Raw genomic sequence first — 72089 nt, 5'->3', positions numbered from 1 at the left:
CAAACCGCAATCCATGTCCACGCCAAGGTCGCCCCTTTTTGTCGCCTCTTACGACAGGCAGGGGATACCGCGGGTGTATTCTGCATGTGTGTCCCCCACCCGCAGGGGGTAGTGTGTTTGGTCCGCGAGAGGTATTTTATTTCCCTCAAGTCCGCCGGCAAGCCGGTTAGGACCCCCCTATCCGCCACCTGGGACGCGCCACGTGGGAGTATCACCTCTCCCCCTGCTACGCCACCGTAGCAGGTTCGTGGATGCTAAGCAGGGACATCCAAGATTCATACCTATGCGGTCTCATTTCTGTTTTACAAGTCGCTCGTCGACGGCCTACAAACTTGGAGGGTCAAGCAAGTACTGCCAAACAAGCCACGTACAAGTATAGAGTGAGGGGATGTATCGGTGTAACGAATGATTACGATGTATGCCGTAAAGCTTTCCTTGCAATTCATGGCATTGGTAAAAAGAGGGTCGAGCGGCTGGTAAGAGGTCTTAAAATCACCGGTGTAAGTCCAAAAAACATGATAGGAAAGCATTCCAATCGGCCGTGGAAGATTCCGGAAGAAAGTTTAGATGCTGTTCGTGAACATATAAAATCATTTCCTTCAAGAAACAGTCACTATGGTATACGAGACACCAAAAAAGCATACTTAGCTGAAGATCTCAATATTAAGAGAATGTATGGTATGTTTAAAACTAAGTATCCTACGATCCAGCTTTCGTATGAAATTTACCGTTCTGTATTCAACAATGAATTCAATATCAGTTTTGGGTACCCACGAACGGACACTTGTTCTACCTGCGATGAATACAAAGCAAAGGTTGCCGATTTAGAGAAAGAAAAAGCAAACTGTGGGGACTTTGCCAGAGCTGCACAAATTTCTAATGAAATAAGAAGACTTTCAGTTGGAAATAGGGTCCATCTTACAATGGCTGACACGTTCTATGCCATAAAACGGAAAGCGCGGATACGTTGTAAACGTTCAAGCGTAAAAGAAGCAATTTGTATTGATTATGGTAGAAATCTGCCTATCCCTAACATACCAACTAATGATGCTTATTACAAGAGACAGCTGTCTCTTTATGTATTCAATATTCATAGACTATCCTGTGCTGAAAGTCAGTTTTATCTCTATACAGAAGTTGAAGGAAAGAAAGGCAGTGATGACGTTTGTTCGTTATTGCATGATTATTTTTATAATCATCTGCCCATGAAAATTAGAGACATTCAAATATTCTGTGACTCTTGCTCAGGACAAAATAAGAATCGCACTGTCTTTCGATTTCTTCACTATCTTGTTCATTTTGAGAAGAGATTTGATTCAATCAAAGTAACATTCCCTATTCGAGGTCACAGTTACATGGAGTGTGACCGCAACATGGGCCTAGTTAACCAAAAGGCACGTATTGAAACCCCTGAAGACTGGGCATACGTCTTCAGCACAGCCAGAGAAAACCCCTCACCTTTTCAAGTTCGGCTCCTTCATTCATCGGAAGAACCGTTTGCCACGTCGTCTGCCATAAGTGATTTCATTTTTGCGAAGTGGAAAGTGCACCTCTCTCAGTTCTACAAGAAGAAATTCCCCACTCGACCTATTCGCGAGATTGTTCTGGACAACAATGACAGAGGAATAAAGTTCCGCTGCACATACACGGGGGAGTGGACTGATCAGGAAATGATTTTCAGAACCCAGAAGCAGCTTCCCAAAGGACAATTCTTCTTGCCAGGACGTAGCTACTCTACTGGTAAGTTAAATTTACATTACTATGTAACCCCGTATCCACCAATGGAAAATAATGTTGCACATGAGGAGCAAAGTGAGTTATGGTCGAATTACTTTTTGTTTCAGGTTCCATCCCAATATCTAAGGCAAAGTACGACGACTTGCAACAGCTGGCAAAATTCTGTGGACCAAAGGCCCAAGCATTCTTTCAAGCACTCCCGAGAGAGTAGGAGTGGAGTGAAGTTAAACAGTGACATCTACGGTTCACAATGAATCAATACTCTTAATTTCTACTAATGTACAAATGTCTACTGTACAAATGTTGGTAAAATAAGCAAAGTTTTTTTAAGTTCCTCCTTAAAATAATAATTAAAATAGAAATAATGTGTTGGTTTATTTGCCGATGTGATTGTCCGTTCACATTCACTATCATTTCCATAATAATTATAATTATGATACAGTATGTAAATTACTTTAAATAAAACTGAAAAATTGTCAAATAATGGATGGGGCACTATTTTTACCACATACCCTCTGTATGAATAGCCCCGTTCTTTCCCCTTCTGTTGTGTAGTTAGGAGAGCAAAGTTCATTTTTCCTAACATAGAATGTTGTTTTTACACCAGATGTAAGTTAAAATTGTTTAAAAGTGATATAGCTATACTGAAATTCAAGTCAAGAGCTTAGGAAAAGAATCCTTCCGCATGTGAGCATGTCCCCTGTTCCCCCTTCCCGGCTCGTCAAGGTTCTCCATCTCCGCCACAACCAGCTTATCATTAACGCCGTGCGTTCATCTGACAAGTACAGTACTTCATTCTGAAATAGTGAAGCATCAAACGAAATCACATCCTTTCACACAGCTGTACTTTGATTACGTACCATACCCATTTATTCCTTTATTGGCCATGTAAAACCTACAGATTACTGACGAATACTGTGTCAAGAGAAGCAAGATTTATTTTTATTTCATAATGCAATTTGTGTGAGGCACGTGGAGACTTACAACGTAAGTATACGATTCCGTTCTCGTGCAACGACTGTCAGTGGCAGTTTCTCACAGTTAAAAAAGCTGAAAAACCCACCCGTGAGTGGGATTGCAAAATACAATGCTTCAAGGAATGTTATAAATATTGTAGTCTCGTCATTCGGAAGGTAAAAACGAACTCATGATCCTCTCATGACAACATTTCTGCAGGTAGATGGCGGTTACGAATATAAAAGAAGTACACATTATTATTATTATTATTATTATTATTATTATTATTATTATTATTATTATTATTATTATTATTATCATCATCATCGAATACGCCAAGGATCCTATTCCCATACCGTCTTAAGGCCCTTCCTGTTTTATTTACGGCGAGTGCTGAGCTGACACATCGATCTTTCGCTGGAGACTTGGATTTTCCGTGGAGTTTAAATTCCAAGCGAGCGGCGTAAACACTGTACACAGAAACGCCGATCAGCTGCGCGGACTTTTTCACGTCTTCCACAGTTCACAGTGGAATTCTAATCTCGTAGGCTACTGTAAACGTTTAAAACAATTTGGTTTAGATTTTCTACTTTATTTTTCTCCACTTTTGTTAGCTTTAAAGTATTTCACAGGGGACTCAAGCGTCACAGCATCACACACGTCTTGCTCACAGCTGGCAGCCATTATGAATATAACACGCTGTTGCAGCCAGTATTGCCAACAGTTTTCTTGGAACCATCTTCAACGTCGCACATATTATGCGAACTTATCAGCAATGGAATGAACTCGAACAACCTTACTCAGTACACAGTGCAATAAGATATCAATATCATATTAAATAATAATTATTATGCTACATACACCACAGAGAACAATAGCTATTCATAGCCATCTACGTATGAAATATAAGAGTTGGTAACGAACCCGAATAACATACAACCTGTGATATATTTCCCATATTTATATAGGGCAAAAATTTTAATTCGTCAAGTCAGTTCACCAGAATATCTAACCAAACTGAAGAAAACTCCTGACTTCAGGAACAAGTAACAAACCTAGGGAACTATTTAGCGCTGCGGAAGCCTTTTCACCGACCAGAAGTCTGACTAACATCAAAGGGACCGTTAAGGTCTTGAGTTGACTCTCAGTATAGTAGGAAATAACAATAACTGATATTCACTTTAGAAAATATAGTTGGTAACCAGAGTTAAAATGTTTAAATGCCATTTACTCAAAATTTTAAAAATGTGACTTAGCTCTTTCTTTCCCTGCACCCTTCGCACCCCTCCCCCCCCCCCCCCCACCTTCTCCACCAAATCAAGATGGCGGCACAATCTGCCGGACGAGCTAGAAAATTGAAATTAGGCGACATTATAGTTTTTAGCCTGTAACCGATGGAAAAGTACCAAGATGTTAAAATTTTTCACATTTTACTCCCGAAAAATATCGAAATATGAAGGCAATTTTTAATGACGATGCAGACCTTCGTTTCGGGGTATTCGGTGACTAAACGGTAAGTAGTATCACACAATTAATGACACAATGGAACTTGACATGAAGAGATCTACAACATTGGTCCTACGACTTTTTGTCGTATCACGAGTTATACGTTAGATAGAGCTGCATTTCTCGATTTTAGGTCAATTTGGTACTTTTTACACGCATACCTTATAGGTTGATAGGAAAGATAGAATAATAAAATTCGGCGCACACGTTCGTACAACCTGTGCCCAAATTTTATGACTCCAGCTGATACGCAAGTAGGCGAAAAATAAACGAATGTGGAAAAACTGTACACAAATTTCACCGTGTTTTAAGTTTCTAACTCAATTTAACGCATAAATACAGAAGATACGAAAACATGTAACAGGACCAACCATGTAGAACACTAAAAACGGCGTCTAATGGCGCAATATGTTTGTCGATATGAGGTACAGTTTAATAGCAGTCAATCTCGAAATGAAGGTCTGCAATTTCAAATGTGCATATACATTCGTATGTTTGGCAAAAGGCAAGGGAGCGTGCAATTTTGGTCAAAACTCCCCCACATGAATGTGTCTGGCTGTAGACAAAGGTGCACGCCGTTATAAATTCCCCAACTAGATTGTGACTGGCAGTAGGGAAGTGTACTTCTCATTATGATGAAGACACCCCAATTCGATTGTGAGTGGCGGTACGCAAAAAGGCTTGCCATTATTATCAAAACTCTGGCATTAGCAAAAGGGGCCGGTCATGATAACAATAACACCACAACTCAATTTTCACTGGCAGTATGGAAGGTGCCTCCCATAATAATGAAAACTCCTCAACAGGGATGTGTCTGGAAGTAGGAAAGAGGGCCTGCCGTTGTAATGAAAACGTCTGAACTCGATTGTGAATGGCAGTATGCAAGTGTGCCTGCCATTGAAGTAGAAAATCCCAAACTCGATTGTGAATGGCAGTGGAAAAGGGGGCCTGCCGTTATTATGACAACTCGTCAACTCACACCTTACATCGGAAACAACGTATGGTAACCTCCCCATGATATTTCTCGGATAACACTAAGGGACGTGCAATTTAATAAAATCTCACTCACCGCGTGTACAGTAATTGATGTAGAAATCCGTATACAATGTACAATACCGGAGCTAATACTAAAGAAAACAGACTGCTGGCCTGCGGATGCAGACGAACAACACCCCTCTATAGAATTATTCGAGAAAACATTAAAATCTGATACACGTACCCCAACAGCTTCAGCGTCTGACTACAAAGAGGAACACAACAAAATAAAAAAAGGCTAAGAAAAACTATAGTAAAGCTGAGAAGTTAAATTAAGAAGCAGAAATAAAATAAGAAACATAACTCTCATCATGAAGGGAAAATCCAGAAAATTCAGAAAGATTGGTAAACTAATTGAACCAATTGAAGCTTATAGTAAAGCACAGATTATAGTCTATTCAGCGAAATAAATTTTAACAATTTGTAAACTTTGGCATAGGAAAACTCCGACAGGATACCGTTTCACAAGATCTATAAACTAAGTCAAAATTTTCATCCGAGATAATTATAAACGTGAAGTGGCTACTCTAATTGAGAAAATGGAGTCACGTGTCTAATTAAGCAGACTACAGCACGAATGCAGAAGGAAAATTGGGATCTCATTATTGACGAGATAGCAATCAAACCAAAATCAAACGATATCCCCCGGCGCAGCGGTCCCGAAGGGCCATGGCCAACTAAGCGACCGCTGCTCAGCCCGAAGACCTGCAGACTATGAGGTGCCGTGTGGTCAGCACGACGAATCCACTCGTCCGGTATTCTTGGCTTTCTAGACCGAGACCGCCATCTCACCGTCAGAGAACTCCTCAATTGTAATCATGTGGACGGAGTGGACCTCGAATCAGCCCTCAGATCCAGGTAAAATTCCCTGACCTGGCCGGGAATCGAACTCGGGGCCTCTGGGTAAGAGGCACGCACACTACCCCTACACCGCGGGGCTGGGACTTTCGGGAAATGAAGTAGAGAACTTCAGCCGAAGTGAAGCTGTGTCTAGCAGGTTACTCTGCTCTGTCGCGATCGAAGAACCGCGCCGCGTCCTTCCGTGTATCAATACGGACTCGTGTGGTGCAGTCGAACGAAGTCAGGTGATTCAGGTAATATTAGAGTAGGGAATGAAGTCTGAAAATATTGTTACTTGTGTAGTGGACAAGTAAAGAGAACATAACATGCAAGCAATGAAGGCCTCTCTTAAGAAAAGAAATTTGCTCTTCGAACACTGAATAGAAATTAGAAAGTTGTTTTTGAAGATGTTCGTCTGGAGCGTGGCATTGTATGGAAATGAAAGATGGACGATAACTAGCTCAGAAGGAAATATGGTGTTGCATAAGAATGCTGAAGGTAAGATGGGTAGATCGAATCACGAACAAAGTGATATTAAATCAAATTGGACCTGGCGAGTTGGCCGTGCTGTTAGGGGCGCGCAGCTGTGAGCTTGCATCCGGGGTTCGAACCCCACTGTCGGCAGTCCTGAAGATAGTTTTCCGTGGTTTCCCATTTTCACATCAGGCAAATGCTGGGACTGTAGCTTAATTAAGGCTTCGGCCGCTTCTTTCCCATTCCTAGGCCTTTCGGATTCCATCGTCACCATAAGACCTATTTGTGTCGGTGCGACGTGAAGCAAAAGAAAAAAAAAAGTGAGAAAACGACTGGGCAAAATCTGAAGAGACAGAATGTTAGATAATATCGCAAGACAATCAGGACTTGTTCAGGGAAGTGTAGGCGTTAAGAAAGGCACGAATATGTCAAACAGATTGGAGCAGATGTAGGATACAGTAGTTAGTAGGAATGAGAACGTTAGCACAGCATGGAGAGGTGTTTCAAACCAGTCTATGGACTGATGTTCCAAAAACGTTAAATTATATTAGATTAATTACAACATTCAAATTTAAATTAATTATAATACTATAATTTGTGTATAAATTGCTATCATTGAATTGTTCATGCCTTCGACTTGAACTCACACTTCACCACTGGACTCCTTCATGGGCTACTTCAGTTTCTGGCAAAATTTCGAATCACCATGTATAAGACAGCCAACGGCCGTAGCCGTGTTGAAACACCGGATCCCGTGAGATCTCTGAAGTTAAGTAACATTAGGCGTGGTCAAGATTTGGATGGGTTGCCACGCGCTGTTGGTGGGGGGGTATGGGAATGGTGGAGCGGAAAGGAACTGGCCAACCTACCGCACGTAAACTCCGGCTCAGGCACACCTCTGTGGAGGTTCGGACCTGCCTTCGGGCAGAATACACCCTTACCTTACCTTACCTTATGTATATGACAGAGTGGTTTGTCGTTGTTACCTTCAGGAATTACCCTGCTTCTCGTTTCTAGTGGAGGTTGAGTAAACCCCAGGATCATTTGTCTCTTGTTCTAGAATCGAACAAGGCTAGACAGTCCCCAGTCGTTTACCGGTCCTAAATAAAATGAATATCAGAAGATCTTTGGGCTACGAGCAGCAGCTGTACACTAAGAACCGTTAAATATGTTCCAACTTGTTCATTCAGAGGAAGGTGTCGGTTCAGGAATCAGATGGGCCGAGCCAGGCAGATGTGCCGCTCTCTCAAGGTCGTAGCGGCGTGTGCCTTCCTCGTAAAGGGGTTAGCCTTGCTGCATCTCGGCCAGGAGTGAGAGTGAAGTAGATAATTATCAGAACTTGTTAATGGATCTCCTGGCTTAGTAGACGCTGACATTCAACTTAAACGACAGCAGACACCTGCAAACCGTTCAGCTAAGTGACGCAATTCTTCAAACAATATCTCCAGTCCTGACCGACTTGTTTCAAGGTAGACTTATGAGACAAGCACGATGAATACTAGGGACCCATTATATATGTAATATAAAAATGCGACATCTATATATATATCATTTACATGTGTATATGCACATGCATTACAACTCCTCCTAAACCACTGGAGCGCTTTCAACCAAACTTGGTAGACATATGACTTAGTACCAGGTGACAAACTGCGTGGGGGTAAAACACCTGAAACATACTTAGGTGTGGGGCGCTATGGGATGAGATATAAAAATAATCGAAAATATTTTTGAATCTATATTTTTCAGGGTCGCTGAGATGAATACTGACACTCCGGGCTTTTAAAAATTCCGCAAGTTCAGCCACTTTTGGGGTAGGGGATGAGGGGGGAGTGATATATAAAAATAATCGAAAATAGCGTCGAATCCATAGCTTTCGGGTTCGCTGAGTTTAAAAAATCCAAGTCCACAGGTTGAGTAAAGGTAAAAAATAAATTGTCCAAAACGACCGAGATAATAGACGTATGTATGTTCCTGCGTAGCTGTCAACCAAAACTGATAAAAGTATGATTTACTATTTGAAAAAAAAATACTGTTGGAACAAGACACCCCCAGAAACACTAGGAGGTGGGGTGAAATGCAACTGAACCCTACCAATAATCGTGCCGAATCCACAGTTTTCAGAACTACCAGAGCGATTTCAACCAAACTTGGTACACTCATGACTTACTATCAGGAGACAAACTGCGTGGAGGTATGACAACACACATGACTTACTATCTGGGAGAAATTACTATGGGGGTAAGATAGCCCTAGCACCACTAGGAGCGGGGTGAATTATAAAAAAATTAAAGAAAGAAGAGTGAAATATAAAAATAATAGACAACGGCAAATATTAATGTATAGCCCATAGTTATCGGGGTCGCTGAGGTGAATAATGAAACTCCGGATGCCGTTGAATCCATGTTTAGCTTCCATCAGCATGGGAATGAGAAGGGGTGCAAAAGAATATGTCCGAAATGACCGATGTATGCGTGTTTCTTCCAGCATAGCCCACATAGAAAATAGGTAAACATACGACTTGCTATATGAAACAAATACTGCGGGGTAAAACACCCCTAGCACTACTAGGGGAATGGCTGAAATATAGAAATAAACGAAACAGCTTGATATTAATGTAGAATCCATTGTTTAAGAGGACGCTGAGTTGAACTGTGACGCTCTGGATGCTGGTTATGTAATACTTCAGCTGCAATCAGAAAGGAGATTGAGAAGGGGTGAAAATGAATGTAAAAATAACCAAAATATTCCTGAATAGCTCTCAACGAAGCTTGGTACACATATGACTTACCATCTGAAAGAAAGATACTATGGGGGTGAAATATCCGAACCCTCGATAAGGGTAGGGAATGGGAGGGGATGATATGCAAAAATAATGGAAAATGACCCATACAAATGTCGAATCCATTGTTTATGTGAATTATGACGCTCTGGATACCGCTTACGTCCACGTTCGGCCTCCGTTGAGACGGTTGGCTGAGAGGGCCTAAAAAGTAAATAGTCTAAAATGACCGAGATTAGTGTTGAATCCACTGCTTTTGGGGTCATAAGGCTGATTGGTGCCAGTATCAATGACAGATGAAATCGTGTACATCATATCTATAACGCAACGGATAAATACAGGGTCTTTATTTTAAAAAAAAATCTCTCTCCAAGTGACAGGGGAACTTGCACGGAAGGGGATAAGGTTGGAACGCTTTATAGTTACAATACCGAACCCTAGCGAAACTGCCAGGTCCTCTTAAATGTTGGGCAGAGGTGGGTTTGTACGGTTTGGCTTTTAATATTTGTTGCTTGTACGGCGAGACGCAACAGGGATTTTGTTGGAGTTCTTTTCAAGAGAGCTCCTATTTCGTTAAGCTATTAAAACGGTTCGTCTCGTGCGTGATTTCTTGTTAAGAATGGACCCGGTGGTGTGGAACTTCTTTACTAATTTACATACCGTACTCCTATGGGGAGGGAGGATGCCAGGAAATTTGCGAATGAATCGAAGGTGGCACTCTGTATAAGAAATATGCTTCGCATAGCACAACGCAATGAATACACCTGTTCTACAGTATCCATCGCTCGTTAAACACACGATAACTTGTGTTCCTACAGAAACTACGCTACGCTACTAATATCACAGATGTTAAAACTAAACTATTACTGTGAAGCAATGGTACTGCGTTAGGGTACGTCCATAGTGCACCGCTTCCCGCTTTGTCGCGTAAACCGCGCCAGTTGCAAGCAGCGAGGTGAACCCGCGCGATTCTAGCTGGTGATGGTTATAGTGCACTGCTCGCGGCAGGCCAAAAGCATCTGTCAGTAGGCAAAATAGAGGTGTCACACGAGGATCTAATGTGTACGTTTGTTGACAACAGATATTATTTATCATAAAATTAAGCAAGAAGGAATTACAAACGTCCACAAAATGAAAACTTTTTTGCTAGTGGCTTTACGTTACACCGACGCAAATAGGTCTTATGGCGACGATGGGATAGGATAGGCCTAGGAATTGAAAATCGGAAACCACGGAAAACCATCTTCAGAACTGCCGACAGTGGGATTCGAACCCACCATCTCCCGGATGCAAGCTCACAGCCGCGCGCCCCTAACAGCATGGCTAACTCGCCCGGTACGAAATGAACAGAACTCGCCTTAAAGTAGGGGAATAACATACTTTGTTACCATAACTGAAAGCTCACTCCGAGAAATTTTACGAATATTTCTGAATGGATGAACAGACTACATCTTGAACAAAATCGAATACCGGATAAGAAAAGGATGGTGTAACTTTCACCAACAGAAAATTCTTCCAGAAGAACGTCTTATGGTAACTATGAGGAAAGCAGTTTTGAATTATTAGTTTTGATTGTTTTATTTATACAAAAGAGAAAATGAGATGGTGTGGTAATTTTGAATAGGATTTTATAACAATAGTTAGGCTATAAACATTTAATGACCGAGCTCGATAGCTGCAGTCGCCTGAAGTCCGGCCAGTATCCAGTATTCGGGAGGTAGTGGGTTCGAACCCCACTGTCGGCAGCCCTGAACATAGTTTTCCGCGGTTTCCCATTTTCACGCCAAGCAAATGCTGGGACTGTAGCTTAGTTAAGGCCACGGCCGCTCCCTTCCCACTCCTAGAAGTTTCCTGTCTCATCGTCGCCATAAGACCTATCTGTGTCGGTGCGACGTAAATCGTCTTATAAAATAAAATAAAAACATTTAATTTCAACGATAAATTAATGGTGGAAGCGTTAAAAGTACACATTTTCAAAACTAATTTTATTAGAGAATGAATACGAAATAAGTATTAATGAAAATGTTTAGCATTACTCTTTTTAACGCAACACCAATTCGCCTAACAGTTTCGTTTGACGCAGTGCGCAATGTCTCAAATGCATCACCATGAAGTGCGGTCTGAACGGTCTGTTCATTTGAGTATGAAGTACCACCATGACTGGAATTAGGGCTGGGAATGTGTGGAATATCTTGGGAAATCGGGTAAACGAACTCGTCAACTAATTGCTGAACTCTATTTCTGAGCCGCAGTTTCAAATGTTGCGGTATTTTGCTTATATAAGCCAAAACGCTTCGAAAGAATAATGCATCATCATTGTCGTCACATCGGTCACATCTGCGTTCTTGTATGACGCGTTCCAACAAATAAGCCTTTTTTTCCTCAATCAGTATCATTTTCTGGTTACACTTTGAACTCAGTTCGTCTCGCTTCCTTTTTCTTCGCAAGCCTATGGTTTCATCCTGCTGTGTTTCCTGAGCTGTGTGTTTTTCGACTTCTTGAACACCCTCCGTAAGTTCAATTCCACACCCAGCAGCAGTGTGAGCAACCATTTCAGAATGCTCGTTTTCCTGATGAGCTTACTGTTTTTCAAGTTGCTCGATGTAGTTCTTGGGTTGACGATGCCCACTAAAAACATCAGTGATTTAGAATATGGCCATTTGGATTCTGGATGACCGCCAGCATCACCTGAACGATAGGGAGGGAACTTTCCCATTTCTATGGCGAATTGGTCTCTCAGATACTTCCACCTTTTCCGCAGAACCCCATCTGAGAAAATAAACAGAATTGTTAGTTTATCGATTGAATATTTACTTAGTTTTATACTATTAATAACTCGCTGATCATCTGAAGTCCCGTTCAAAACTATTCAACCACTAGGAAAAATCTGAAAACACATTACTGGGAAATGCAGTAATGTTCAATAACTACTAATGTATTTGTTTGATATAATAATGACAACTTAATTTGTGTTGGTGTGAGCTTGCAACCGGGAGATAGTAGGTTCGAATCCCACTATCGGCAGCCCTGAAAATGGTTTTCCGTGGTTTCCCATTTTCACACCAGGCTGTACCTTAATTAAGGCCACGGCCGCTTCCTTCCAACTCCTAAGCCTTTCCTATCCCATCGTCGCCATAAGACCTATCTGTGTCGGTGCGACGTAAAGCCCCTAGCAAAAAAAATTGTGTTAATAATAATAATAATAATAATAATAATAATAATAATAATAATAAAAGTACTGTCTATTTCTCACTTACCGTCTTCAACACCCATTTCAGCGAAATGTAACAAAGGCTTTTCAGTCTGTCAAACACACAGCAAATACAATGTAAATTAAAACACTATAAACATATCTGTAAAACACACACTATCATACATTTCAGCAGCTATTTCCTTCCATGCTTTGTCAACAACGTTGGCATGGGCTTGCAACCTTTTTTCCCAACTTACACTTTTCATAAATACTTTGGAGATTAAAATGTCTTTATCCGCTTCCATTTTATAAAAGCAGAATGCGCAGTCGGAAGATAAACAGCAGACTGACCGGGCGTGTTGGGCGGTAAGCGGTTCAAGCGGGGAAAAGAAATAATAATTATTTCCTGTTAAAGCGGGTAGAAGCGGTTTGAGCTGGTTAACGCAGGTAGGCGGGTGCACTATGGCCGCCCCAATCAGTTTTTACTATCTTTTCTTTCCCGCTCGCCCGCCGCGATAAAGCAGGAAGCGGAAAGCGGTGCACTATGGCCGCCCCAATCAGTTTTTACTATCTTTTCTTTCCCGCTCGCCCGCCGCGATAAAGCAGGAAGCGGAAAGCGGTGCACTATGGCCGCCCCAATCAGTTTTCACGATCTTTTCTTTCCCGCTCGCCCGCCGCGATAAAGCAGGAAGCGGAAAGCGGTGCACTATGGCCGCCCCAATCAGTTTTCACGATCTTTTCTTTCCCGCTCGCCCGCCACGATAAAGCAGGAAGCGGAAAGCGGTGCACTATGGCCGCCCCAATCAGTTTTCCCTATCTTTTCTTTCCCGCTCGCCCGCCGCGATAAAGCAGAAAGCGGAAAGCGGTGCACTGTGGCCATACCCTTAAATTGCAGTACAGCAGTAATGGGATAATTCCGTCTCTTTCCTTCTCCCATGTTTTGCGGGCAGCGCTGTCCTACTCTAATGCAGCGGGTTTGCCAAATATCCGTAAATCAGAATGTTGTCGGTTAAAATGGGTGAATATCGTGTTATGCACATAATTTCAAGGCGCATTTGATGCCGTTAACAAAAAAAAAAGTAAAAAAAATAATTTAGTGTGAAAGTGGTAATATAATGGAAAGTTTCGTCAAATGCAAAATCTTCATTGCATAGAACTTATCATGTCACAACTCCTATTTTATATTCATTATTTTCCTAATTTTTTCACTGCTGGTAAAGAAACAATTCAGCTCGACGTAGATGTTTATTTTTAAATTTAAATGATAACAAAATGCACTATATGCGTTTATTTTCAGTCATGTTCAGGGAATTTTATGTGCACGCACGAAAAAGTCAGTCGCTGGCCAGCATATTTCCTATTGAATTTGCATGAGGGGTCAAAGCGAGGCAAATGGTCTTCGGATATGGAAGTTATTTTTAAACCATACCTTTAGTCCTTATCTCGTTATCTCTTAATTTATGACAGGGAGAACGTGTCGGTTGTTTACGTTTCACGAGTGACTCGGCTGGCTGAGCTTTTAAATATACTGACAGCCGTGTGCAGTGGTGTTCATTTAATCAGTATCATAAGACTGATTAAATAAAGATCCGTGATATATATAATATTTAATGGCGTGTGGCCTTCGAAGAGGCCGAGTGCAGGTCTTTCGTGTGACGCCGCATAGGCGGCCTGCGCGTCTATAAGAATGAGGCCCTACCTGTGATGAATTCTAATGCTGAAGACGGCACACACATCCAATCCCCGAGCCATTGGAATTAACCAATGAAGGTTAAAATCCCCGACCCCGGCCGGGAATCGAACCCGAGGCCCTCTGGACCAAATGCCAGCACGCTAACCTTTTAACCATCGAGCCGGACAAGATCAGTCTGTGTAGTTGACAATTCGTGCTCGTGCGGGGGGTTCTTAGTTCGAAGAAAATGTGCAGAAGGATGTACAATGAATCGTCAAATTAAAAAGAAACTTTCCGTAGGTAAACTCAGGGGAAAAAAACGCGATATTATAATGAGTGTGAATATGAGCAGCGCAGTCAGTGAAACAGCTAAAGTTGCAGGTAGTTCCGCAAGAACGATCTATGCTATAAGGAAGGAACACACACATGGTCCTTTGCGAACTCCCGCAAAAAAAAAAAAAAAAAAAAAAAAAAAAAAAAAAAAAAAAAAAAAAAAAAAAAGACCGGCAGAAAAATGCAAGGAAAATTAAATATGATGAAATTGTGTGAAGTGGAGTGGGTCGGGTGGTTCAATCTCTTTTATTTGCTAACATACCACCGACATTGAACGTGATTTTGAGTCGGGTAAATAGAGAAGATTCTTTGTCACGATCTTCCAAAACTTCGTTGTATCGCTTCATACATAATATAGGCTTCCGTTATTTAAGACGGGGTAATAAAGCAGCTTTCATTGAAACCGATGAAATGATTAATTGGAGGCACAGATATCTAAGGGAGATAAAACGTTTGAGGGCACAAAATAAAGCTATAATTTACACAGATGAATCGTGGGTAAATATTGGGCAGACAGGGACAAAAGAATGGAAGGATACGACAGTGAAAAATGCACGGCAGGCCGCCATTGAAGGGGTCAGTTCGGGACTGATGATGATGATGATGCTTGTTGTTTTAAGGGGCCTAACATCGAAGGTTATCGGCCCCTAATGGAACGTGATGGACGACATGATAGACGATATCTAAAATTTTAAAACGTATCCACTAACCAGAGTTAAAAATATGGTGATGAAAAAATGAGTATGAGATTAAAACAGCAGTGGATCTAATTCGCAATGCCTTATTTTTAATAAAATAAGAGAAAATACAGAGAGAAAAGGAATAAGGCATTGCCTGGTAGTGCATATATAGATACTTCATTTACATTAGACGTTAAAATAACACATTAAAATACGCAACACAAACTAAAATGAAGTCAATAGGTTAAAAGCGCAATGGAAACAAATACACGAAGACAAAGGACATCACTAGACACGGTAAAACAGACCACTATCCCTCATAAAGCGGATGACGAGGTCTGCTGACTGCTCGTCATCTCGCAAGATAAGGGAGATAGTACTCGGAAGGTTAATACTACGGCGAAGATCGACCAGGTCCATACACTCCGTAAGGATGTGTAACACGGTAAGATGGTCGCCGCAGGTACACACCGGAGGGGGTTCTCCTTTCAAAAGATGCGAGTGAGTTATGATACCGTGGCCGATCCGAAGACGACATAATACCACGGCTTCCCTTCGCGAAGCCCGAAGGGAAATCCTCCATGCCTTCGTTGTTCCTTTTATCGCTCTCAGCTTATTGGGAAGTGGAATGGCCTGCCACTCCATCTCCCAATGAGACATGACCAGATATCTCAGCTGAGAGCGAATATCACTTGCTGGAACCTTGAAAGGCAACGGGGGCAGTGTAACTGCCTCCTTGGCAGCCCGATCTGCTAACTCGTTTCCCTCGATGCCCATGTGGCTTGGGAGCCACAGAAAAGTAACTCTGGTGACGGCATCCGAACACCCGGCCAACAGGTCCTGGATCCGCTGCACCAGATGGTGCCGAGGAAAACAGGTATCAATAGACTGGAGTGAACTCAAGGAGTCAGTACACACAAGAAAGTGACGGCGTTCATTGTACAGTGCGTACCGCAAAGCTCTACAGAGAGCATAGAGCTCTGCTGTGTACACACTACAGGTTTCCGGGAGAGCAAAAAGAAACCTAGCATTGTCGACAACGAACGCACAGCCCACCCTCGTGTCCGTCCTTGAACCATCCGTGTAGACGACGACTGAGCCTGGATAGCGGACAACGACGGACAAGAAGAGCCTCCGATAAATCGAAGGGTCCGTGTTCTCCTTCGGGCCAGTGTGTAAGTCCAGAATTAATTCAGGTCGTCGTACTACCCACGGAGGTAGCCCACTTGGTTGTCTGACAAGGCAAGGAACCGAAGGTACGTCAAACAATCTGTAACTGCTATCTAAACGTATTCCAACCGGCCGCGTTGCTCGGGGACGAGCAGCGTACAGCAAACGGTTGCCATTGTTGAACACGCAAGGATAGCTTGGATGAAGTGGCATCTGTCGCAAATTTGCAGCATATGTAAGTAGAAGTTGCTGGCGCCTCAGGTGTAAAGGCGGAACACCAGACTCAGCGAGCAGGCTAGCTATGGGGCTCGTACGAAAGGCTCCCGTCGCCAACCGAACCCCGCTGTGGTGAATGCTGTTTAGCTTCGCAAGAACGCTTGGTCTTGCTGAGCCATATGCTGCACTGCCGTAGTCTAGGCGTGATTAAATATGTGCCCTATAGAGTCGTAGGAGCACCGCGCGGTCAGCCCCCCAAGAAGTGCTGCTAAGAAACTTCAGGATATTAAGCTTCTTAGCACATTGCACTTTCAACTGCCGCACATGTGGCTCCCACGATAATTTATTATCGAAAAGGAGCCCAAGGAATCGGTAAGTGTCAACAACAGGTATAGCTACATTTCCTAAATAAAGTTCAGGAGGAGGGTGAAGAGAACGTTGGCGACAAAAGTGGACAACACAGGTCTTTGTGGTGGAAAAACGAAAGCCACGCTCTAAGGTCCACTGCTCTACCCTCCTAAAGGCTTGCTGTAACTGTCGCTCTGCGACTGCCATACTGCACGAGCAATAGTGCAGAGCAAAATCATCCACATATAGGGACGGTATTACGGCCGGATCAGCAGCAGCGACAATACCGTTTATGGCAATCGCGAACAGAGTGACACTAAGAACCGATCCCTGTGGGACTCCATTTTCTTGAACGTGGTATTGCGAATATGTCCTCCCTACTCGGACACGGAATAGACGGAGGGACAAAAAATTCGCAATAAATACCGGCAAGTTACCTCGGAATCTCCATTGATGCAGGACTGAAAGGATGCCATTTCGCCAGGTGGTGTCGTAGGCCTTCTCCAAGTCAAAGAAGACAGCTACCAAGTGCTGTTTGCGGAGAAACGTATCCTGGATAGAGCTCTCCAGGCGTACCAAGTGGTCTGTGGAGGATCGAGCGGCTCGAAATCCACATTGGTACTCGGACAAGAGTCCTTGTTTCTCCAGACACCACACAAGTCTGCGATTTACCATCCTCTCAAATAGCTTACACAGGCAAATTGTAAGACAAATCGGTCTGTAACTTCCTGCATACTTAGGATCTTTGTCAGGCTTGAGGACAGGGATGAGTATGCCCTCTCGTCACTGAGACGGAAAATCACCCTCCATCCAGATTCGGTTGAACACACGAAGGAGATATAATAAACTATCATCACTAAGGTGTTTCAGCACCTGGTTATGGATGTTGTCCGGTCCAGGAGACGTGTCCTTGCAAAGCGCCAAGGCGCTGCGGAGTTCCCACTCCGTAAAGGGCACGTTGTAGTCATCTGAAGCTTGGGTGGCAAAACTAAGGTTATGACGTTCTGCCTCCCACTTCAGAGGGAGGAAATCAGGATAGTAATTCCCGGAGCCAGAGACATCCGCGAAATGACTAGCGAGATGATTAGCAATCGCGAGGGGATCAGTGGCGACACTGCCTGCAATGGAAATTCCCGGTACAGCAGATGATCCTTGAATGCCCGAAATTCGTGATGATTGATGATTGATGATTGTTGTTTAAAGGGGCCTAACATCTAGGTCATCGGCCCCTAATGGTACGAAATGAGACGAAATGGAATGACATATTAAAAGTCTAAAATTCTCCACTGACCAGAATTCAAAAATGTGACAACGAAGAATGAATGGATGGACATGAATTTAAAACAATCAGTGGTTGCGACCCGCAATGTCGCACAGTCACATAAACGGACGTGACAATATCGTATTACTGACCAAGGAACTACTGCTATAGCATAACACTGAATCGATTATGCGTGCAGTCAAAAGGGGGTCCTAAATCGAAGTTATCGGCCCCGCATAACGGTACTGATCGCTATCAAAATAGAACCATGGTAGCTGTCCTGTTACGGTACTAATCAAAAGTAGCAGAGACTTGCGGCATTCCACACATTATTGTACTACTCAGAGCTTATGAAATTCGACATTTAATACAGACCTATGTTTTCCCACTTTGCGGCGCCATTTACAGGCAACGCAAACCTATGGTGTTCATCACAGAAGAGTACTAACCACAGGGACCTCTCCCTATCCCGTGGTGTTCCTCATATAGTGGGTACTAATCATAGGCAAGGCAGAACCATGGTAGCTATCATCCCATGGTCCTGCTCATATGGTGGCACTATTCACAGGTACTGCAAAAGCCGACCGCGCGGTGCTCCTGTGTGCTACTAATCACAAACCTATTTCGTACCTAATGTAGTGGTACTACGCACAAGTAAAAGCAACCCTTGGTGTTCCTCGCGTGATGGCACGAATCAAAAGAGTTTCATGGTTCCAATTTAAACATCCCTTGGTCGCCCCTTTTAGTCGCCTCTCACGACAGGCAGGGGATACCGTGGGTGTATTATTCGTCTGCCTCCCCCATCCACAGGGGGTGTGTGTTTGGTCCGCGAGAGGGAATACCCGAAATTCGTCGAAGTTTCGGCCACACTTGAGATGATGGAGTATGTGACGTCATGGACGACACATATCTCTCCCATGAAGCCTTCTTACTTTCTCGAATAAGAACTCGCGCCTTAGCGCGGAGCTTCTTAAATGTTACTAAGTTGGCCACAGTAGGCTGTCGACGGTAACGTTTATGAGCGCGACGGCGTTCTTTGATGGCTGCTGCTATTTCATCGTGCCACCAAGGAACGAGTTTTCGGCGAGGAGTCCCCGAGAAAAACGGAATGGACTCCTCAGCAGCAGCAAGAATAGCTTGGGTGACGTAAGTTATTTCCTCGCCGACGGTCCGCCTGACATCATCGTTAAAGGCAGCTAGTGATGTGTACTTTGGGCAATCAGCATGTTTAAGAATCCATCGAGGGGGAGCCTCGACGGGTTTATGTTTCAACAAAGTAAGAATGATGGGAAAATGGTCACTGTCACAGAGATCATCGTGTGCATTCCACCGAAACAGTGGAAGCAACGTTCGTCTGCATAGACTAACGTCTATGCGAGAGTATGTGCCGTAACGTACACTAAAGTGAGTTGGTTCCCCTGTGTTCAAAATACATAAATCCAGATCTGTTAGAAGTGTTTCCAGCTCTCTTCTTCGGGGGCAAGGCGTCTCAGAGCCCCATATGGGGTGATGGGCGTTAAAATCGCCCAATAAGAGGAAGGGTGGTGGAAGCTGATTTATAAGATCAGCGACATCATTGATGTTCAGATGCTGGCCTGGTGGAAGATAAACCTTACACACTGTTGCTATGTCAGGCAGCGAGACGCGAACAGCTACAGCCTCAAGAGTGGTTCTTAATGGAACCTCTACGCTGTAGCTATCAGAACGTACAAAAATGCCAACGCCTCCGGAAGCCCGGTGAGCATAGTATCGTTCTGTCGAGTATAGTTTGAAATTCCTCAAGACCGTATGATGACCAGGTCTGAAATTGGTCTCCTGAATACAGACTATACTCGCTGCGTACTCACTAATAAGCTGACGTAACTCAGCAAGATGCCTGTCATGACCGTTACAATTCCATTGTAACAGTGCCATAGTGTGGACTATAAAGGGAGTGTTAGGTTATGAGCGACAAAATGCTCGTAAGCCTAAACACTATCTAGTTCTACATCCGTAGATGTAGAGGACAGCGCGACATCCATCCCGTCATCAAAAGATGGCAGGGGTGCCGCCCAGAACTTCGACGCTTTTCGGGCGCGAGGGGGTCCCCTACGAGGAGAGCGCGCAGGTTTGAGAGCAGGAGTGCCTCCTGGCGCAGACTCATATCCCTCAGATGGGGGGCATGACTTCTCCTTCGCAGGGGAAGTCCGGGAGCGCTCAGGACGGGCGCTCTTCTTCCCCTGTTTCTTTTCTGGTTTACACGGGCTGGGAGATGGATTCCCAGCCCTGTCGACGATGCCGCCTCCGCCGGCTGAGGCACGACTTTCGTCGACCTCCTAGGGGGGGGGGGGAGACTTAGTCTTCCCCCCTTGCTGTGCCGGCTGAGAACTGCCAGCCGGCACAGACTTCTGGTTGGTCGAAGGTGGGGTGGTCCCCCCCTTCGAGCTTTGACTATTTGCGACGTTGCTGGGAACAGCAACAGTCGCCTTGGGCGCAGCGGTCTGGACAGGTGTCGAGGTTGTGAATGACGAACCTGGAAGACTCTGAGCTATCAAGCTATAGTCGAGTGTACGGGCAGGTGTATTCGTAGAATTAAACTTACGGCGCGCTTCCTGGTAGGATAGACCATCCAGGGTCTTGATCTCCTGGATCTTCTTCTCACTCAGATATATCGGATAATTCCGATCCCGAGGAGAATGAAAACCGGAACAGTTAGTGCACTTGTATGGAGTTGTGCACTCCTCCGCGCCGTGATCTACTCGTCCACATGTACCACATACAGCCTGATTCGAACAGCGAGATACCATATGTCCGAATCGCTGGCATTGATAGCATCGCATAGGAGGCGGGATGTACGGCCTCACATCGCAACGATAAGTTGTTACCTTGACTTTCGCTGGTAACACTGACAACTTGAAAGAGACAATGAAGGCACCAGTGGCAACGTCTTCACCGTTGACCTTGCGCGTAATGCGCCGGACGTGTGTCACGCCACGGTTCTTCATGTCTTCCATCAACTCGTCGTCAGTGTTCAAAATAAGGTCGCGGTGAAAGATGACTCCACGAACCAGGTTCAAGGACTTATGCTCCTCCACTTTAACGGGGATTTCGCCAAAGTGCTCGCACTTAAGCAACTGATCAGCTTGCAGTGCTGTACGAGTCTTTAGAAGCAAACTACCGTTGCGCATTTTCTTAAGTTCCTCCAGTTCGCCATAGACGCCTTCGATGTGTCTACTAAACAGGATGGACTTCACCAGCTTAAAATCGTGCCCATCGGTTCCGGTAGCGACCAGAAACCTAGGGAAGCTGGATCCCATTCCTTCACGCTGCGCATGTTCCCAGGGAGTTGAACCTCTCAGGGAAGCAAAAGTTAAAGACTTAGGTGGGCGACCACCTTGAGAGAGCCGACTTCGTTTGGAAGCCATGCCCGATAGCTTCCTCCCCGAATGCCACCCACTCCGATCAGGGGTCTCTGTAGCCGAACCAAGCAGCCAAGGCAATACCCACATGGTCATAGCAGGTACTGCCCGGGGTCCGATGTTGGACGATGCCTAATACGGGATGACTGAGGCAATGAGCACTTAAGACTCCCTTCCTCCAGTCACCCGCAATAGCATGTACCCCATAGCGTGTACAGAGCACTAAATATAGAAAAAAGAAATAAAAATTATTAATAAGAATATGTCCTTCTGGCATTCGACTGTGCGGGGACCTGCGTTGTCAGGCGGATACTACTGCCCGGGTACATGACACTCCCACTCGCCTGGTCCTGGGTGGTTGCTGGCACGGGCTTTCGAGCGTAGTCGCACACATAGGAGCTCCATCGCCGAGCAGGACGCACATCAAAATTTCGAATGGTGTACATCTGACCCTCGGAAAAATAATAATAAAAATAAAGAGGGGACCATGGCCACATGACCCTTTAAGTCGCCGTCTACGGCAGGCAGGGATTACCTATGGATGTATTCAGCCTCTCACATCCACAGGAGATCCATCACATTATACCAAACCGGAATCCATGTCCGCGCCAAGGTCGCCCCTTTTTGTCGCCTCTTACGACAGGCAGGGGATACCGCGGGTGTATTCTACATGTGCGTCCCCCACCCCCAGGGGGTAGTGTGTTTGGTCCGCGAGAAGTATTTTATTTCCCTCAAGTCCGCCGGCAAGCCGGTCACGACCCCCCTATCCGCCACCTGGGGCGCTCCACGTGGGAGTATCACCTCTCCCCCTGCTACGCAGGCGTAGCAGGTTCGTGGAGTTCGGGACTTAGACCACCGAAAAGCCGAGGACCGAGATGTGCCTTAGTCCACATAGGTAATGAGCATGGTTTTAATCCAAATGCTGAACTGACATTTTTATTCCATAAAATCATAAGACAATCGGGCAAATTACGTGAACGAAGTAAAGAAAAATGAAAAGAGATTTGTGGAAAGCAAACGAATCACAGGACGATGTCGACGATGAAAAGTTTTTAATACGACTTTCTTCGTCATCCTGATCATCCTCAAGTTCATCTCCCCAAACCGGTTCATCCAAGGCGGGAACATCAGGCCTTGCAGAAATGACAGAAGGTGTACGTCCAATGTCTGAGAGCAACGCCAGTGATTAAGGTACTTTGTATTTATTTTACCATCCTCCAAATATTAATTTATGAATGAATGAACTTAAAATGGCAAAATTACAAATGTGGAACTGTGACGCCCTGTTTGAGTCACGCTCGAGCGTGATCTTCACGAGTCGGTTTCGCAACAGCGCGCTCCATCTACGCTGTACTGCAATTTAAGTTTGGAACGCTCTATAGTTGCCTCAATATGGGTATGTTGACCCAGAACTTTTATTTTATAGTGATGAGGCATGGCTACACTTAAGTGGCTATGTAAACAGTCAAAACAATCGCTACTGGTGTGCAGAAAATCCCCATCAGCTGCATCTCCGTCCACTTCATGATGTAAACGTAGTTTGGTGCGCAGTAAGTTTTCGCAGAATTATAGGGCCTATATTTTTCAGTGGAAACAATAAATGCTGATAGATATATAGCCCTTATTCTCAGACCCTTCTTTCAAGAGCTGATGGAAGAAGAAAGGAATAATGGTTACTCCATGCAAGATAATGCGACGGCACACACTGCTAATCGGTCTATGGAGGTAATACGGGAAGTTTTCGAAGTTCGTGCGGTTAGTTATCCCCCTAGATCTCCTGATTTAAATCACTGTGATTATTAATTGCAGGGGATGCTGAAGGGAAAAGTGTATGTGAAGAACCCTCACACAAGAGAAGAACTACAAGAGAACATTACACAAGTTATTTCGAACATCGCACGGACTGAGATTCGCCGAGTGCCTGCAAACCTGTTTACGAGGTGTCAGGCATAACTGACAGCTGAAGGACAACATTTTGAACATCAAACGTAATGCCGGGTAGGTTTTAGACAAATAGTTTCACTAGAAACGGTGTGAATTGCCGCAATGTAGTGGGGAGGAAAAGCGCGCATTATACCGGCTAACGACAGAGTGTCATTGCGCCAGCCGTTGATTGATTGATGATTGTTATTTAAAGGGGCCTAACATCTAGGTCATCGGCCCCTAATGGTACGAAATGAGACGAAATGGAAAGACATATTAAAAGTCTAAAATTCTCCACTGACCTGAATTCAAAAATGTGACAACGAAGAATGAATGGATGGACATGAATCTAAAACAATCAGTGGTTGCGACCCGCAATGTCGCACAGTCACATAAACGGACGTAACAATGTCGTATTACTGACCAAGGGACTACTGCTATAGCAGAACACTGAATCGATTATGCGTGCAGTCAAAAGGGGGTTATAAATCGAAGTTATCGGCCCCTCATAACGGTACTGATCGCTATCAAAATAGAACCATGGTAGCTGTCCTGTTACGGTACTAATCAACAGTAGCAGAGACTTGCGGCATTCCACACATGATTGTACTACTCAGAGCTTATGAAATTCGACATTTAATACAGACCTATGTTTTCCCACTTTGCGGCGCCAGTTACAGGCAACGTAAACCTATGGTGTTCATCACAGAAGAGTACTAACCACAGGGACCTCTCCCTATCCCGTGGCGTTCCTCATATAGTGGGTACTAATCATAGGCAAGGCAGAACCATGGTAGCTATCATCCCATGGTCCTGCTCATATGGTGGTACTATTCACAGGTACTGCAAAAGCCGACCGCGTGGTGCTCCTGTGGGCTACTAATCACAAACCAATTTCGTACCTAATGTAGTGGTACTACGCACAAGTAAAAGCAACCCTTGGTGTTCCCCGCGTGATGGCACGAATCAAAAGAGTTTCATGGTTCCAATTTAAACATCCCTTGGTCGCCCCTTTTAGTCGCCTCTCACGACAGGCAGGGGATACCGTGGGTGTATTATTCGTCTGCCTCCCCCACCCACAGGGGTTGTGTGTTTGGTGCGCGAGAGGTATTTTATTTCCCGCAAGTCCGCCGGCAAGCCGGTTAGGACCCCCCTATCCGCCACCTGGGACGCGCCACGTGGGAGTATCACCTCTCCCCCTGCTACGCCAGCCAGCCGTGCCGTGCTCCGAGTGGTGTTGCGAGCGAGATTTTAAAAAAAAAGGACGCTGCACATATAGTTATCACTCATCATTTTTTTTTAAAGGCCCCTTTCATACGAGGCAACTAGTGGTGGCGATCGGTGCCGGACGCCGATCGCCTGTACGAAAAACAGATCTATTCCCCATTTCTAAAATGGTATTTATGAGTGAGGAACTGCTTCTGCTTGCTTTGCTAATCCAAAAGAAAAAGATAAATAAACGCAGGACAAGAGCAATGAAGGTGCAACCTCCACCACAGAGGTCGTACACAGGATATGATGAGTCAGTGCCCTTCGTATTTGTAGCTGATGAGGGATTTGGTCTTTCCCGTCATATACTGCGACCATATGCGGGCACTTTTCTGAGTGTAAAGAAACGCGTCATTTAATTACAGACTTTCAACGGCTCGCAGGTACATTGAATGTACCTTTGGAATACTTGCAAACAAATGGCGTATTTTCCATAGACCAGTGAATGTTGACACCACACTAGCAGAGGACATACTGAAAGTGTGTTGTGTTTTGCATAATTTTGTACGAGAGAGGTGTGGTGTTCAGATCGAAGATACTTCGACAGTAGATGGATTGTTTGAAATGGGCCCTGCTTCAGGACCTACATGAAGGCTTGCCACAAATTTACGAGATCAGTTTGCCAACTACTTTATCAGTGAGGAAGGTGGAGTTTCATGGCAAAGGGATCGTATTTAGTGACATACGTATTGTGTTTAGAGTACTAAACAGGTCATAGATGGACATCAGAAACACAATTGTACTTTACATGCGTTTAGTAATATTCAATTTGCCAATGGGCTCTTTTTAATAACATTACTTAAGTAGTGACGATCGTTTATCTTTCATTCTGTTGCTATCTAGCTTACCATGTAAATCTCCTGCATGATTGAAACTTTTCACTACAGTAAAAATAATTTAAGCAAATAATGAATGAAATACTCTTTTCTGGATATACTCGGTAATTTACAGAATTGTTTTGCTAAATTGAGTTTTCTTGTAACAAATTAACAAAAGGTGGTACGTAAAATATAAGGAAAACGCTTACTTATCTCGTTTCTCTCTGCTGGTGTTTTGTCATGAAACTCGCGAAGAACCTCAACATAATGCTGTGCCGTGCGTTTCTTCGTTCACTTTTACATACTCATCGACTGAAGCGTTCCAAATCGTGGGATATTTTTCAACTCCATACGTCAGGTCTTCCGTTTCACTTGTTCATCTGTTAATCGAATTAATTAATGGTGTATGGCCTGCGGAGAGGCCTAGTGCAGGTCTTTTTCCAGTAGACGGTCTATTAGGCGACCTGCATATCTGTGAAGATGAGGGCCCTACCTAGGATGATTTCTAATGTTGAATACGCTACACACGCCCAGCCCCCGAGCCATTGGAATTAACCAATTAAGGTTAAAATCCCCGACCCGGCCGGGAATCGAATCCGGGACCCTCTGAACCGAAGGCCAGTACGCTGACCATTCAGCCAACGAGTCGGACTGTTAATCCAATAAGGCTACTTCCTTCCACGTTTGCATTCATATCTGACAAAGAACGCAGTACGCTTGTTATTCAGGACTTCCTAAATTAAATGAACTGGATCAAACTGGAGTGTACAGTGAGAAGTAGCGGCTACTAGTGGCACCGTGTGAAAGTTCTCATTTAAAATAATGCTCCGCTGTAAGTTGCCTGAAGCTTGAAGTCATAAAACTACATACTAGATCGTAAATATCTATCAACATCTCAAAAAGGCATTCTGTAAAAGTTCACTTCACACATAACTAACTGGTAATACAAATCTTAAAGGTATACATTCAAAACCCATCCGGGTACTACGCCTAGTATGTAGGCCTACATAAAAATATAGTAAATATAAGTGAAGTATGTAATTACATACGTAATCATAAAATATGTACCGGTAATGGTATTTCTTTCTTTCTTAATCTGTTTACCCTCCAGGGTCGGTTTTTCCCTCGGACTCAACGAGGGATCCCACCTCTACAGCGTGAAACTTTGGGTCGGGGGAATGAAACTGGGGATGAGGACCAGTTCCTCGACAAGGCGGCCTCATCTGCTATGCTGAACAGGGGCCTGATGATGATGATGCTTGTTGTTTTAAGGGGCCTAACATCGAAGGTCATCGGCCCCTAATGGAACGAAATGAAGGACATGAGATATGAAGTTAAAATTTTAAAAAGGTATCCACTGACTAGAGTTAAAAAAGAATGGTAATGAAGAAAAATGAGGGTGAGATTAAAACAGTCAGTGGATCTAATACGCAATGCCTTATGTTCTATTAAAATAAGATAAAGTACAGGAAATCGAAGGAATAAGGCATCGCCCAGTTATACAGATATTAACACATAATATACGTTAGACGTTAAAATAACACATTAAAATGCGCAACACAAACTAAAATGGAGTCAATGAGATAAAAGCGCAACTGACATAAACAACACTAGGACAAAGGACATCATCACACACGATAAAACAGACCGCTATCCCTCATAAAGCGGATGACGAGGTCTGCTGACTGCTCGTCATCGCGCAAGATAAGGGAGATAGTACTCGGAAGGTTAATACTACGGCGCAGATCGACCAGGTCCACGCACTCCGTAAGGATGTGTACCACGGTAAGATGGTCGCCGCAGGTACACTCCGGAGGGGGTTCTCCTTTCAGTAGATGGGAGTGCGTCAAGATACCGTGGCCGATCCGAAGGCGACATAATACCACGGCTTCCCTCCGCGAAGCCCGAAGGGAAGTCCTCCATACCTTCGTTGTTCCTTTTATCGCTCTCAGCTTATTGGGAAGTGGGATGGCCTGCCACTCCATCTCCCAATGAGACATAACCAGATGTCTCAGCTGAGAGCGAATATCACTTGCTGGAACCTTGAAAGGCAACGGGGGCAGTGTAACTGCCTCCTTGGCAGCCTGATCCGCTAACTCGTTTCCCTCTATGACCATGTGGCTGGGGAGCCACACGAACGTAATTCTGGTGCCGGCATCCGAACACCCGGCCAGCAGGTCCTGGATCCGCTGCACCAGAGGGTGTCGAGGGAAACAGGTATCAATGGACTGAAGCGAACTCAAGGAGTCAGTACACACGAGAAAGTGTCGGCGCACATTGTCTAGTGCGTACCGCAGAGCCTCACAGATAGCATAGAGCTCTGCCGTGTACACACTACAGGTGTCAGGGAGAGCAAAAAGAAACCGATCATTGTCGACAACGAACGCACAGCCCACCTTCGTATCTGTCCTTGAACCATCCGTGTAAACGACGACTGAACCTGAATAGCGGCCAAGAACGGACAGGTAGATCCTCCGATAAATCGAAGGGTCCGTGTCTCCTTTCGGGCCAGTGTGCAAATCCAGGATGATTTCAGGTCGTCGTACAACCCACGGAGGTACCCCACTTGGTTGTCTGACAAGGCAAGGAATCGAAGGTACGTCAAACAATTCATAACTGCTATCCAAGCGTATCCCAACCGGCCGCGTCGCACGAGGATGAACAACGTACAACAAACGGTTGCCATTGCTGAATACGCAGGGATAGCTCGGATGAAGTGGCATCTGTCGCAAATTTGCAGCATACGAAAAAAGCATTTGCTGGCGCCTCAGGTGTAAAGGCGGCACACCAGACTCAGCGAGCAGGCTAGCGATGGGGCTAGTACGAAATGCTCCCGTCGCCAACCTAACCCCGCTGTGGTGGATACTGTTCAGCTTCGCAAGAACGCTTGGCCTTGCGGAGCCATATGCTGCACTGCCGTAGTCTAACCGAGATAAAATGTGTGCCCGATAGAATCGCAGGAGCACCACGCGGTCAGCTCCCCAATTAGTGCTGCTAAGAAACTTCAAGAGGTTAAGCCTCTTGGTGCATTGCACTTTTAGCTCCCGCACGTGTGGCTCCCACGATAATTTACTGTCAAAAAGGAGCCCAAGAAATCGGTAGGTGTCAACAACTGGAAGAACGACATTACCTAGATAAAGCTCAGGATGAAGGCGAAGTGTACGTTGACGACAAAAGTGGACAACGGAGGTCTTTGCGGCAGAAAACCGAAAGCCATGTTCAAAGGTCCACTTCTCCACCCTCCTAATAGCTTGCTGTAACTGTCGTTCTGCGACTGCCATACTGCACGAGCTATAGTGCAGAGCAAAATCATCCACATATAGGGACGGTATTACGGCTGGACCAGCAGCAGCGACAATACCGTTTATGGCAATTGCGAACAGTGTGACGCTAAGAACCGATCCCTGTGGGACTCCATTTTCTTGAACGTGGTATTGCGAATATGTCCTACCTACTCGGACACGGAATAGACGGAGGGACAAAAAATTCGCAATAAATACCGGCAAGTTACATCGGAATCTCCATTGATGCAAGACTGAAAGGTTGCCATATCGCCAGGTAGTGTCGTAGGCCTTCTCCAAGTCAAAGAAGACAGCTACCAAGTGCTGTTTGCGGAGAAACGCATCCTGCATAGAGCTCTCCAGGCGTACCAAGTGGTCTGTGGTGGATCGAGCGGCTCGAAATCCACATTGGTACTCGGACAAGAGTCCTTGTTTCTCCAGACACCACACGAGTCTGCGATTTACCATCCTCTCAAATAGCTTACACAGGCAATTTGTAAGACAAATCGGTCTGTAACTTCCTGCATACTTAGGATCTTTGTCAGGCTTGAGGACAGGGATGACTATGCCCTCTCGCCACTGAGACGGAAAATCACCCTATGTCCAGATTCGGTTGAACACACGGAGATATAGTAAACTATCATCACTAAGGTGTTTCAACATCTGGTTATGGATGTTGTCCGGTCCAGGAGACGTGTCCTTGCAAAGCGCTAAGGCGCTGCGGAGTTCCCACTCCGTAAAGGGCACGTTGTAGTCCTCTGAAGCTTGGGTGGCAAAACTAAGGTAATGACGTTCTGCCTCCCGCTTCAGAGGGAGGAAATCAGGATTGTAATTCCCGGAGCCAGAGACATCCGCGAAATGACTAGCGAGATGGTTAGCAATCGCGAGGGGATCAGTGGCGACACTACCTGCAATGGAAATTCCCGGTACAGCAGATGATCCTTGAATACCCGAAATTCGTCGAAGTTTCGTCCACACTTGAGATGATGGAGTATGTGACGTCATGGACGACACATATCTCTCCCATGAAGCCTTCTTACTTTGTCGAATAAGAACTCGCGCCTTAGCGCGGAGTTTCTTAAATGTTACCAAGTTGGCCACAGTAGGCTGTCTACGGTAACGCTTATGAGCGCGACGGCGTTCTTTGATGGCTGCTGCTATTTCATCGTTCCACCAAGGAACGAGTTTTCGGCGAGGAGTCCCCGAGAAAAACGGAATGGACTCCTCAGCAGCAGCAAGAATAACTTGGGTGATGTAAGTTATTTCCTCGCCGACGGTCCGCCTGACATCATCGCTAAAGACAGCTAGTGATGTGTACTTTGGCCAATCAGCATGTTTAAGAATCCATCGAGAGGGAGCCTCGACGGGTTTACGATTCAACAAAGTAAGAACGATGGGAAAATGGTCACTTTCACAGAGATCATGGTGTGCATTCCACCGAAACAGTGGAACCAACGTTCGGCTGCATAGACTAACGTCTATGCGAGAATATGTGCCGTAACGTACACTAAAGTGAGTTGGTTCCCCTGTGTTCAAAATACACAAATCCAGATCTGATAGGAGTACTTCCAGCTCTCTTCCTCGGGGGCAAGGCGTCTCAGAGCCCCATATGGGGTGATGGGCGTTAAAATCGCCCAATAAGAGGAAGGGTGGTGGAAGCTGATTTATAAGATCAGCGACATCATTGATGTTCAGATGCTGGCCGGGTGGAAGATAAACATTACACACTGTTGCTATGACAGGCAGCGAGACGCGAACAGCTACAGCCTCAAGAGGGGTTCTTAATGGAACCTCTTCGCTGTAGCTATCAGAACGTACAAAAATGCCAACGCCTCCGGAAGCCCGGTGAGCATAGTATCGTTCTGTCGAGTATAGTTTGAAATTCCACAAGACGGTGTGATGACCAGGTCGGAAATTGGTCTCCTGAATACAGACTATACTCGCTGCGTACTCACTAATAAGCTGACGTAACTCAGCAAGATGCCTGTCATAACCGTTACAATTCCACTGTAACAGTGCCATAGTGTGGACTATAAAAGGAGTGTTAGGTTATGAGCGACAAAATGCTCGTAAGCCTAAACACTATCGAGTTCTACATCCTTAGATGTAGAGGACAGCGCGACATCCATCCCGTCATCAAAAGATGGCAGGGGTGCCGCCCAGAACTTCGACGCTTTTCGGGCGCGAGGGTGTCCCCTACGAGGAGAGCGCGCAGGTTTGGGAGCAGGAGTGCCTCCCGGCGCAGACTCATATCCCCCAGATGGAGGGTATGACTTCTCCTTCGCAGGGGAAGTCCGAGAGCGCTCAGGACGGGCGCTCTTCTTCCCCTTTTTCTTTTCAAGTTTAGACGGGCTGGGAGATGGTTTCCCAGCCCTGGTCAACGAAGCCGCCTCCGCCGGCTGGGGCACGACTTTCGTCGACCTCCTAGGGGGGGAAGACTCCTTGCTGTGCCGGCTGAGAACTGCCAGCCGGCACAGACTTCTGGTTGGTCGAAGGTGGGGTGGTCCCCCCCTTCGAGCTTTGACTATTTGCGACGTTGCTGGGAGCAGCAACAGTCGCCTTGGGCGCAGCGGTCTGGACAGGTGTCTTGGTCGTAAATGACGAACCTGGAAGACTCTGAGCTATCAAGCTCTAGTCGAGTGTACGGGCAGGTGTATTCATAGAATGAAACTTACGGCGCGCTTCCTGGTAGAAAAGACCATCCAGGGTCTTGATCTCCTGGATCTTCTTCTCACTCAGGTATGTCGGACAATTCCGATCCCGAGGAGAATGAAAACCGGAGCAGTTAGTGCACTTGTATGGAGTTGTGCACTCCTCCGCGCCGTGAGCTACTCGTCCACATGTACCACATACAGCCTGATTCGAACAGCGAGATACCATATGTCCGAATCGCTGGCATTGATAGCATCGCATAGGAGGCGGGATGTACGGCCTCACATCGCAACGATAAGTTGTTACCTTGACTTTCTCTGGTAACACTGACAACTTGAAAGAGACAATGAAGGCACCAGTGGCAACGTCTTCACCGTTGACCTTGCGCGTAATGCGCCGGACGTGTGTCACGCCACGGTTCTTCATGTCTTCCATCAACTCGTCGTCAGTGTTCAAAATAAGGTCGCGGTGAAAGATGAGTCCGCGAACCAGGTTCAAGGACTTATGCTCCTCCACTTTGACGGGGATTTCGCCAAAGTTCTCGCACTTAAGCAACTGATCAGCTTGCAGTGCTGTACGAGTCTTCATAAGCAAACTACCGTTGCGCATTTTCTTAAGTTCCTCCAGTTCGCCATAGACGCCTTCGATGTGCCGACTAAAAAGGATCGACTTCACCAGCTTAAAATCGTTCCCATCGGTTCTGGTAGCGACCAGAAACCTAGGGAAGCTGGATCCCATTCCTTCACGCTGCGCATGTTCCCAGGGAGTTGAACCTCTCAGGGAAGCAAAAGTTAAAGACTTAGGTGGGCGACCACCTTGAGAGAGCCGACTTCGTTTGGAAGCCATGCCCGATAGCATCCTCTCCTAATGCCACCCACTCCGATCAGGGGTCTCTGTAGCCGAACCAAGCAGCCAAGGCAATACCCACCTGGTCATAGCAGGTACTGCCCGGGGTCCGATGTTGGACGATGCCTAATACGGCATGACTGAGGCAATGAGTACTAAGACTCCCTTCCTCCAGTCACCCGCAATAGCATGTACCCCATAGCGTTTACAGAGCACTAAATATGGAGAAAAAAATACATGGCGCTCCCACCACGCAATGGTCCTGGGTGGACAGTTGCGGGCTTTTGGGCGTAATCGCACACGTAAGAGGCCCATCTCCGGGCAGCACGCACATCAAAATTTCGAATGGTCTACATCTGACCCTCGGAAAAATAATAATAAAATAAAGAGGGGACCATGGCCACATGACCCTTTAAGTCGCCTTCTACGACAGACAGGGATTACCTGTAAATGTACTCGACCCCTCCCATCCACAGGAGGTCCAACACGTTATACCAAACCGCAATCCATGTCCGCGCCTAGGTCGCCCCTTTTAGTCGACTCATACGACAGGCAGGGGGTACCGCGGGTGTATTCTACATGTGCGTCCCCCACCCGCAGGGGGTAGTGTGTTTGGTCCGCGAGAGGTATTTTATTTCCCTCAAGTCCGCCGGCAAGCCGGTTAGGACCCTCCTATCCGCCACCTGGGACGCGCCACGTGGGAGTATCACCTCTCCCCCTGCTACGCCATCGTAGTAGGTTCGTGGAAACAGGGGCCTTGTCGGGGGATTAGGAAGATTGGAAGGGGTAGACAAGGAAGAGGTAAGGAAGCGGCCGTGGCCTTAAGTTATGTACAATCCCGGCATTTGTCTGGAGGAGAAGTAGGAAACCACGGAAAACCACTTTGAGGATGGCTGAGGTGGGAATCGAACCCACCTCTACTCAGTCGACCTCCCGAGGCTGAGTGGACCCCGTTACAGCCCTCGTACCACTTTTCAAATTTCGTGGCAGAGCCGGGAATCTAACCAGGGCCTCCGGGAGTGGCAGCTAATCACGCTAACGACTACACCACAGAGGCGGACTGTAACAGTATTAATGCACTGAATTTACAGAAATATTCCTGTTATTTTGACTTACGGTTATGATATGAGGCAATACAATTGTTTTAAATAGATCCATATTTTATGAAAAAGTAATCGTTGTTGCTTTAGATAATTCATGTAGTCTACTGTTTACGAATTTTGACAGTAATACTAATCAAATTGTTAAAATACTGTGATGCACTGTAAATCGCGCAGTGTATTGTTCTAGTTAATTTTCTGTTGCCCTCGTGCTCTGAAAATGAAACAAATAAAAATGTTACTAAATAAAGTTAATGTAGAATTTGTCTTTAAACTCAACACAAATAATACGGTAACATTTTATCGTACTTCTCCATGTTTTCCATTGTGTGTGTTTTGGCGCTGATACGATCAAATTCTCTTGTAGGCCGAGAAGGACCGTTCAAGATCGCAGGAAGTAACCGGTGCATATTTTAAAAGATAAAACTAGCTCGGTAAAATATCTTCAGTGGGCTCTTTTTTTTCACCACTGATGATCTTGCATCATCTTGAGGTTTAAAATGAGCTTTGTCTCGTCCTTGTACGACAAATCCGAGTTTTCGCCTATGTTAATGTGCCAAAGTGCCCAAATCTAGGGAATGGACAGGATTTTTTAAATTTCTTGCAGACAGCATTACCGGAGCGTCCCAAAAGGTAAGTATATACAATTTGGTTCAGATTGGTGGAACAGTGTGGTTTGTATGAGGAACAAACGGACAGACAGATCTTCTGCTTTACATATATATATATATATATATATATATAGAGAGAGAGAGAGAGAGAGAGAGAGATCGAATATCCTAATACACTAGTTTGAACCCTATTTTACATGAGTATATCAGGGTTATAGTTTTGATCAGTTTATTAATTATTGGTCCTTGACACAAAATTAGCTTACTAAATTATTGAAGATGTGGTGAATGAACTTGAGGAAGTGTTTGTAGCAGCAAGATTTTGTGAACAGATGGTATTATGGTTTTGAGAGCTCCACATTAAAATTGTTTAGGTGACACTCAAGATCGAATCTTGTCCTTCCAAACATGACGCAGTCGAACAGTAAATGGTCCACAGTTTGTGAAGGTCCACAAAAGCACAAACTGTAATGTTAATTTTAAAGCATTCAGAGTAGCACTTAAACTTTTATAGCCGAAGATAAACTAACAGAGAATGAATTCGGGCATGAATGTTTTGCACTGGAGTCGGCTATGTAGGGTGTCTGAAAATAAGTTACGGAAATTGTAAGAAGACATAGTGCTCCGAAACAAAAATCGATCTCTAGCGTTTTTTATTTCCCCCAAGTGAAAGCTCACCGGAAGATCTACAAAGAAATGTAAGTTCAATCGTGAGCAACTTCTGTGTCAGCCTGTGCAGCGTGTGGTCTTGTTCGATAACGTTGGGGGGTGCAGTACCGTAGTATAGGTGACGTGTCGCTCGCTCACATGCAACCTTGCTAGTACTGGCGACGTATCACAGAACAACTTATGATCATCATGCCCGGATAATGTAGCGTCTTTTTGTGATTATCATGCGCTAAAGTATCCTCAACCGACTGGCGTACAAACACTGAAATCCTCGTAATGAAATGAAATGCAGAATGCATTTGTTTTATGAAGCATATCGGTAAACAGAGTCCACTCCGTACATGTCAAAGTTCTCCACACTACAAAATAATTATGAAATGACATACCGACGTAACATAATTTATGTAATAAAAGTGACCTTTGAAATCACGTCCTGTGGTATTGACAGGTATTAAAAGCTATGTTTAAAACTGTTACGAGCTCAACTTCGCCTACCTTATGGCTGCTTCTCCGTCTTGATTTGGTGCACACTATATTGCGCTGCTCTATGAACCTTCTGCTTGCTATGCTGTCTCACCACTGCTTCATCTGCTACACCGCCACGCGCAATCTCCGTGACGTCACCTAGTTCTAGTGTGTTCTCGAGCTCGCTTCGCTCCGTGTATATATACTCGCCGCTTTCTCCTGTCCGGCGATCAGGTGTGACTTGGTGTTGTAATCGGCAGTGGGAGCTCAAGCCCTGCACCGGCTGGTCCGAGTGCATTTGGACTTTACTTGGTTCTCTGTTACGTGTTGGGTGAGCAGACTTTTACTGTAATTATTTACCATTCATTTTAATTTCGCCCTCTCATTCATCATATGGGCTTGAATAATGCTTCGATATTGAACTATCGTCCCTTCAGGACACAGCGAAATTTCACGGTGCCAAATTATTGACTTTGACTTTATGATGGAAATATGAAGGAGGAAGCGTGCTGGGCTTCAAGTTTTGAACAGTTGTACTGGAACCTTTTCTCTCGTTTGGAGCGAACATCGTACCCTGGTCAATCCCCTTTCCCTGCTTGAATCTCTTTCCCGATTTTTCCTTCTTTTCGTCTACCTTTCGTACCTCTAGTAATATATTAATAAATTTGTAGCTTGGTGCTCTGCTAAATTTTTTACACTTCATCTGGCGTGTGCCTTTCGATTATTCTGGTGTCTACTTGCTTTAAAAAGAAAAAAGGTGTGCCTTAGTTTTAGGGGGATAGCCTGTTCTTTTATCACGTGCCTTTGTGAGCACTGGAAAAATTCCTTTTAACTAATGTTAATTTTCTTGTTCCTGTTTCCATAATTCCTTACTACTTTTGTGGCATTCGCGTGAACATTGGTATAAAATTTTATTCTGGTTTCGTGCTTGCCCCCCCCCCCCCCCAAGCTCTATTGTGGTTTGGTGATTACCCCTTTAAGATACGTACACTAAACAAAAAAAAAGAGAGAAAACCTGTTGATAATTTGTACAATTTCCCACTTTAATGGTGTATCAAATGGTCGAAGTTCTCATTCTTATAGTGTAAACAATTGTTATTTCTTGGAGTTGTTTTAATACACTGACTGACAGTGACAATGCAACACCAATGAGGAGTGGTTCGAAAGGGATGAAAGTTGGGAAAAAAACAGAGTCGGCACGGAAGAATAATTGATGTTTATTTCAAACCGATATGCAGGTTACACAATGCGCACGGCATCGACTCAGTAGGATGTAGGACCACCGCGAGCGGCGATGCACGCAGAAACACGTCGAGGTACAGAGTCAATAAGAGTGCGGATGGTGTCCTGAGGGATGGTTCTACATTCTCTGTCAACCATTTGCCACAGCTGGTCGTCCGTACGAGGCTGGGGCAGAGTTTGCAAACGGCGTCCAATGAGATCCCACACGTGTTCGATTGGTGAGAGATCCGGAGAGTACGCTGGCCACGGAAGCATCTGTACACCTCGTAGAGCCTGTTGGGAGATGCGAGCAGTGTGTGGGCGGGCATTATCCTGCTGAAACAGAGCATTGGGCAGCCCCTGAAGGTACGGGAGTGCCACCGGCCGCAGCACATGCTGCACGTAGCGGTGGGCATTTAACGTGCCTTGAATACGCACTAGAGGTGACGTGGAATCATACGCAATAGCGCCCCAAACCATGATGCCGCGTTGTCTAGCGGTAGGGCGCTCCACAGTTACTGCCGGATTTGACGTTTCTCCACGCCGACGCCACACTCGTCTGCGGTGACTATCACTGACAGAACAGAAGCGTGACTCATCGGAGAACACGACGTTCCGCCATTCCCTCATCCAAGTCGCTCTAGCCCGGCACCATGCCAGGCGTGCACGTCTATGCTGTGGAGTCAATGGTAGTCTTCTGAGCGGACGCCGGGAGTGCAGGCCTCCTTCAACCAATCGACGGGAAATTGTTCTGGTCGATATTTGAACAGCCAGGGTGTCTTGCACATGCTGAAGAATGGCGGCTGACGTGGCGTGTGGGGCTGCCACCGCTTGGCGGCGGATGCGCCGATCCTCGCGTGCTGACGTCACTCGGGCTGCGCCTGGACCCCTCGCACGTGCCACATGTCCCTGCGCCAAACATCTTCGCCACAGGCGCTGCACTGTGGACACATCCCTATGGGTATCGGCTGCGATTTGACGAAGCGACCAACCTGCCTTCTCAGCCCGATCACCATACCCCTCGTAAAGTCGTCTGTCTGCTGGAAATGCCTCCGTTGGCGGCGGCCTGGCATTCTTAGCTATACACGTGTCCTGTGGCACATGACAACACGTTCTACAATGACTGTCGGCTGAGAAATCACGGTACGAAGTGGGCCATTCGCCAACGCCGTGTCCCATTTATCGTTCGCTACGTGCGCAGCACAGCGGCGCATTTCACATCATGAGCATACCTCAGTGACGTCAGTCTACCCTGCAATTGGCATAAAGTTCTGACCACTCCTTCTTGGTGTTGCATTTGCTCTGTCAGTCAGTGTATATGTGTTCATTTTTTGAAACCTGTGCTTGTGGGAGTTTTCTTGGGTGTTCTCCTTCCCCCCCCCTTTTCCACGTGTCCCTACCGCGATAGTTCCTCTGGGGAAAGGCCCCCATAATTGAAATCACCACTTGATTTGGGATGTGATCACTGCTATCTGGTTATTCTAGACACGACATTTAAATATTGGTGTTACCTCACTTTACGCCCTTCCCTGCGCATTGCTCTGCTGAGTCCTCTTCCCCCCCGCACCGGCAAGTATTTCTTGAGTCTCTTTGCTTACTTTACGTCGAACTTGGTCGGTTTATGCTTAGTGATTGCTGCAAGCATTTGAAAGTACATATCTGTTTAAATGTGTCAACGCTCACCGTAACAAAACAGAGTATCCTAGGATATAGGCTAATAAAACTAAGTCAAAGTAAATCCGTATGTTATTATTGTGTTTTGATAGGTGTTAATCAGAAATGTACCCCACTGTTAATTCCGAACATCTTCTTTACTTCATTTAGATTTACTGACGTAACAGGCTAGGACTTTCTAGCTCGACTTGAAGAGTTCTTAGGCCATTGAGGAGATATGTTTAGCGATAATTGATTTCCGTTAATCGTTTATGAATCGTACACACTGTGAACATTAATACTTTTTTAATTCATTTTTATAGTATGTCTCACGCGGCGCAGGCCACAAACGCGAAAACTTATGCTTTAAATTTCACTTTCACATGCCCCGCTTGTCCACTCCCCTCCCCTACATGTGTTGAGTCAGGCAATGCACACTACTGTATTGAACTGCACAGCACATATAAACAGCTGATACCGTGCGATCCTTAGCCATGCGCTCATGTCTGTACTCAGTTCGCTAGCTGAGATTTTGATCATTTCTGCGTACCCCATGCATTTTCCTTGTGAGTTTGGAATGCTAATATTAACACTCTTCACCACTAACGTTCTGTTGCGAATTCAGTACACTACGATTAACCAAACGGTTTAGGAAAAACTAGATAACGGATCCTCTCTTATATTATTGGGTTAGGCCTATATATATCCATACATTTTCCGTAACTTATTTTCAGACACACTGACTATGTCGAGAGAAACTTATTCTCTTGTTGACTTGATGTCCAGATGTTGTTCTATTGACTCATTAGATATGACCTTTTGTCATGATTCTCGTCCTTCCGAAGGCAGGCCTCACATTAACATTTGAACGCAGCATCATCTTCTCCAAGAATTGTGATCGATACAGAGACACCTATCCTGCGCAGATCCTCCACCTGGGGTTTTGTTTCTTTCTTTCTTTCTTTCTTTCTTTCTTCCTTTCTTTCAATTTTTCTTTTGGTGCTATTAATATGTTGTTGTAAAATGTGCCCTTTACATATAGCCGATTTTAGTGCTTCTAACACGACAAATAAATATTGTTCTTAACGCAGACAATGGAATTTCTAACGAATCAGCAAGCTGTTTTGGTTAAGATTACTGTTTTCCTTGTGCTTTCACAAAATTTCTGAATAATTCGCTTCAAGCGCTTTCCTTTTCACTGAACACAACTGCTGAAAGAAAATCGTAGAACTATCCAGGTACACCAGTATGCTTCTTCTCTCACTTCCTTGTCCACGATTTCTACTATGGCTTGCAAAAATGTTTCCAAGAATTACTAAATTGCCTGTTCTCACCACAGAACTACAGAATCCACGTGCCGAGAGTAAGACAAGCTGATTTCCAGGTATTAGCCTTTAGCTCCATGTAACATTTACAGTTTTCTTCAAGTCTGTTCACTTGCGATGAGGGAGTAAAACCTTCCATTTATTCTGTTGCTAAAAATTAACAGAAGAATATTCCCTAAAGGAAAAGGGGAGCGAGGCCGGATATAACGGACCGTTTTATAATGACTTCGTATAATAGATGTCTACGGACCACGCAAAAAGCGTGTGTTACCTGGGATTGCGTAATAAAAGGGAGGATCTTATCGTGGTTTTACTGTAATACTCTATAGGTTTATATTAAATTCCTCACCCCACCAATTTGAAACATATCAAAGTATACTCTCGATTATCCGGGCTAATGACCGGGATGGATGGCACGGATAATCGGAAAACATGGATAATCCAGAAGTATGTGTTTATTGCAAGAAAAATATATTGTGTAATTGTTTAATATACAGTACCATATAAAGAAGGCTATAATACATTTATAAAGATAACTCACCCACATTATTGAGCTCTGAAGAAATCTGTAATGATTCTCTGCTTTTGGTTGTTCACCTGTTTCCTAACTTTTTAATAAGTGCTTGGTGTTCAGCCTCTTCCCTACATCTTGGAAAATTGCAATTGTTAAAATAATCCCTAAAGGCATTATTTCAAGAATGTTTACTGCCAAATCTTTCAGGCCTATTTGCCTTCTTCCAGTTCTGGGGAAGATTTTTGAGAAGTTAATGTACTACTTATATAGCAACAATCACTTATGTCAATTCGAGTATGGATTTACTCCACAAAAATCGACAGAAGATGCTGTTCTTAGTGTAGTAGAATGGGCTGAGACTGTTTTCTCCATGCATGAATTAGCTATCCTAATATCACTGGATATCTCCAGTGCATTCGATAATGCCTGGTGGCCAAAAGTTCTAACTCAACTGAAAAGGAAGCTCTGTCCCAAAAATTTATATAAATTAATACAATCTTATTTCCAAAATCGGAAAGTTAAACTTCAAGTCGGATCAGAAGTTTCTTCAAAGATCCTGAAAAGGGGTTGCCCACAAGGATCTAGCTGTAGTCCTGGTTTCTGGAACATTTTATAGGATGACCTTCTAACGTTACGTCTTCCTGTTGGTTGTAAAGATGTGGCCTACGCTTTTAATTAAAGCAGATAATGTGCGGGATCTGAGAGTAAGAGCAAATTTGTCTCTTGACATTTTATTTACTTGGGGTTGTGATAATAAATTACAACTTAATTCCCAGAAAACGAAGGCCATGCTTGTTACAAGGAGAAGGAAACTAAGAAAGCCTAATATTAAAATGAATGGACAAAATATCACTATTGAAAATCATATTCTTTATCTGGGAGTTGTACTTGACAAGAAGTTAACCTTCAGGGCCCATTTCAACAAACTACAACAGAAAGGCAGTAAGTTTATGCAAGGTTTAGCTATTGCCTGCAGACCTTCTTGGGTACTAAATTCAGAGGTACTAAGAATTATTTATGATACAGCGTTTGTGCCTCTGATATTGTATTGTGTTTCCTCTTTTCGAATGACACTTGAGAAGAAATGGACTCAGCATAAATTGATGCAAATTCAGAGAGGATTTGCCCTTCGTATTTCCCGTGCTTACCGCACCACCACTACTGATGCAGCTCTTCTTATTGCAGGCATTGAGCCACTATTTCTGACGGCGATAGCAAATGCTGAACTCACTTTTTTGAAGAAAAACAAAGTGTCACCAATGCCCATTCTGAATACCACTCTAGAGCAACCTTGTCATTTTCTACAGTCTGATCACCCAAGTCTCTTCAAAAACTTCATTTATGTCAATTGTTCAATTACCCATGACTGCTTTATTTACACAGATGGATCTCGCATACCAAGCACACATGAACAGGACAGAGTTGGATGTGCCTTCGTTGTTCATGAAAACGATTCTGAGGTGTTCTCATCCCAGTACAAACTCTCTTCCACATGCTCTATTTTCCAGGCTGAGTTGTGGGCGATCAAGTCTGCGATCGAATGGTGCAAATCTAACAATAAGAAATCTCGGTTATTAAGTGATTCGCAAGCTGCGCTGAATGCGATAAATAATAAATATAATCTGAATCCAATAGCTGTAGCTATTAGAACCACAGCTCAACAAAGTCCGCACATCTGTTTTGACTGGATTCACAGTCATTGTGGAATATCTGGAAACGAGAAAGCTGATCTACTGGCGAAAGCAGCAGCTACATCTAATTTGGAAATTTCTTATGACGAAACGTCACCTAGCTACGTTAAAAAAGCATAAAGAAGCACGTAATCCATCAATGGAACAACATTTGGACTGTTTCCACTAGAGGCCAAGTCACCAGAGAAATATTCTTCCCTGAGGTTTTCAACCGCCTACAAAGTAACGTATTGGTGCCAAGTTGTGAAATTAGTCAAGTTTTGACTGGTCATGGCAAATTTGGTTACTATTTTCATCGATTCAGAATTAATCGTCCTGATGGCTACGTGTGTGTTTGCGGATCCTCACAAACGGTGGATCACCTACTGTTTGAATGTGCTGCATTTGAAAGAAGAAGACATGACTTGAACTCTCATTTGAATTATTGGAACATTGCATTATCAAAACCCCTGTAAAATTTGTTTAAGAAGCCATGCTGTTGCAAATAGTTTATTAACTTCATCCACTTCATTTTCCGTCGATTAGATACATGAATTCTTTTTCATTGTAAAACTGAATATGTATTTTAACTACAGCCCTAGTATACTATGTACAATAGGGTTCCAAACTGCTTTGGATATTAAATAATAATAATAACCTCGAGACGTATTTTGCGTGTGGCAATAATGTCACCATATGCAAATCCCCTTTGTCCCGTATGATCCAACAGGGTATCTATATACTGTAGGGCTACAAAATGAGAAACACTAGTATCACCTTCTTTTTCTTCAACCTCACTGAAAGTGTCAATGTCACTACCATTTACAGCACAGACATTAGCAATGTCTTCATCACTTAACTGTTGAAAGCATTGTTCACACGAGGCACTCAAAAACCACTCAGTTAATTCAAACTCGTCAATTTCTATAGCTTTCTTAGCATGAGTAAGACTTTTTCGAGAACTGTTTTCTTCGCGGATATCCTGCTCTTCTCTTTGTGGTAGACTTTTTCTCCATGATCGCGATAGCGTGCAGGGTTTTACTTTTCCCCACGCGGTTGCAACTCCACGTACTGCATTCAATAAAGAATACCGTTTCCAAAAATGTGATAAGAGTAACAACACTTTTTTCCATCAATTTTTTCAGGAGTTCGGATCTACTAATAGAGTATTGCTCCAGAGATGCAATAACGCCCTGATCCATAGGCTGTATCAGTGCTGTCACATTCGGAGGAGGAAATTTGGCAATATTGAGTCCATCGTCTGAAGTTAACGAACTTTCGTCTGGATGTGAAGGTGCATTATCCAAAAGCAGCGCTACTTCCAGTGGTAATCCTTTGTTTATAAGAAATTGTCTTACTTCCGGTACGAAAAACTCTAGAAACCAATTGAGGAATATTTCCGTAGTCATCCAGGTAATGAAATAGATAAACAACCAAAAGCAGAGAAACATTAGAGACTTTTTCAGATGATGATGATGCTTGTTGTTTAAAGGGGCCTAACATCGAGGTCATCGGCCCCTAATGATACGAAATGAAATGGCAACAAAAGTTCAAAATCATCCACTGACCAAAATAAGAAAATGTCATGAAGAATGAATGGATGGACATGAACCCAAAAACAAAACAAAAAACAAACAAAAAAGTCGATCCGACTCAAAAAATCATAAATAACAGTATTACTGACCAAGGGACCACTTATAAAGCATAATCCTGAATCGAGGATGCTTGATGTCTAAAGGGGTCCGAAATCCAGGTCTAAGGCCCCTCAGAATGGTACACGTCGCGAGTAAAGTAGAACCATGGTATTTGTCATGGTGGGGAACTAATCAAAAGTAGCGAAGACTCACGGTGTTCCACACAAGATGGTACTACTCACAAGTATTGTACTTCGTAAAGGTAACGCAGACCTATGGTGTTTATCACACAACGGCGCCACTCATAGCCAACGCAAACAGATGAGGCTCCTCACACAGGTGTACTAGTCACGGGCGCCGGTATACCCGTGGTGTTCCTCACACAGTGAGCACCAATCACAGGCAACGCAGACCGACGGTGTCGCTCATATAGTGGTACAATTCACAGGCTACGCCCAGACCCGCGGTGTTGCTCACACGGGTACGACGCACGGGTACTGGAAACCCCCAGGCCAGCGTTTTTACTGCTACGAATCACAAACCTATTTCGTACCTAATATAGTGGAACTACTCGCAAGTAAAAGCGACCCCTGTTGTTCCCCGCGGGGTGGTACTAATCACAAGTAGTTTCATGGTTCCAAGGTAATCATCCTCTGGTCACCCCTTTTAGTCGCCTCTTACGGCAGGCAGGTGATACCGTGGGTGTATTCTTCGTCGGCGTCTCCCACCCACAGGCAGTTGTGTGCTTGGTCCGCGAGAGGTATTTTATTTCCCTCAAGTCCGCCGGCAAGCCGGTTAGGACCCCCCTATCCGCCACCTGGGACGCGCCACGTGGGAATATCACCTCTCCCCCTGCTACGCCATCGTAGTAGGTTCGTGGTTTTCCTTTTTTGAAGGGAGAGGTTTTGTAGGAAGACATTTCCATTTTAGCAATATAAATTTGATCAGGAAGAACATTTTCCTCTTCTATAAATTTCTTCAAGCTACTGCAAAATGATGCAGACGCTTCTGTATTCGCACTAAGACACTTTCCTTCCACCCTTAATTGACGGATACCATGTCGCTGTTTAAATCTAGTAAGCCACCCTGATGAAGCGTTAAAATCACCGTCTAAGTCTAGCGCGTTATGAAAAAAACTGCCTTTTCTGGAGCACATGGCACCCGAAATCGGTATTCGTTCTGCTCTCCTCTGGTTAAACCATTTCAGGAGCTCAGAATCAAGCTCCCGTTAAGAAGATGTCTTTCGCGTTTCGTATGGCCAGAATCATTATTGCAGTCCCTTGTGAAGGCTATGGTTTGTTTTTATTCCTTTTAAAGTCTCGCACTGTTCTCACTCCTTTTCCCTAATCACTGGCTAATTTGCTTGGAGACTCCATTATCTAATTTTTGAATTATATTTAACTTTTGTACGATTGTTAGCACTACTGGTTTATGTTTTACACCAGACATTATTCACACCACAACGTACCCTACCTTAATGAATGACTATTTGTTAACAGCTGTTGACCATTTAAGCGGATCCCTCGATGGAATGCAGACAGCACTTGCCTTCTAGCAGCCTTGAAGTAAACCTACCCCTACCTCCTTACGGAACCTACATTTCTCTATTACATTTTTGTTCCATTCTGCTTTACGTCGCACCGACACAGATAGGTCTTAAGGCGACGATGGGATAGGAGAGGGCTAGGAGTGGGAAGGAAGCGGCCGTGGCCTTAATTAAAGATTAAAGTACAGCTCCAGTATTCGCCTGGTGTGAAAATGGGAAACCACGGAAAACCATCTCCAGGGCTGCCGACAGTGGGATTCGAACCCACTATCTCCCGAATACAAGCTAATAGCTACGCGCCCCTAACCGCACGGCCAACTCACCCGGTTGCTATTACAAAACAGGACAGGACAATGCAAGAAGTCGTCGATCTGTCACAAAGCACCGTACTAAATATAACTTACGCCCACCAGGACTACACTGCAAAAAATCTACGAAAAATACCGAGACTACACTGCAAAAATATGTACGAAAAATACCGAGACTACAATGCAAAAAAGTACGGAAAATACCGAGACTACACTGCAAAAATATGTACGAAAAATACCGATACTACACTGCAAAAATGTACGAAAAATGCTGTCAATTCAAACATATTCTTTCAATTACAGTATTTCCAATACGGCGAAAACGTGCACGGTTAATCCGCAAACCGGATAATCCGTGCCCGGATAATCGAGAGTATACTGTATTTTAACTCTTCGGTGTCATGAAGGTGTTCCCTGTACGATAAATTTGGCTTCTTCAAGTTCCTCTAGGAGCTCATCATCTTCCTATAATTTTCCTATTTTACCCAACCCTTTTTTAAGTTCTCGATGAAAGACACTTTCAAACTTCTACCAGTAGAGACCTCACATTGCATATCATCACTAATTCAATTCGTTTACTGTGATATACTCAAATTTAAAGTTCTCTGCATTCGGTGAGATTTTCGCGTTGTAATTTGAATCGGTGGAAATTCTCCCCATGGCTGAACGTAAATCAAATCGGTGGAGACAGACTCGCAACCCTCAGAATTCAACATCGCTCAGTTCGAGACAAAATCCAGGTGTCGTCGAAAAAGAATGCATCATAGATTGCATCGTTATCCGTAATATTTTGTGGACACCGCAAGTTACGCCAGACCTGAGAATGGTTTTTATAGACTCCTAGCGACTTCCACCACTTTTGAATTAACTATCTAATAACTTGCAGTTTATAACTCGGAGGCTATACGACGTAGATCATAAAAGCTACTTGCCATATCCTGACAGTTCCTACAAATCGCTCCAGGCAGTGCAAGGCTCGCTAAATTGTAATAAATTATATCTCGTATACGAGCAGTTTCACCAACCAGTTGAGTTTAAATAAACCCGCAGAATGGGTTGAAAATACCACCAAAAATCAGTCAAATGTTATCGAAAGCTACTAGAAAAACCACCGAAATCTTCTTCTTCTTCTACTGCTACAGTCTGTTCACTGCAGTTTGACGACCAGCATGCGATAATTTGTTCCTATTTTGCGCTTTTCGTCTCCCTCAAGAGAAGACTAAATTCCTCACACGGATTCACCAGTGTACAGGGTCAGCGAAAAGTCACCGCTGCCCTGTGAAAAAAAAATATTACGCCTTGGTCTGCGGTTGCAGAATAGCCTTCTGCCTGCAAGTGGCCACGGCTGGTCCGTCGTCCGAGAACTCTGCACTCCAACCGACCAACAGAGCAGAGGACGAGTGGCCACGGCTCTACCGTGGCTTTACATTCGGGAGACGGAGAGGGGCTGATCTCTACCGTCGGCTGTCCAGAGAATGGTTTTCCGTGGTTTTTCATTCGCCTGCACTAAGGCGAATGCCGGGACAGGTCGCCAGCCCTCTCACGTTCCCCGAGGATCTCCATTACCACTACAAATCTCCACGCCTGTGAGACGGCGTCACCGTATAGGAGGCCCGCCTCTCCCATCAGAGGAGGCACGAAAACAATTTAGTAGTAGTAGAACATCTCTTTATTGCCCACCCAAGTATACACCATCCGCTTACAGGCAATGAAGACAAAGAAACACACAGAAACAAACAATATCCACTATATATCTCTTAAAACTACTTAATTACATACTCTAACTAATTTAGTGGCGCCCGCACAGGCGGAATACCAGACCATGCACTGCACCACCCTTCACTAGAACTACTGAACTGCCTCTAACATGGGAGGATCTCCTAACCGCATGTTAGGGCACCCCCTACATCAACTCTACCGTGCTACGTACAACTAACTAAGAGAAAAAGGAAACTGGCTGGTAGCGGTATCACCCTGGTAAGGAGAGAGCCCTTCCCGCACGTGATACCACTATCAGCCACATCCCGGGGGTCAAATGTCTTCTCTCACCTACACCTCGCTGGCAATGTGCTTCCCTCCCATTCTTTGCGTGACGAATGACAGAGGCGGAAACCAGTCCATCATGCGACTCGTCACGCTCTTATCTATTGTCCCGCCTGCTAATCCGAGTCGTCTTACATACACATTGCCTGCTCTCATCTTTGACTCTCCTGTTCAATTTAGTAGTAGTAGTAATAGTAACAGTAGTACTAGTACCTCTTGCAATAACAGCGATAGCACGAGAGCACAACAATTCGCTTAACATCGCACCGATTGGGTCATGCGACGATGGGATAGGAAATCATTTCTTCTTCTCCCTAACGCTTGTTCCGTGTAATCAGACGGTCCACTTTTCTGCATTTCGCTATGGATCGTTTCCGGATGTCTGTCCTCAATAATGTTTACCAAGCACATGTACCCCCGCGGTGCATCAAGCCATGTCTTTCTCGGCGCCCCTCAGGATTCAAATCTAGCGCCGTCTTCACAACTGAGATACCACCGCTGCACAGTACATGATCATACCATCTCAGGTGCGTCTCCCATCGTTATTTGTTTGCTACTTGTTTAACGTCGCACTAAGACATCGAAGGTTTGGGGCGACGGAAGGATGGGAAAGGCGAAGGTGGCGGCCGTAGCATTGGTTAAGGTATAGCCCCACAATTTTCCTGGGATGAAAATGGTAAACCACGGAAAACCATCATCAAGGCTGCCCACGTTGGGTTCCGAATCCAGTATCTCCCCAATGTAAGCTCACACACACACCGGGTGAGTTGGGTGTGCGCGTAGAGGCGCGCGGCTGTCAGCTAGCATCCGGGAGATCGTGGGTTCGAACCCCACTGTCGGCAGCCCTGGAGATGGTTTTCCGTGGTTTCCCATTTTCACACCAGGCAAATGCTGGGGCTGTACCTTAATTAACGCCACGGCTGTTTCCTTCCAACTCCTAGGCCTTTCCCATCCCATCGTCGCCATACGACCTGTGTCGGTGCGACGTAAAGCAACTAGCAAAAAAAAAAAAAAAAAAAAAGCTCACACTGCACGACCCTAACCGCACGGCCGACTCGCTCGGTAATGTTATGCATACTACATCTGTCTTCAGAGTTGCTGAATACTTTATTAGCTCCCTTGAATTTTCGTTATGTTCTATCGTTTGCTTGACAGTTTGTTCGATTTAGTGATTGTTATCTAATTGTAAAGATTCGTTTTTCGATAGGTCGCTTCTATGTACTTGATCAGTTAGTTTCGTTCATTGTTTGTTTATATAACTGTTTATGAGGTTGTTTGATCGTTTGTTTAATAACATAATTGGTCGCGAGTTTTTGAATGATTTTGTGGGTTTGCCTTACAGTTTAAGTGTTTGTTTGATCCATTGTCCCATAGTTTGTTTGTGTATCGTATGTTTGTTTGATTGATTGTTTCATCATTTTTGTTCGATTTATGATCATAATTATACTTTTGCTTGATTTTTGTTTATTGATATTGTACCAGGGGTACATATTCCCCGGCTATTTAAACAGCGCGCCTTCTCTACGGCCATCTGTAACAACTGACATGAACTTGCAAACTCCCAAGAAATTTCTTCTTCTTCTTCTTATGTTAGGTGTCTCTACCATCGATTTATTAGTGCTCACTTATGAACTAAAAACTGACCCAGAACTTAGAAAATTTCATTTTTGTTAATGGTAAACCTTTTTCTATGATTTGTTTTGTTAATATACCAAATTTGGCAATACTTCAGCTGGTTCCGCCTCGATTGTAATCAACCTATCAGATACTTGGAAATATGTTCTTTAGCCAATTAAAACCGGGGGGGGGGGTGTACAGGAATCCAGCCTATCAGTAAAGCGTTCCGGAAGCTTCCCCTTAGGGTAATATAAAAACAGGGCAACTGAGGGCCGTCTTGTCTGAATTGCTCCAGTGCTTGGGAGTGCTTGGGAGTGCTTGGGAGTGCTTGGGAGTGCGACTTGACCTCAGGGAGGCAGGGGTGAGGCCTGCGTGAGGAAGATACAGCGGCACAAGTTAATGGCAGAATTTACCTAGACATGTGATAGCTCCTGCGGATAGTTTGAGGGGAAGGTTTCAACCTCTTTTATTGTAATGTAATACTTTAAACTGCTGGTATCAATGTAGAATTTTCGGCAAGTCTAAGGACTCAGATTCTATTCCCTACTGGGAAATATATAATGTAAGGGAATAATGAGTGATGACCCTTTGTCGCTTCCCATTGAACCTTGCATTGGTGACCAAAGCTTTCAACCTTTACGGTTCTTAAATCTTATTCTGTCATTAATATTTCTTCCTTTAGTCACCCTTGTGAAGCACAGGATTAGCCTCTGTATCGTCGGGCCGTAATCCCACTTAGGGTTTTCACAATTTCTAGAACGAGTGTTGGTGTTCTGCATCCTTGAGTTTTGTTTATGGCCTGTTATGTGCATCCTGTTCTTTTACCATTACGGCCACGTAGTATGGGCAATTATGCCCCTGTTTATTTATTTCTGAGTGTAAAGTTTTCCATGTTAGTTCCCTTTGGGAACAGTGACTAATGTACCTTTTGAGTAAGAGATAAGCCCACACCGAGCCAACTGTGTGTGATTACGTTAATGTGAGGCCAACTGACAGGTTTTCACATGGAAGTTTAGTGCGTCATAAGAAACTGATATCTCTGCGCGGCTAGACTATGGTATTTTGTAGCTCAGACTCCTGAGTAGTGTATCTTTTGGGAGGAAGTCGTGCTCTTGTAAAAGACTGTACCTGTCAAGAGCAATAAGGCTCTTTTCTATGTAAATTAACTACCTGGTATTATCACAAGTTTTGTACCTCATTTTCGGACTTCTAAGTCCCTCATATTGTTAGAGGTGACCAGCTCATTAATAACCTGTTGTATTTGTTGCGCATTCATTCAGATTTCTACTTTTCAATTTTAACAAAAGGAAAGAAATACAATTTCCAAATTCATTCTGTTGAGTTCTGCTCTAGTTAATTCCTTGTTCAGCCATTGAATCCAGACACTTCTTCTCCTTATGTGAACCACGGTAAACCAGGAACAGATATTTTTGATCGTTTCTTGATTATTTGAGTGTTGGTTGGAGCTATGCAGAATTTTCACTTGTGTAGTGGAATTGCATTTTGTTTGTACTGTAGCGATATTTCGAGATTTTCGTTCGGCAACATTTTTCCTGGGTTCTAGGACATTTCGTACCACGGACATTTCGTACCACCGGACATTTCGATGATGATGATGATGATGATGATGATGATTTTGATGATGATGCCTGTTGTTTAAAGGGGCCTAACATCGAGGTCATCGGCCCCTAATGGTACGAAATGAAATAACAAAAATTTCAGATTCATCCACTGACCAAAATGAAATAAAAAATGTCATGGAGAATGAATGGATGGACATGAACCCTACAAAAAAAAAAAAAAAAAAAAAAAACAGTGGATCGGATACAAAAAAAGTTCGTGAATAATAGTATTACTGACCAAGGGACCACGTATAAAGCACAATGATGCTTGATGTCAACAGGGGTGCAAAATCCACGACTAAGGCCCCCACAGAATGGTACATGTCGCGAGTAAAGTAGAACCATGGTATTTGTCATTTTGGGGTACTAATCAAAAGTAGCGAAGACTCACGGTGGTCCACACAAGATGGTACTACTCACAAGTATTGTACTTCGTACAGGTAACGCAGACCTATGGTGTTTCGCACACAATGGCGCCACTTACAGCCAACGCAAACCGATGAGTTTCCTCACCTAGGTGTACTAGTCACCTAGTCACGGGTGCCGGTCCCAAGGGCCCCGTGGTGTTCCTCACATAGTGAGTACTAATCACAGGCAACGCAGACCCACGGTGTCGCTCATATAGTGGTACAACTCACAGGCTCCGCCCAGACCCGCGGTGTTGCCCACATGGGTACAACGCACGGGTACTGGTATCCACCAGGCCAGGCTTTTTACTGCAACTAATCACAATCCTATTTCGTACCAAGTTAGTGATACTACTCGCAAGTACATGCAACCCATGGTGTTCTCCGCATGATGGTACGAATCAAGAGTAGTTTCATGGTTCTAATTCAGTCATCCCTTGGTCGCCCCTTTTAGTCGCCTCTCACGACAGGCAGGGGATACCGCGGGTGTATTCTACATGTGCGTCCCCCACCCGCAGGGGGTAGTGTGTTTGGTCCGTGAGAGGTATTTTATTTCCCTCAAGTCCGCCGGCAAGCCGGTTAGTACCCCCCTATCCGCCACCTGGGACGCGCCGCGTGGGAGTATCACCTCTCCCCCTGCTACGCCAGCGCAGCAGGTTCGTGGACCGGACATTTCGTACCACTTGACCGTCTGATTACCTGCGAAGTATCAGCCGATGACTTTAAAATATTTAGGAGAAGACATTCCGTACCACTTGAAAGAGTGTAAAATATTGCGAAGTAAAAACAATATCCTAAAGAATGTAATTCATATGTATATTGATTGTCCACTACTGGCACAGAAGCGTCCGCACGTTGTGACCACTACTGGTGTTAACCTTTCGTCGAGTACAACAGATCTGACTGGCAAACGTCTTAATTCTCATCTCGTATTCGTCACTGGCTGGTGGGGGAGCTATATACGAGCTACTTCCACCTTTCAATAGGATCCTATTTCCCCGTGATCTTCAAGCCCATATCGCCCAGTTGATCAGAATCTTTTATTTTATTTACTTGATAATGAAATAATGCAGGAGTTTAAATATTTACAATAATGCTAATATTATCCATCCTTGTACTCGTCAGCCACATTGCGCCCAAACACGATGTGTATTTCTATTGCATTGTTTTGTTTCAGGATTTATACTTCAAAAATTCGACTTTCTTGTGATAATAGGGCCTATTTACGTTAACATAAGTGATAAGTATAGTCCGACTCGTTAGCTGAATGGTCAGCGTACTGGCCTTGGGTTCAGAGGGACCCGCGTTCGATTCCCGGCCGGGTCAGGGATTTAAATTGCTTCTGATTCGGCAACTGGGTGTATATGTCCTTCTCAACACTCTCCTCCTCATATACAGACAACATACCACACTACCAACCACCAGAGAAACACGCAATAGTGATTACATCCCTCCATATAGGGTTGGCGTCAGGAAGGGCATCCGGCCGTAAAACGAGGATAAATCCACATGTGCGACGCAGTTCGTGGGGAAAGGCGGCAGGAAAAGAAGAATAAGTTATAAGTACAGTTTAAAGGACTATTATTAAAATTGTATAGAAGTTTTCTTCAGCAAATATTGCAAATTATTTTTGTTTCTGATTTATAAAGTGTTTATGTCGGGCTCATTACGCCTGCTGGCGTGGACATGGAATTCCAATTTGACATCAAGTGGTACGGATTGTCCAGGCGTAATTATTTGGAGATTACGGGAAAACCGTTTGCTGGTAGATAACGACCTAGGTGGTACGAAATGTCCTTAAAAGTCAAGTGGTACGGAATGCCTGTGGTACGAAATGTCCGGACACCCTTTTCCTGACGCTAAGGACGCGATTGGTATTGATAATGATTTTATAAGAATTGGATAGGGGAGATGAAAGTGAGACACATGTACTGTAAGTGGAAGCAGAACAAATCTTGATAATCTACTCCTGCTGCAGACAAGGAAGTGTGTCGGATTCTAGATATGCGCATTCACACAGTGCGTTACATCCTACAGGTAGCAGTCAGCACGTCTGAACATTGGTTTTACATCTCGCAGTGACCAGAAGTTGAGCTATTGTGCTAGTCTCGTCTCACAGTCCATCTAAATTCAACTGACACTTCTCGCACTACCGTACAGCGCGACACATCTTGGGCTTAACGGAAGAATGCCGGGAGTAACCCAACCATCTTTGCCCTGGGAATTCAATCCTTGACCTTCTGACACCCATCAACCCTTGGCAAGAAGAGAGACACATTATTCAAGTGAACATGCAATTAGCAAGCACACTTTGGGCGTTGTTGTAAGTACCTCCTTACTCTGAAGGACAAAACAGGGGAATTCAAATTCGCACCTCACAACTCGGCTCAAGCGTTTTACTTCTTTTTTTGGACAATTCGACTGGCTCACCTCCAGCAGAGTAATTGGAATTACGGAGTTTTTTAATGAGCAATTCTGCTTGGAAATGAAGTGCAACATCTATTTGCCATTAAGAGTGCACGTTTATCCTTGTGTACATAATTGTTGCAGTAAATCAGTTCACATATGTTTTACATCAACAGTATCGAGAATTATGAGAAGAAAACCTCTTTGTTAACTCACACTATAAATAGCAGTGTAATTTCATACAGCATGAAGATCCATGCTGTAAAAAATTTGGGAGGTAATAATAATAATAATAATAATAATAATAATAATAATAATAATAATAATAATAATAATAATAATAATAATAATAATAATAATTGTTCCGAGGTATCTGTGGAACAGCAGAGGTGAAAGAAGGTGCGGGCGGGAATAGGTCTCAACTACCAAATTAAAGTTAATTTAAAACTTTAACAAAGGTTATATTTTCTTTTCAAAATCAACAAATGACAACAAATAACAAAAGTGTAACAGGTACAAAGTATCAAATCAACAAATTAAGAAATTATAGATTACAGTCGTTACAAGTTTTGGGTTTCGAGCCCCGTTTTACATTCCTTGAGCCCTCAGCTCACAACCACAAATTACCAAAGGGCAGAAAACCCCTTCATACCGAGGAGCACTTGCCCCTACTTACAATGTTAAGCCTCCTAGAGGCACGCAGAGATCAAATTAGGAAAGAGCAGTCCCGCTCTCAATTTTACAAGCCTATCAAAGGCCACAGCAAACTTCCCTCCTAACTGCCCTCAAGGCACACATACAGTGAAACAGGGGTATCTTGTACCCAACCTACAGGGCCTTCACATGAAGAAAACAAAACAATGGGTTAATTAAATGGCCCAAAATACCAAATTGAAAGGAGGCGAAAACATGCACTCCTACACAAAGTTATTAAAACCTAAGAGGCACTAGGCCGATCATACAGGGGCTAATCCCCAGCTAGGGAGGTCACACGTATGAGAAAACTTTAATATTTTAAGGAAGAGAAAAAAAAAAACGGTTATGAGAACGTAGTCACCTCAATTTCCAAATGAAGGGGAATTCGAGAGGGTAAAGCACTGTCTATCCCCGCTTTACAGCAAAAGAAATTTTTATGTTTTACATAGACAGAAGAGAATTTACATTTTACAAGGTAGGTTACATACTAAAGGTTTCGAACCTTCCCCGAGAGTTAAACTGCTGAGCTAGCAAGAACTGAAGATGTTAACAGGCCATTACCTTGTTGATGAACTGCTGCTTGAAGAAAGAGGCGCTTCCCGCCCCCTGCTACATATTCACACGCTAAGAGAGATGTTACTGAAGTGGCACCGAGACAAGAAAATCAGCAGTTTATATACCCTCGTGTAACATTCGAGACCTTTCAAGAATGAGTAGACACACCCCCTCACCTTTATTGGATAGCTTAGAGCAACATATCTATGTCGGAGAAGACATACATGATTGGTTGGAAATAAATTAAAGAAATTTGGGATTGGCTAAATTCAAAACAGGCGGAAAGAAAGGATTTATATCGCCAACCCACAAACCACAGAACAAAATATAGTAAAAACAAAACTTATGAATTCGAAATTTCTGCAAGAAAGTTCATTCCTTCGCACCAGAGTGCGTAATCATAGTTTTTAGTAGACACATCTAGTAGAGAATGTCCACACTTCTTGATCAGTTACCCACCAAACACATCAAAATTCACACAGAGCCATCTTCGGAAAAACTGGTGAGTTAATACAGTTTGTTAAAGTTCAGGCTTTCTCCTGTAGAGGAGTTTCAACTGGCGCAATATTTGAATTAGCGGCGTGGAGGTGTTCCGCCCGGTACAATAATAATAATTAGAGGACCCGCAGCAGCATTCGTTATAAATAGGTCAGATAACTCGTCTTGATACGCCTGTCGTAGTCATATTGTATTGCTTGCTCTTTTCAATAGTTTTATGAACATTTAATTTAATAACGATGCATAATAATTAATTCATTTGTAACTTAGTTTATAACACTTCTTTCTATACAATATTCACTGTCCGACAATACGGGCGTATTTGGATCTTAATATCTTCAAACGAATTGATGATGATGCTTGTTGTTTAAAGGGGCCAAACATCGAAGGTCATTGGCCCCTAATGGAACGAGATAAACGACATGAGATATGAATTTAAAATTTAAAAAAACATATCCACTGACTAGAGTTTAAAAAAAATGGTGATGGAGAGAAATGAGGGTGAGATTAAAACAATCAGTGGATCTAATACGCAATGCCTTATTTTCTACTAAAATAAGAGAATATACAGGAAAACTAAGGAATAAGGCATTGCCTGGTAGTGATGATGATGATGCGTGTTGTTTTAAGGGCCCTAACATCGAAGGTCATCGGCCCCTAATGGTACGAAATGAAATTAAAAAAATTTAAAGGCATCCACTGACAAAAATAAAAAATGTCATGAAGAATGAATGGATGGATGGACAGGAACCCAACGAAACAAAAAACAAACAAAAACCAGTGGATCAGACTCAAAACAGATCGAAAATAACATTATTACCGACCAAGGAACCACTTATAAAGCACAATGATGCTTGGTGTCTAAAGGGGTGCAAGGCCCCACAGAATGGTACATGTCGCGAGTAGAATAGAACCATGGTATGTGTCATGTTGGGGTACTAATCAATAGTAGCGAAGACTCACGGTGTTCCACAAAAGATGGTACTACTCACAAGTATTGCAATACGTAGAAGTAACGCAGACCTATGGTGTGTCTCACACAATGGCGCCACACATAGCCAACGCAAACCGGTAAGGCTCCCCACCCAGGTGTACTAAACACGGGCTACGGTATTCCCGTGGTGTTCCTCACATAGCGGGTACTAATCAGAGGCAACGCAGACCCACGGTGCCGCTCATAAAGTGGTACAACTCACAGGCTACGCCCAGACCCGCGGTGTTGCTCACATGGGTACGATGCACGGGTACTGGAATCCACCAGGCCAGGCTTTTACTGCTACTAATCACAAACCTATTTCGTACCGAATTTAGTGGTACAACTCGCAAGTACAGTCAACCTATGGTGTCCCCGCGTGATGGTACGATTCAAAATTAGTTTCATGGTTCTAATTCAGTCAGCCCTTGGTCGCCCCTTTTAGTCGCCTCTTACGACAGGCAGGGGATACCGTGGGTGAATTCTTCGTCTGCCTCCCCCACCCACAGGGGGTGTGTGTTTGGTCCGCGAGAGGTATTTTATTTCCCTCAAGTCCGCCGGCAAGCCAGTTAGGACCCCCCTAGCCGGCACCTGGGACGCGCCACGTGGGAGTATCACCTCTCCCCCTGCTCGCCTGCGTAGCAGGTTCGTGGTTCAAACGAATTTGCCCTAGATAGTGCAACATAAAACTGGCCGTGAATGACTACTGGTTCGGGTGAGTAGACACCCACTTTTCCTAGAATTTGTCCCTACGCTTTATTAATGGTCATTCAGAAGGCTGGCTGACTTGATACCTTCCTGTCTCTGCGGACGTCAACTGTTTACTCTTAGCAATATGTAAGTCAGGGCCTCTCAGACTGCGTGCACTGTGCACGGTGCAAAAGACGACTTCGCTTGGTTGACCACAGTACAGAACCCCACCCCTCGATTTGGAGCAATAGCGCTGTCTATCTCTTTCCTCACGCCTGTCTCTCTCTTCCTCACTTGCTCCGTAGCCCTCCAAATCCGAGCCGAGTTGAGCCGAGTTGAACCGAGCTTAGCCGAGTAGCCCAGAGACGAAGCGTTGGTCCGAGCCGAGCCGAGCCGAGTGGGACCGACGCACTGTGCACAGAAACTCTGCTCCTCAATTAGGAACGTTCTGCCTTAGTTTTTACTATATTTAGAAGCTGGGAAAGGTTAGAGAATTGAAGAGTATCTAGCAGAGAATAGTATTCTTCTGTGGTCAGAGGAGGTGTATACTCTTTGGCTTGACAGGTAGTGATCAAACATGGCTGCATGCAATGCAGGATGATAATCACATATATCAGAATATTAATGAAAGTGTTATTCGCTTAGCAACCTGCTAAGTACAGAATGTATTGCGGATTAGTGTAAGTCCTCACCTGCAATTTATTAGAGTGCTCATTATTAACTTGATTTTAGTATTATTCAAAGATCGCAGAACGTAGAAAACTATCAATTTTCATAATTCACCGGCAAGTAATTCCGAGAGAATAAAATAAAAATGAAGCATATCGGTCCAGTAGAACGGACGGAGGGATTGGCCAAAAATGTTTTAGTAAACTCTTTTAATATGTAGATGAATATGATGATAATAATAATAATAATAATAATAATAATAATAATTTAATAAGGTAGAACTGGCATACCAAATGACTAAGAACACCTACAATAAAATGCGTTTCTCCCGCAACACTAAGATATTTTAAAATTTTAATCGTGTGGCTATTTCTAGCCGAGTGCAACCCTTGTAAGGCAGACCCTCCAATCAGGGTGGTGGCATCTGGCATGTGTAGATAACTGCGTGTTATTGTGGTGGAGGATAGTGTTATGTGTGGTGTGTGAGTTGCAGGGATGTTGGCGACAGCACAAACACCCAGTCCCCGGGCCACTGGAATTAACCAATGAAGGTTAAAATCCCCGACCCGGCCGGGAATCGAACCCGGCACCCTCTGAACCGAAGGCCAGTATACTGACTATTCAGCCAACGACTCGGACAACATTAAGCTGAAGCACTACCACACAGTCATCCACCCTGAAGCCTTATATGCTTCAGAATGTCTAATATTCAACAGGAAGGGACTCGCGGCCAAGCTCGAAATCCAGGAGAGAAAAATATTGAGGGGGATATTAAGGACCAGTCAAGGAAGGGAACGCGACCCCACTAAGAGCTCTAAAATACCGTGCAAAAATTTCGGGCGTGGCCAGGAAGACACACCTAGCATTTTATGCGCACGTCTGCTGAATCTACGTGTAATTTCATTTTCCTATCCGACCTCCCTTGGTCAACTCTTGATCTCTTCCGGTCCCTAAGTGTCTTCCATTTTCACGCCCTTCTTAGTCCTTCCCTTTATACCTCTGATCACTATTAACAGAGGATGGTTGCCCAGTTAAAACATTAATCACCATCACCAATTACTCATATTTTGTACAACAAATTCAATTATTTATGTAGCATATGGCTTTTAGTGCCGAGAGTGTCCAAGGACATGTTCGGCTCGCCTGGTGTAGGCACATAGTCTGCGCCTGTCGAATAGCAGCAATAGGTCTGCTTAAGGCTTGACGTTCCCATACGACAGGCGAATCACCATGCCCTCAGCCCATAGAAACACTGAGGTGAGGTTTGGAATTTAATCCAGGCTCTTGGCACGCAACAAGTTGTCTATCAGCATCTCTCCTACTTGCCCAGCTAACTATGGTTTCAGACCATATAAACTAAACGCCTTAACGTTCATGGCCACCAGGCGGGCTTGTACTAATATAAAAGTGACAAACAAATTGCATGTAATGCTTGCACTTTCCCTTACGCATAGCAGAATTGTACTCACCCCTTGGAGAGACGAGGAACGTGGAGAAGTAGAGGGTGACCTAAAAGTTCGTTAACATTACATACTGTAAGAACACATCGTTCCATGTTTGATATTACAAGACACGCGAGTAGTGGCAACCGCAGAGAATAAAGTATAGGGTGTCCCGAAAGCTCGTTAACATTTGACGAGGCAATACCCCACGGAATATTAGAGGTAGAGGGGTAATAATCGACACACGTGATTGGCATGACATGGGGTTTTATTGACACCAAAATAAAGTACACAAAATGACCAACAGATGGGGCTGGACAGAAACACGTCAAGTGCAAATGGCCACAAATGCTTGACATGACATGGGGTTTTACTGACACCAAAATAAAGTACACAAAATGACCAACAGATGGCGCTGGACAGCAACACGTCATTGATGTCGCTTGAGACCCGTATCCAGTACAAAACGATCTGTCGTGAGAAATACATAGTAAGTAAGTTAGTACATTACCCTATAACACCACTGTACACGGATGTAAATATCTGTACAGCATACTCGCCCCAACTTTAAATATTGCATGTCCTGCCTAAACCCACACACAACCTCTTAATTACCAACATTCTTACAAAGTAAACAACAGCTTGAATGTACCAAACCAAACCACCTGTTCACAAGTCGAATTGGGATTAGAGACCAAATAGGTCGCGAATCTCAAACATAGCTCCGCGACGTTTAGGCTCAGAGGGCGTCAGATGCGCCTGCAATCGCGACATGTAATGCTTGGCCTCCCCCGTTAGTTGTGCGGTTACCAGAATTCGCAAGTCTACCGCGATCGTCCGACCTCATTAGCGATGCTAAAATACAGCATCCGACAATTTCTCACCATACCTACGGATATGATGTACAGTGCTGTTCACAACATTGTTATTCGACTATACGTACTGTTGATGAATGACGGCCGATATATTGAGCATGTGTTATAAATAGCATCGTCTTTGCTAAACCTCCATTGTTATGCTAATTATTGCTTGTTTATCGCATGATGATGACTGTTGTTTAAAGGGGCCTAACATCGAGGTCATCGGCCCCTAATGGTACGAAATGAGACGAAATGGAATGACAAATTAAAAATCTAAAATTCTCCACTGACCAGAATTCAAAGCGCGAGAACGAAGAATGAATGGATGTACATGAATTTAAAACAATCAGTGGATGCGACCCGCAATGCTTTACATTCACACAAACTGACGTAAAAGAATAGGATTACTGACCAAGGTTGATGATGATGATGCTTGTTGTTTTAAGGGGCCTAACATCGAAGGTCATCGGCCCCAAATGGTACGAAATGAAATAACAAAAATTTCAAAGGCATCCACTGACAAAATAAAAATAAAATATGTCATGAAGAATGAATGAATGGACATGATCCCAACAAAAAACAAAAAACAAAAACAACAGACAAACAAACAACAAACAGTGGATCAGACTCAAAACAGATCGAAAATAATATTATTACCGACCAAGGAACCACTTATACAGCACAATGATGCTTGGAGTCTAAATGGGGTGCAAAATCCACGTCTAAGGCCCCACAGAATGGTACATGTCGCGAGTAAAATAGAACCATGGTATGTGTCATGCTGGGGTACTAATCAGAAGTAGCGAAGACTCACGGTGTTCCACAAAAGATGGTACTACTCACAAGTATTGCAATACGTACAAGTAACGCAGACCTATGGGGTGTCTCACACAATGGCGCAACGCATAGCCAACGCAAACCGAGAAGGTTCCCCACCTAGGTGTACTAAACACGGGCGCCGGTATTCCCGTGGTGTTCCTCACATAGTGGGTACTAATCACAGGCAACGCAGACCCACGGTGCTGCTCATATAGTGGTACAACTCACAGGCTACGCCCAGACCCGCGGTGTTGCACACATGGGTACGACGCACGGGTACTGGAATCCACCAGGCCAGGCATTTACTGCTACTAATCACAAACCTATTTCGTACCGAATTTAGTGGTACTACTCGCAAGTACAGGCAACCTATGGTGTTCCCCGCGTGATGGTATGATTCAAAATTAGTTTCATGGTTCTAATTCAATCAGCCCTTGGTCGCCCCTTTGAGTCGCCTCTTACGACAGGCAGGGGATACGGCGGATGTATTCTACATGTGCGTCCCCCACCCGCAGGGGGTAGTGTGTTTGGTCCGCGAGAGGTATTTTATTTCCCTCAAGTCCGCCGGCAAGCCGGTTAGGACCCCCCTATCCGCCACCTGGGACGCGCCTCGTGGGAGTATCACCTCTCCCCCTGCTACGCCATCGTAGTAGGTTCGTGGACTGACCAAGGGACTGCTGCTATAGCATCACACTGAAACAATGATGCTGGCAGTCTAAAGGGGGTCCAAAATCCAAGTTATCGGCCCCTCATAACGGTACTTATCGCTAGGAATGTAGAATCATGGTATTTGTCATGCTGCGGTACTAATCAAAAGTAGCAGAGGCTGCGGTATTCCACACATTATTGTACTACTCACAGGTTATGAAATTCGACATATAATACAGACCTATGTTTTTCTCAATTTGCGGTGCCATATACAGGCAACGCAAACCTATGGTGTTCATCACATAAGAGTACTAACCACAGGGACCTTACCCTATCCCGTGGTGTTCCTCATATAGTGGGTACTAATCATAGGCAAGGCAGAACCATGGTAGCTATCATCCCATGGTCCTGCTCATATGGTGGTACTAATCACAGGTACTGCGAAAGCCGACCGCGCGGTGCTCCTGTGTGCTACTAATCATAAACCTATTTCGTACCTAATATAGTGGTACTACGCACAAGTAAAAGCGACCCACGATGCTCTCCGCGTGGTGGTACTAATCACAAGTAGTTTCATGGTTCCAAGACAATCATCCCTTGATCGCCCCTTTTAGTCGCTTCTTACGACAGGCACGGGATACCGTGGGTATATTCTTCGTCGGCGTCCCCACCCACAGGGGGTAGTGTGTTTAGTCCGCGAGAGGTATTTTATTTCCCTCAAGTCCGCCGGCAAGCCGGTTAGGACCCCATATCCGCCACCTGGGACGCGCCACGTGGGAGTATCACCTCTCCCCCTGCTACGCCAGCGTAGTAGGTTCGTGGGTTTATCGTATGAAGCGCCATCTGTTGGCCATTTTTCGTACTTTACTTTCGAGTCAATAAACCCCCATGTCATGCCAATCATGTGTGTCAATTGTAAACTTTTCTACCTCCCATATTCCGTGAAGTATTGCCTCGTCAAATGTTAACGGACTTTCGGGACACCCTGTACTTTTATTATCTGCGCTTGTCACTACTCGCGTGTCTTGTAATATCAAACATGGAACTATGTGTTCTTACAGCATGTAAGGTTTATAGGCCATAAAGAGGTGTTATGTTTACTGCTCCAAAGGAGGAGGTCCAGGGATCAGTTCTCGCCGGTCATTTTGTCCTACACAACATTTTATTATAGTCATCATGATCTGCTACAATCTTCTCCCATAATCTTAAGAGTCACTTTATAGTAGGGGATACCAGGGCAAAATGATCCCCCAGGGCAAAATGATCATAGTTAATATTTGCTTGATTGGTGGTCCCAAACCAAACACCATAGGGCAACAGCCCCGAAGGACCATGGTTTACCAAGCGACCGCTGCTCAGCCCGAGGGCCTGCAGATTATGAGGTGTCGTATGGACGGCACGCCGGAACCTCTCGGCCGTTATTCTTGGCTTTCTGGACCGGATTGGTGGTGCCATCGTGTGGAAAATTCGAAGGGTAAGTCTTCATTTGAAATCACACGTTCTGAGTTAGATTTTTTGAAAACTTTATAAATAAAAACGTAGTTTCAACTCATCTTGATCTAAGGTAAGTGATATTTTGTATTTTTGGTGTCCCACAGTGTATAACTGAATGTATTCACGAGTATGTGTGTTGAGCATTAAATGCAGATGCTTGCTTCATTCCGTCCACACTAGATGGCATTCAGTCGGGTTTTTTTTTTCTGTGATATGAGCAAATGAGACAAAACGATCAATGCAATGGATACGTATACCCAAAGGGATCATAATGCCCCATTATTATTATTATTATTATTATTATTATTATTATTATTGTTACCGTGTTTTTGCGGTAGTTATGCGTGAAAGAAGGTGCGGGGTGGTGAACAGGTCTCGAGCTACGAAAGTAAAATTAATTTAAAATTTAACAAGGTTATATCTTCTTTTCAAAATTAAGAAATAACAAGTACGGCAGGTACAGAGTAGCAAGGCAACAAAAGGTGCAATTACAGTATTTACAGTATTTGGGCTTCGAGCCCCGAATTCACACTTCTAGGGCAATTAGCCCAACTTTACTCCAAAATAAGTTTTACCAGAGGGGCAGAAAACCCCATTCATGTTCAAGAGCACTTGCTCCAAATTACACAGAAAAGCCTCCTCGAGGCATACAACACTTAATTTTCAAGAAAGAGCCACACGCTCTCAAACTTTAAGCCTCTCAAAGGCCACACCACACTCCACCTTCAAGTTGTCCTCTTAGGACATAGACACAGGGGTAACATACCCAACCTACTGAGGTCTATTAAATGAAAAGGGGTAATTACATGACCTCTAAAATAACAAGTTGAGAGGAGGCGATCTGCACTCCTAATACACTTGTTTTTAAAACCTAATCTGGCTCTAGGCCACTAATGCAAGGGCTAATCCCATACTACAGAGGTGACTTCAGAAAACAACAATTTACATTATATTAACGAAGAATAGGTTGAGAAAAATAAGTTCACCTCAAAACAATATGATTGGGAGCTCGAGAGGGTTAAGCACTCTCTATCCCGATATGCAGTTTAAAGATAGAATAGATACATTTTAAGGAAGGTTACATTATGGAAAAACTTCGGACCCGCCCCGAGAGTTAAACTGCTGAGCTAGCAAAGAAAGAAGTTATTAATCGGCCATTACCTTGTTGTTGACCGCTGCCGAAGAAAGAGGCGCTTCCCGCCCCCTGCTATGTACTTTACACACTGAAAGATGGAACAGAAGTGGCGCAGAGACCCTAAAATCAGCAGTTTATATACTCTCGCGGAAAGTTCGAGGCGTTTTAGGGAAGAAAACACCCGCCCACAATCACTTTATTGGGTAAGATACAGCAACATATTCAAGTTGGGGGAAGATACATCAGATTGGTCAGAAATTAATAAAAGAAATTCGGGATTGGCTAAATACAAAACAAGGGGAAAGAGAGCCAACTTAAACAATGACTGAAAGAAATTTAACAAAGAACAAACTTATGAATTCAAAATTTCTCAAAAAAAAACAGTTCTTTCACTCCGCACTAGGGTGCACTATTGTTGATCTTCAGTAGTGTCCTCTAGAAGAGAAAGTTCACACTTCTTACTACAAGCAAAACAAAAATACGTCGAAAATGACACAGTTCAAAAACTCCAAAATTTCCAGGTAGTGACATCTTCTGAGAAAGTAGAAAATTAATACCGTAGATAAAGTTCAGACTTCCTCCAGCAGAGGAGTTTCAATTGGCGCACATTTTAAATTAGCGGCGTGGAGGTGTACCGCCCGGTACAATTATTATTATTATTATTATTATTATTATTATTATTATTATTATTATTATTATTATTATTACAATGGAGTCCCGGAACACTGCCAGGCTTCATAGCTAAATGTTTAGCGTGCTGGCGTTTGATCACGGGGATCACGGGTTCGATTCCCGGCAGGGTCGGGAATTTTAACCATAAGCTGGTACTGGGGCTGTGTGTGTGCGTCGTCTTCATCATCATTTAATCCTGATCACGATGCGCAGGTCGCCTACGGGAGTCAAAGAAAGACCTGCCTCTGGCGAGCCGAGCGTTTCCTCGGACTCTCCCGGCACTAAAAGCCATACGCCATTTCCATTTCCGGAACAATGAAGCTGCTTTGCAACTCACCAAGAAGAACCGGTTCGATTCCTGAGTAATGTATTTGAGATTTTCGAAGTGAAATATCACGCCTAGTGATTCGGCAAGGCCTGTGTCACCAACTAGACATTCTGCTGAGGCACCCTCCCTTCCAGATCTCGATTCTAACAACCAGGATTGAGTGGAACATCTAGACCTAGGCCTGGTAAAACATCAATTGAGTCAGTATCACCAGCTGACATTAGGCCCATTCTTAAAATCATGGGACCTCTCTCTATTGAATGGAGCGCAAATCATAACCTCCAATTAAATGTGGCTAAGACCCAGCTTATTTGCATAGGTTACACAAAACTCCTGAAAACTGTTGACCTCAAATCCCTCCCAGCAATAAAAATTCTAGAGACAGATATTCATTATAGTGACACCGTTAACAATCTAGGTCTAATTTTCGACAGAACCTTATCCTGGTCTGATCATACGTCAAATGTAATCCGAAAAGTTGTGTCATCCATGCATATTTTGAAACGTAACGTGTCATGTACACCACCTTTCATGCGAAAACTACTTGTTCAAAGTCTTATATTTCCAATAATTGACTATGGTTCAGTCGTATACAACGACTTATCTGAAACTTTGAACACAAAACTACAGAGGGTACAAAACGCATGTGTTCGTTACGTTACAAATGCCAGGCGTGATGAATACATAACACCCTATTACATACAGCTACAATGGTTGAAACTCCATGAACGTCGGGAAATCTCAGTAGCTGTTGCTACGCAGAAAATTCTCAAACTGAAGACACCATCCTACCTTTATAATTCCTTAGTGGATGAAAAAAGAAAGAGGGGTGAGAAGGAGAAAAAGCACCTTAACAAGAAACACAGAAGAGGAAACAAAAGTGATCGATCATTTGCGAAAATAAATGACGAAAACACGAAGCAGTCACCTGGGAATGAGAGTTCCGATAAAGATGACAATGTTAATACAGAAAGTGTTTAATGCTATGATACCTTTCTACCATCTGTGCGTGGTCGTCATATTATGTGTTAAATGTGAAAACAGGGGCTCATGAACAGTGTACTAGAGTGGATGATGGTGATGATGATGCGTTCATTTGTGATAGGCCTAACAGAAAAGGATTCCCAGTGAGCCGTACGAAGTTAAATGTGTTTAAAGTGATCCTTCTGTTTTCCTTATTTCATGTGTTCTTGAAAACAATATTTTATCATTTTATTTTTGCAATTTGTGATGAATAAATAAATGGCTAACACAATTTCTGAATTATTTTATTTCTTATATAATTTTGTGTTCCTCTGCTTTCCCAAATATTGCTCCAAACATATTGTAGTAAATCTTAAGGCAAGTACAAATAAAGGGATCATATATCCCTAGACCTCGGGGCAAAATGATCTTCTGAAGTACTGTAAATGTGTATAAGGGTGTGTTGTATTTGCGTTATAAAATTCTAAAAAATCTCAATAATAGCTAATATGTGCACCTGAACATGTGTGTAATTGTCTTCAGCATACTGTTATGTTCATATCTTAGAGCATGGCCTCTCAAACGCCCAAAATCTCACGCGTGCAAATTGAGGTGCAAGAGCTCCTTGCACAGTGCATCGGTTCCACTCGGCTCGGTTCGGACCAACGCTTCGTCTCTGGGCTACTCGGCTAAGCTCGACTCAATTCGGTTCGGATTTGGAGCGCTACGGAGCAAGGGAGGAAGAGGAAGACAGGGCGAGCGAGCGAGACTGAGACTGGCGTTGGGAAAGAGAGAGACAGCGCTATTGCTCCAAATCGAGGAGTGGGAGTCCAGACGCATGCACCCTGAGAGGCCCCGTCTTAGAGGGATCATTTTTCTCTGCTCTAGCCTAAATGTTCCCAAACAGGAACGGGGACGTGGAAGATAACAAGGGGGTAAAAGTAAACTTACTCAGAAGAAAAAAGAAACACGCGACCTGATAACTAGAGAAATCGCCGGGCTGAGTGGTTCAGACGATTGAAGCGCTGGCCTTCTGACCTCAATTTAGTAGGTTCGGTCATGGCTCAGTCCTGTGGTATTTGAAGTTGCTCAAATACGTCAGCCTCCTGTCGGTAGATTTACTGGCACGCAAAAGAACTCCTCCGGGACAAAATTCCGGTAGCTAGGCGTCTCCGAAAGCGGTCAAAAGGAATTAGTGGGGCGTAAAAAAACATTAACATTACTTAATAGAGAAATTAACATGCATTCGCATTAAAATTTGCTATCCATCCCGATGATATCCTGCGGCGTTGTCAGATTTCCTAGAAAAAGTGTCAAATTTCCTTTCGGGAAAAAAACATGAGGGGCTCCGCTTCAAAACCTACTTAATTCATTTTGGTCAATTTGGGTTTTTACTGCGGTCCGTCAGCCTGAAGCATGAGCTACTGAAGTGTGTGAACGTCTTTATCAAACTTGTTTATTCAGCCATGTTAAAAGGCAGTTGCATATGAGGCTCCGTTGGAGAACTTGCTTAATGCAAAAGAAGGGCAACAAAACACCGCATCAAAACCTGCCTAATTCATTTACAAATTAGGAGTCATCTGTCAGGCTTTCTTGAAGGTCTACTATAACAAAATTAGCTGCGTTGCGTGCATTTGCTTTGAAATGCACCAGCGCCCCATCTTGCTGGATAGTAACACGAATACCAGTTTCTTGTTCGATTTGTTTTAACTGGGGAACACAAACGTCCCGAGCATATCCTCATTACGTCCCTCAACGAAAAAGACGGGGCCGATATCTTGGTCGCGCAATAAACCACACTAAACATTCACTTACGGAGAAGCACGAATGTAGTCGTGTACAGCATTCGGTCGTCCGGACACCCAAATTCTACAATTACGACGATTAACACACCCCTTGGTATGGAATGCTGCTACATCTGTTAACAGCATCTGACTTAAAAAATGATCATCCTTATCAATTTCCTCTAACATAGAAACAACAAAACTAGAAAGTTTTACTCGGTCATTAAGTTGAACTTTGTCGTAAACGTTAATTGAGAACATGTCGAATAGCAGTCGTAGGAATTACTACTTGCACACTCCAGCGCGCAGTAGAGTTCTTTGGATCTTTAACAGACAGTAAGAGAATACGCTCAGCATCATCCTCTGATCTTCTTGACCGGTCTGGTGATTTTCCTTTGGTTACATATCCCGTTTCTTTAAATTGATTGTACCATCACTGAATGGCTTTATAGTCCGGCACATCACGCCACTGATAAATTATCCTAATGTTGCGTTGAACAAGGTGCCTTTACTGACAGGACCTAATGTTTAGAGTGCACTTTGTCTTCTGTTATAGGCTAGAGCAATTTTGTTACTTTCATTGACCTGTCACTGTCTTATCCTTGGCTTTGACAACATGAAAGTGACTAAGGTATGAGCGATGCTAGCAATGCCATTCCTTATGCAGCCAGTCCCTGCTATGAATGGTGTGAAAATGTTGCTCATAGGGTCGGTTGATGCATACATTTCAGTAGGCTTGGCAGACTGATATGTAATACCAACTTCTGCCTCGGTAAGGAAAGCAACGGGAAACTACCTCACTCCTCATTTCCCTAGTACGCCTCTTCAGTGAAGCCTAGGCCATCTATGACAGCTGATGGCGGAGCTGTTGAGGATCCAACTAGCCTTAGTGCTGACGATTGAACATACGTTGAACAAACTCATTTGATTTGAGTTTCGCGAACAAAGCACCCAATGAGCGCTCTGCTGAGCGGTCCACATCATACTGTCCTGGCTACACAGCTTGCATGCAGACGCACTATCAATAGGCAGGGTTACATCACCCGTTCAAGGTTAAGATCAGGGCAGCGGTTTCAATAACACTCCCTTGTTTCTTCTTCAGTTTGTCACCGCAATCGCCTCAACGTGTAGGCCCTACATCCAACTTGAAGAAGCAGCTTTTAATATAGGGGTGTTGTTTACAGTCTGCAGTTTGTAACTTACTAATTACCCATGTTATAAGTTTGATGATACATTTTATCGAATATCTCCCTACCAGCACAGAAATTGGCAACCAGAATGATCTGGAAGCGGAACTACTCAAATCTCCCGCTGTCCAGTATAAAGAGCTGAATTAGCGAGAGTCCGTGACGAGTCATTTCGGAGAGCAGGGAGTCGGTCATACAGGTGCGCGAAGTGTGAAGTGAAACACTCTGATAGGAAAGAGTGCATGAAGGGTGACAGACCGACGCGCCAGAAAGGTTTTTTTCACGAATGGAAATCTCAAACGCGAATGAACTTTTACGCAGTAGTTTTATATATTTACCTCTCTGAGTAGTGATTCAAGTTTTAAAGACCGTGATAAGACACCACAGTTATTTCAGTAGCCTACTTTTATTTACCGTACTTCCCCAACATGTCTCATCCAGTTCTGTTTCCGAGTGTCTGTGTACTGAACAGAGATTGGCAATAAATAACACAATGCATGGCACTGATTATCTTGGTTCATTTTAATTCTCATTGAGTTTAACCACGTTAATCGTCAACTACTAGTATTCTTACCGCAGTTTACGGTTGTTTGTGTTGTGCTACCAACTGCAATTAGTCAATTAGTTGTTTTTTTGTTCCTTCATTTCAATTTCCTGTATGTGCCACCGACACAGATAGGTCTTACGGCGACGATGGAATAGGAAAGTGCTAGAAGTGGGAAGGAACCAGGAAAGGTGGCCGTGCGGTTAGGGTCGCGCAGCTGTGAGCTTGCAGTCCGGAGATAGTGCGTTCCAAACAAACTGTCGGTAGCCCTGAAGGTGGTTTTCCGTTGTTTACTCTTTTTCACAGTAGGATATTTTCTAATATTTTCTGATAGTTTCTATATTTCTTATACTTTCTACTAGCAAATGTACCCGTGCTTCGCTACGGTATTCTACACTTTATACGGGTTTCTACGTAAATTGCGGTACACGCAGTGAGTAGGAATACATTAAATTGCATGTCTCTTAACGTTATCTGAGAAAAACCAGAGGGAGGTCCCAATACATTGTTTCCGATGTAAGGTGTCCGTTGGGGAGATTTGATGATAATGGCAAAGTACGTTCTTATTGCCATCCACTATCGAATTTGGGAGTTTGTACTCTAACGGCAGGCCAACTTGCTACTGCCATTCACAATCGAATTGGGGAGTTTTCATTATAAAGATGGGCCCTTTACCTAATGCCAGTCACAATCGAGTTGGGTTTGATTATAATCGAGATATGCAGCTCTATTTAATGTATAAGGTTTCGAGACACGACAAAAAGTGATTTGACCAAAGTTGTACGTCTCAAGAAATTGAACGGCGATTGTGCTATCTCTTTTGTGATACGACTTACCGATTAGCCACCCATTCGACGGATCAAAGTCAAACAACGTTAACTCCAAAAATCGCCATTTTGAGTTATAAATGGGTTTTTATGGACAAAAGTCATCCCTATCAGTTGTAAACCTGACATGGTCCTGGATTCAATAATATAAAATATAGCAGAACATTCACTCCAATCAATTTTCATTGTTTTATTGTCAAACAACCTTATCTAGACTTACAGTTTTTGACATTAAGCTGGAGGTTCATTAAATGGCGTTATGTGTACATACTTTGACTTTAAACATGTTCGTACATCAAACATTTATGCATTTTTCATAGGTACCAGTTTCAAGAAGGAATGATGAAGTACAGTAATCTTTGCGGAGCCAAGCAACTTTACTCTAGACTAAGTATTTAACACATTATTTTTATTATTATTATTATTATTATTATTATTATTATTATTATCATAACATTAAAATACGACTTCGTGTATTTTTAACAGGTACTGGAACCAGTCCCAGTTTCAATCGTTAATACTGATTATGCTGCTTATAGCAATGACGATTATGATGCCGATGACCCTACTTATATGCCAAATTCTGATGATAATGATGAAAAGATACAGAGTTCTCTAAAAAGCTATTTGAATGCAGATTATAGGATTAGGCCCTATACTAAACTCCTGTGAACAGTGTATCCTCGATCAATAACAATTGTGGGATAATTAAAAAGAAGGAAGAAGCACGCCAAGTGAAAGACGAATTTATAAAAATGAGCATCTGTTGAAGAACTAAATGTTTATAACTTCGATTTTATAGCCGTGAGGTAGTGTCCTAAAATTAAGGCAAAAGCCATATTTTATACACGCAGACTGGCAATCTACAATCTGACTGTTTATAAAGCAACACAAAAACTACCGGGCGAGTTGGCCGTGCAGTTAGGGGCGTGCAGCTGTGAGCTAGCATCAGGAAGATAGTGGGTTCAAACCCCACTGTCGGCAGCCCTGAAGATGGCTATCCGTGGTTTCCCATTTTCACACCAGGCAAATGCTCGGGATGTACCTTAATTAAGGCCACGGCCGCTTCCTTCCCATTCCTAGCCCTTTCCCTTCCCATCGTCACCATAAGACCTATCTGTGTCGGTGCGATGTACAACAAATTGTAAAAAAAAAAAAGAAAAACTGTAGAGAATTTCATGTGGCATGAAGGAATAGCAGCAGAGGTAGTAGTCAGATGTTTGTTTACACTCTTGAAGAAACAGCAAAAAAAAGGGAAAAATGAATCTTTAATGTCTGACACATGTGGAGGACAAAACCATAACATTATAATATATGCTTCTGTATGCAAAACAAGTATTAAACATTCCAAAAATTGATCACATATATTTCGAATCTGTCCACTCCCGATTGAAGTGTGATTCGGCCCATGTTCATATTGAATCAAATATTAGGAACACAGGTACACTATACGTTCCATCTGGGTGGTACACTGTTGCAAGAATGGCGGCAAAGAAAGGCAAATACTACGTCCCTGAAATAGATCAAAATGACTTTTTAATTTTAAGGAATTACACAAATCAGTTATAAAATTAAGAACGTGGATTGACGTATCTTGATTTCAGTACCGATCAGAAGACAAAGAGTATATCTATTCCAAGTAAAAATCTTCTGGAGAAGTCTTTTTAAGGTTCAAAGAGCAAATAAGATCTCGCAAATTTTCTTACAGCAATATTGAGTCGAAGAAGAAATATAATGGACCCATAAAAATCTAAGACAAAAAGATTAAAAGATTTAGAAGAATTGTCTGTGAAGAATTTAATTCCTCACCAGTAACAATTATTCTATTGTGGATAAGCAGAGGGGCCGAAAAAATGCAGAAGGAAGAATAAATTTTAAAAAGTTTTACATTCCATTACATTTTCAATACAGGGCATTTTATTTAATGTTATAAATACCATAAGTGAATGAAATAATAAGACCTAATAATCTACTACTGAATGTCAATACAGGAACATCTATATATTAAACAATATTATGAAAATTAAGTCAGTCATTCCGGCCATTCTATCCGGTCGATTTCCTTCATTCTTTTTTTAACTGAAAGGTATTTATGCACAGATT

The sequence above is a fragment of the Anabrus simplex genome, chromosome 4, assembly GCF_040414725.1.
Source record: "Anabrus simplex isolate iqAnaSimp1 chromosome 4, ASM4041472v1, whole genome shotgun sequence".
Lineage (NCBI taxonomy): Eukaryota > Metazoa > Arthropoda > Insecta > Orthoptera > Tettigoniidae > Anabrus > Anabrus simplex.
Note: the sequence above shows the minus strand (reverse complement) of the source record.